The sequence below is a fragment of the Chelmon rostratus genome, chromosome 7, assembly GCF_017976325.1.
Source record: "Chelmon rostratus isolate fCheRos1 chromosome 7, fCheRos1.pri, whole genome shotgun sequence".
NCBI classification, from domain to species: domain Eukaryota; kingdom Metazoa; phylum Chordata; class Actinopteri; order Chaetodontiformes; family Chaetodontidae; genus Chelmon; species Chelmon rostratus.
The window spans coordinates 13,040,723-13,094,609 of NC_055664.1; the positions used below are offsets into that span (position 1 = coordinate 13,040,723).

At 43.7% G+C, this 53,887-nt stretch overlaps 2 protein-coding genes across 2 annotated transcripts in view; one reads left to right on the forward strand and one right to left on the reverse strand.

Moving 5' to 3' along the window:
* rab38a (RAB38a, member RAS oncogene family) overlaps window positions 1-2,692 on the forward strand; it is a 7,467-nt gene extending 4,775 nt beyond the window's left edge. Inside the window, exon 3 of the mRNA XM_041941133.1 lies at window positions 2,435-2,692. Within this exon, the coding sequence (XP_041797067.1) occupies window positions 2,435-2,590 (156 nt within the window). The 3' untranslated portion in view covers window positions 2,591-2,692. The remainder of the gene's footprint in view (window positions 1-2,434) is intronic.
* A 25,340-nt stretch (window positions 2,693-28,032) lies between these two features.
* fzd4 (frizzled class receptor 4) lies at window positions 28,033-36,972 on the reverse strand. The gene is made up of 6 exons (XM_041940232.1): window positions 36,410-36,972; window positions 33,040-33,177; window positions 32,437-32,820; window positions 32,113-32,258; window positions 31,342-31,589; window positions 28,033-31,220 (listed from the first exon to the last, which is right to left on the reverse strand). The coding sequence occupies exons 1-6, from the start codon at window positions 36,671-36,673 to the stop codon at window positions 30,802-30,804; spliced, it is 1,599 nt and encodes a 532-aa protein (XP_041796166.1). The 5' UTR covers window positions 36,674-36,972; the 3' UTR covers window positions 28,033-30,801.
* Between the last annotated feature and the right edge of the window lie 16,915 nt (window positions 36,973-53,887).

A 53,887-nucleotide genomic window follows, 5' to 3' on the forward strand; every position in this document is an offset into this window, starting at 1 on the left:
AGGAAACCTGTTTTTGCAGATGCCCCTCGAGATTCATATTTCTGTTAAATCTAAAAAGGCATCTTAAGTTATTTCAGATTTTCAAAAGTAGCTATTCATGTATGCATGCCTTTACAGTCTGAACTGAACAGAAACTATACGGATAACACACGCACACACACACACGCAAACTATGAAATTCAAACACGAAACTTCATGAAAGCTTTTAAAAACTTTAATAAACTGCAGCACGATTCAAGACTGAGTGCTGCAGCAGACAGGAGTGAAAGAATGTGGTGAGTGAATTCTGACAGTGGGATGAGTTGAGGATTCACCCGCCTACACACCAGCACACTGAGACACCAGCACAAGCCCCGATCACTGCAGCTTATGCGGAGCAGGAATCTCACAGCTGGACGAGAAAAGGGGAGAAAATAGAGTAAGACGTGCACGTATGCATGCGCGCACACACAAACTTAAAACACTCCCAATTCTATGAAAAAATATACATATGAAATGGATTTCACTCACTCTCTTTTTTGTTTGTTTCATTGCAATAAAGCTGTGGGAGGTGCACAAAAACAGAAAGTACTCACACATGCAGTGCCCTCACCAAGGCAACACAGTCCTCTACATTGTTAGTTATTTTATTGCTGCAAATTTTGAGAAATTTTAATCTGCATCCAAATTGAGACAAACAGAAGTGACAGACATGAATGCTGTTACATGTGCAAAGTTTATTCCGTCCTTTAAAATGTCCTGGATCTCGTTCATGAAATGTTTTAGCTGATTTTTGGGATGTCCTTCTATATAACAGGTTACGGAACACTCACACGATTGGAAATAGTGGCGACCAACGTTAATTGCTGCAGCGAAAGACTAATAAAGACTCCACAAATTGGGCATTTAAGCCACTGAAATCAACACAGTAAACCAGCGAAGGAATGGAGAGGATTTATTTTTATAAGCAACGCAACCAGTCATGTGACAGCTTTGGAAAATCTAGACGGCATGCGGGAGCTGGATGTGTAAAAATTCTAACTTGAGCTGAATGAGCTGCCTGGAGTGGGTAATATATCAGGGTGATCGCTGACCGCACCCAAATAACCTGAGCAGGCTCTGCATGCACGAGACCTGCATGCAAAGACGTGAAGTTGGCGGCGGGCAGGGTTTGTTGCGTTCTGTGTTGATTTGGACGAATCTTGTGCTCCAGATCTAACAGTAAGTATGATGGATGACGGCGTGGCACACAGAGGGGCCCGTGTGTGAGAGAAGTTAAGGGCTCTGCAGATGGCACACTGTTAGATCTAATGAATATTCAGTATGGCTACTGCGACTGTGTCACGCTTCACATATTAACAGAGCGTGTGCATGTGTGTCTCTCTCATCAATACTCTGCTGGTTCTCTCCTCATGTGAACCTCTCTGTAGCACCGAGGGCCATTTCTCTTGTTGACTCAGCTTTCAGCTGTGGTCCAAGTGGCTCTGCAGCCTCTATCTGGGTGCAGCTGAGCATGGACGTCTTGCATTTGTGTTTTATTCTGATGGGTAGAAGAAGTTTCCCAGAATTATTCCTCCGCTCATTATCTAATCGCATGTGGTTCCAGACCTTTGTTGCATGTCATCCCCCTGATCCCTGTCTGTATGCAATTAAGGCAAAGTGCCCTCGAAATAACCTCTGAATAAAAAATAACGAGCATGAAACGAGCAGGATGATACAACATGACGCAGGAAGTTCAGGTGTAAGTGGTGCAACAGCACTGTGTACAGCTGTACCTAAGCCAGATTTACAACCTGAATAGAACGGAATGAGCAGCACTCCAGGCATTTTTTTCTGTTTTACTAAGACAAAAATCATCTGTTGTTCGTGCTGTTTATTTAAAACCTTTCATTGTATCCTGTTAACATCAAATCAAAGCTACTCAGCTGTCACAGAAAACACCCTTTCCTCTCTTATTCACTACCTATAAGACATTATTTTCTCTTGTATGTGAGTGTCTGCACAGATCAAACATATTATTAGTATTATTGTCTGGAGGAGCATGTGAGTCACTGAGATTTAATCTGAGAATAACTTTTAATGTTGTACATTTCAGCATGCTTTAGAAGAAACTATTTTTGCTTACTTTCTGCATTTCCTACACTCCGGTGCTGTTGTTCAAATCATCAATTCAGAGATTTCACACATTGTGCTGACACTTGTTTGTCATGTTGTGTTTTTTCCAGTGTAGTGTGTACAAAGGAGGGATGAGGTTGTTGTTTTCAGTTTGAGTTCACGTCATGGCTGCTGCCTGGTACATCATCCATTAACTCAGTTTAGCAATAAAATTAAAGCGGTGCATTAAAATGCTTGCATTAATCGATTGAACGCTCTTCTTCTCTCTCTCCCTCCTTGCTGTTTCTCGCTCCTCTCTCTCTCTGCCTTTTGTTCCTTCACTTTTTCCTCTCTTTTATAGGAGAACATCAACATCGACGAGGCAGCTAACTGCTTGGTGAGGCACATCATTGCCAGCGAGAATGACATGCTCCAATCAGAAGTCCCCGACACCATCACCCCGCAGTTAGAGAAGGACAAAGGCGGGACATGCTCCTCCTGCTTCAGATCCCAGTAACAGCTCCTGACAGTTGGATGTCCTTTTGTATCTCATTACAACAAAAAGTCGAGTTTGTCTGTGAGCAGGAGGCAGAGGAGAGCGACTCGGGTGCCAGCTCCTCTCCTGTCTGGTCGCTCGGGTGGTGTGACGGTGGAGGGTGGGGGTGGGGATGACAGAAAGGCATCTGGCTCAAGAAATGGATGGATTGAAACAGAGACGGGTGCAGCTGTGCGCGCTTGTCAAAGGCAAGGTCACCCTCTGGGCGACTTCAAGCCTTGATGCTGCCACTTCGGTTACCATGGAGACACAGTTAATGAAAGATTGCTGCACATCACGGTATATCTGTGCTAAAGGTCCACGGAGGTGCATGTTAGCTGTCTCTCTTTCTCCCTCCTTTTCCGTCTCCTCCTCTCTTGGTTGCTTCTTTTGAGTTTGTTGCCCACTCTTTTTTCCTCTGTGTCTCACTTTGTCTCCCTGACAGCGTTCACAGTTTTTCACACTTCCATCTGGGCTGATGAGCAGACAAAAAGCACATATATTTCTTTTAATTCTATGGTTTTATATGAAATTTGCATTCTACTGTTCAATATTTGTAACATTTGTAACTATGGGATAAATGCATATATATACACAAAAATATGTACATATTATATCCAGTATAATGACAAAGATAATAGAACCAAAGATATATCCAGTTTTAAACATGTTCATATGAATAAACCACAGCTTTACTGACTCATGCCTGCTTGTGCTTTGATGTGATTTTAAAATGCTCCATGCTTTCATTACTATCTGCTGATGACACCTCTGTTCATGTTAAAGTTGCAGCTGCAGGTTGGCCGAGAATTCTGGGACATCACCAAAACTCTATTCGTGTAACTAATAACAATGATCAAGGTGTAAATGGAAAATTAAAGCCCCGCCCCAAACAGATGTAACGAATTAACAGGAGAGTGCGGGAGCTGCCAATTAAGCTCAGTTTGTGCACGCCCACACGGTGCTGACAGGCAGCATCAGTGAAAACAGCTGTGTCAGTGAACTCTGCCCCTGTCATGGGTGATATGGTAAGTGTGTAATCAGTCCTTTACATTTCAGCATGTTAGTGTCATTCTAATTAACTTTCCTGACATTAAATGTACAGTGGATTTCATGTTTATGCATGTGCGTAGATTCATTTTACTGGTTTAAGCATGCACTCATTCTCCACCATGTCTTTTATCTCCTTACATATACAGTGTATCCAGATATTTGTATGCAGATGGGGATCCAGAGGAGATATTGATATTTTAATATTAATATAGTAATATTAAATGATTTTAAAGGCAACCCTGGTGCAATGAAAACCAGTTTTGGGGTTTTGACATCTCTGGCCAGTTTGTGTGTGTTTTGGGTTGTGAGAGTGTCCAGGTGGTTTCCTCTGGATGCGACAAGCAGGATGTGATTTTTTTTTTTTTTTTTTGTAATGAACCAAATTGAATCAGTATTTTTATAAGGCGGTTGCTAAAATCAGATAGCATCATACCATTTTTAAATTCACAGATTTAGTCCAAGCATGGCAAATTGATGCAATCTTGTGGCAACGAGCCACAGAATTTATTCCCAGTGGTGTGTCTCATTTCAGGCTTGGGGGCAAACATTCATTCCTCTTGGAAGAGCATTATTTTCTTGTGCTGTTTTTCTCACCGCATGTGTGTTGGCGGTCACTCCCGCTAATATGCTGAAAATCCGATTTCACAGAGCACAAGTTCAGATTCCGGCATAATAGTTGCTGTTTGTAGATTTTTTTCCTGCGGCGACCTGCCTCTGACCTGCTATGTGACTGCAGCGAGCCAGCACTTTTACCTTCGTACCACTGTAGGATGCTGTTGTAGACTCTCCGGTGTTTACTGGATCTAAAAATACACATCTGCAGGTCATGACATACTGTGCCTGGACTTCCTTGACATTGATGATGATTTCTTTGAGACAAAAAGCAGCTTCCAACTGGGACTGTGGGCTGTCAGAGCGAAGAGCAGGTATGCCTGGGGTCGACCACACTGTTTTCCATATTTGAATCATTTGTGCACATGAACAGTGAGCTTTAGTGTTAACTTTAATTTTCTGTGACAAAATAAAAGCAATTGCACAAAGAAAAATACAGATCAGGGCCACTTACATTAGATTTACCTGCGTATACTTTTTAGATCCACTCACAGTCACCTCCACTGCCCGTTTTCTCTCACCTCCACCACTCTAAAGATAACATGTTGTGCCTTGTTAAACACTGCAGCTTCTTTTCATCCCAGGGAGACAAACACACAGTCTATTGTCTCGCACGGGCTCTGACGAACACTGATTCAGAGGTGAGGGCATGCGCTCTCTCATTTGTAATGATTAGATCTGATTTTCACCATTGATGCCGCCATTTGGGAGAGAAAACACAGTGCAGAGGGGGCAGGACGAGAGGCGCATCAGTTATGTGGGAATTTTCTTCCGCTGTGTGTCGGAAGCTGACCCCCTTCTCTGTACACCCACACAGGCACCCGCCTCACGCACACACACACACACACACACACACACACACACACACAAATGATCAGAACATTTCACAGATTTATCTCTCACTCTCTGCTGGTCTCTAAGGCAACAAGCTGCAGAGAGAGTGATAGTTTCATTTCTCTTTACTCATGTGGCCCGTCCTTGTGGTTCTCCTTGATTCCTTTCCCATGCAACAGACACAGGAGAAGAAAAGGAGAGAGAGACAGAGGAAGAGAGGAACCATAACAAGGGACTGTAATCACAAGACCTCTTAGTCATTCAGGATAAGGAAGAAAAAGGCTGCACGTGATTTCAGGGCGACTTAAAGTCTCTCTCCCTCTTTCTCACACACACACACACACACACACGCTGCCTCAAACACACACTCATGGACATTTACACACCAATATACAGTATATGCACACAGCTTCCCCTGTCAAAGCCGTCGCGATCATTGTGTTGTAAATTATATTAAATGTTCGCAGTTTTTCAAAGAATCCACAAACTTTGCAAGAGCAGACGCATTCATATAATCCTCTGGAGGGCCAACAGATGTGTGGGCCTCCATTGTAACTATAGCTACATGTTCTCAAATGACAAATTACCCTTTGAAGATAACGGATATTCATTTTGCTGCAACGATACTTGCAAGTACAAATGATAAAATGTTATAAGCAGGGCAATAAAGCGGCCGCAGTGGAAATATAGGCACCGAGCTCAGATGTAGTGCTACTATATGGTCGATAAACATTGAGAGAGGTGTTGGAAGTGGAGGCTGAGGCAGGCGTACTCTGGCTGTGAATTAAGCGCAGAGTAAAGTGGAATCAATAGCAGGAGCCAGGGGAGACCAGGGGATGAATGGAAATCGCGGCTGCACCTCCAACTTTGATCGATAAGTGTGTGTATGTGTGTGTGTGTGTGTGTGTGTGTGAGAGAGAGAGAGAGAGAGAGAGAGACCTCACAGCAGCACAAGTCTCAGTGAGTTTTAAATGGAGTGCTATGTGGACTATCAAAGGCCTACTCTGGATGAGTCATCATTCACAACCAGCTCAGCCAGAGAGAGAATCTGCTTCAATACCAGACCCAGGTCACACACACAAACACACACACAAACACACACACACACACACACACACACACACACACACACACACACACACACACACACACACACACACACACACACACACTCATGCAAACAAATGTACTATTGATTCTACCTGAGGATTTGTTTACACTCCCAGCAGATACCATGTGACTCACTTTTGTAGGACGTGATATTATTTTTGCCGCCACTACCTGCCTTTGCACTTTAAGATTTGACGGCAAGTTTTGTTTTTCATGAGACCATCGATGTGTCAGTGCAAAGTGTTGTTTTAATGGATAATTCTGCTAACAGCACCCCATCATTTCTCTGTCTCAGCAACCTGCATCAAATTCCTGCACTCAACCACCAGCCAATCAAGTCGCAGCACTTAAGATGCGCATAAGATGATGGAAAAAATTGCTGCTCTGCTCCCTTTGAATTCAGCAAAATAAAAAGAAAGAGCCAGTTAAAGCACATATTTCAGGTAAGCAGCATTTCTATTTTGTATGTTGCCTGCCCTCTGATTGACTCCGCTGCTGGTAAAATCCAGAAGCGAAGGCTGTTAAAGATGTAATGTACTGTTAGCTGAGAAAAAGCACCATATGTGCTCCTGGCTGCGTGGAAAGGTTGCTCAGACGGCAAAGAACTGTCCATCAGGGGCTTTTTTTTTTGGGTCTACATTACAAATAACTGTGCTGGGAGAGCTGAAGGGGGCACAGGTGTGCCTCTGTCTAAGCACTCCCATGCTGAGCACCAAATGATCCAAAGAACAGGAAGTCATCTCTTCAACAAAGTTCCACATTGTCACACCAGGATTTATCTGTGATTTTTTTTATCTAATCGTTATATTGCTGATAAAGAACGACAAGCAGTACATTCTTGGTCTCACCTGATTAACATGACTGTCAGAAAAAAGGAGCATCTTAAACTCACTGGGTTAACTTCAAGGCTCCTTGTGTTTTAACAACATATTATATGTAAGGAAAAGGAGATGAATGCCACCATCTGTTATTGCAATAAAAGACCCCTGAAGGGTTCAGTGGATTGTCGTTTTATAGCTTCCTTTCAAGCCAGGTTAGAGCTTAAATTTTGATTATCTGCAAACTTCAAAACAGTCATGATTTTCAGTTTATCACTTTACAGTAAATTGGCTGCTATTGATGTTCATATGCAAGCATAAAGCAGGCAGTCACATGCTTTCAGGTCCACACAGTTAGAGAGTCATGCTTGAATGTAGACAAACAACAAATACTCCTTCTACAGACCCATCACTGGGAGCTTAGCATGCAACTGGACCGCTGCCTACTTTGAAAACTTGGCATCGGCCCCCAAGTCGCAAATTTGGTCTGTTATCCACACTCTGCCACACAGATCATCAGTGACTGACAGAGCCTGCTTTCTATTTGAACAGACTGTCTGTGTATGAGGTGACACCGTGGCTCAGTGATCAGCTCTGCCAATTCACAGCAAGGAACACGCGCACACTTACTGTGCTGAGTCTGCATTGTCTCCCTGTTTCCTCCAAGACTCCGTGGAGATCAAAGTCCGGTAGAAAGCCGACTCTAGGGCCACAGGTGTGTGTGTGTGTGTGTGTGTGTGTGTGTGTGTGTGTGTGTGTGTGTGTAGGCTCTTGACCTTTCCAGGGTGTTCCTCCTGAGAGAGGCACCAGCCTTCCATCATGCAGAAAACAAGACGTGTGCAGAATGTGTGGAAATAAAATAGATGAGCGTCTTGGCGTTGGAGGCTATTTGTTTCTCATCCAAAAGTGCGTCTGCTGGAGTGATGTGTGTGATGTATCTTGTGCTGCGGGGTAAGTTACTTTACACTCATTTCAGAAACACAAAATAACATAAACATCATCAGACTCAGTTTGATTTTAGGCTGCGTGCATTCAAGGAGCAATACTGATGTGCAATAATAAGTATACTGTTTTCATATTTTTCCCGACGGATATTTTCTGTTTTCTGTCAGTTCAGTTCAACAGAATTTACTGCCCAGACTGCTGTCAGTATATCAATGAGGAGTGTCTGACAGTTCCAGGATCAGCACCTTGGACAGTGACTGTGACACACTTTGGTGCAGAATGTTAAATGGGGCTGTTTTACGTTCAGGACATCACCTGTTATACCTCATTGTGCTGCATTAATTGCTGTTTTTGTTGTGCTGATTTTTTTGCTGTAGGTGCATGATGCCACATTGTTTTCCATAGGGTTATATTTGTGTCAAATCATCATACAATTGCTGTCCAGTTAACCCTCTTTGTATTGTGCCCAGAGGAGGCGGGAAATGTCAGTGTTTTTTATGTCAGTACAGATTTAATGTTTTCCACTTCATAACAAGTGTCTCTCTGTTAAGGAAGTTGATTGCTGCCTCATCTTGTTTGTCCCTGGGTTGAGTCTTTGGCCAAGGCCACTGCATGAGAGTGGTGTGTATGTGTGTGTGTGTGTGTGTATGGACAGAATATTTGCTGGCTCTCTTTGCCTTGGCAGGGAAAATGCTATGTGGAATATTGGTCAGCAATGCCCTTCCCCTGTGTGCCAACTCTCTCTCCTCCAGTGGATGTGTACAGAGCAGCATGTGTACAGAATATCCACGTTAGCGTGACCTTGTGCTGACTGTGTTCTGCTCTGTTAAAAGCCTGCTAAGTTCTGCTGTGTGTCTGTGTGTGCTTTGTGTGTCTCTGTGAGTGTTCTTTTTGACACACGTGCAAAAAATGTGCATGAATTTGTGAGTGGATTCAGTTTGACTGCTGTGGCCGTCTCTGAGGTGCCTTACAGCGCTATCTAGCAGCGCACTTGTGGCATTGCATAAACACTGCATACCAACACTCTTCCAGCCCTCGTTGCACTCTGTGATCGATTATACAACAAACATCCATGGGAAACCATGTGAACAAGTTAAATGGAGATAAAAAGCTAATGCTCTGTAAAATTAAGAACCACTGATCGAATACTTTATTACCTAAAACTGTTGTATGTCTGCAAAGCAAATGTTACAAGACAAACATCAGCAAAATCAAATAAAAAACTTTTAACACTGGGCTTTCGTCTCTGATACATCAAAAGAAATTCCCAGAGGAGGAAATGACTCTTTGGACATGAGGGTGGCAGCCAGAGTGCCAGGAAGCATGGATGTAGATGTGTTGGGAGGTATGCTGCATGCATGGATGGATGGCTGGCTGGAGAGTGGGAGGATGGAGAGGAGGGAGGTGGGAGGATGAGAGGTATGTTGCCAGGCAGCGTGGGAGTTTGAGGGCATGTTCAAGAGTCGTGGCTATGAGCGTGCGTGCACGCGTGTGTGCCTCCTCGCTGTGTGGGCGAGTGAGCATGGGACCGAGCGATCGCTCACGTGGAGGCAGTTGTCATGGCAACTGAGGATGTCGTCTCTTACCGCAAGATCTCAGCCGTCCCAGAATCCTACAGACCTCTCTAGTCTGCGTCTGACTTTCTTGGTCTGTTTCTCCTGTTCTCGGATGCAGTTTTCTTTGTACCAAAACACCTGCTCACTCCTCTTTCTGCCTCTCTCTCCCTTGCTACTCTCTGGATGCCTCTCTCTCTATATATACACCTCTTGCCCCATTTCCCTGCATCCTCCAATCCCCAGTCCTCCTACTCTCCCTCACTCCCCTTCTCCTCCACAGCTGTAACAGATATAAATAGAAATAATAAATTGCTGCGAGGCAGCCAGGGTGTATATTTATGTGTGTGTATGTGTGTGTGTTTGGATTTTCGCTCTAATGACCTGTATAGGCTCACAGGTGGGATATCCCTACATAGAGAGATGTAATTGACCATGCCTCCCTCCCTCCCCCCTCTCCCTGCCTTAAATGGTTCACACACGCACACATACACAGCCCATTAATTCACAGCTCTAGTGCTTTAACATCAAAACACAGAGGCTGCTTAACTCTGTCAGGCTTGTGACCCTCAGGCATTTCTGGTATCCCACCGGCTGCGGAGGCTGTTTCAAAGCTAAACAGATGATCATCAAAGACAAAGACATTGGCAACCTTGTTAAAAGCAACAAAATACTGTAGTAAATCCTCAATCTTGCTCATTTATATTTGTACAAGAAGGGAATAAATGAGAACAAATACAAGTGACATATGTACGATGAACAAAAAAAAAAAAAACATCACACAACTATGCAGTTCTTCTCATATGCACAGACATTCTTAGTGTGTAATTTCCAACAGTTAGCTTAGCTGCTAAAGAGCCAAATATTTGCCTTATGAGTTGGTGAAGAGCAGAACAATGTTAAAAGAAGAGGGAATGTTTAACTTATATTAATCAGGTGCTGCTTTTACATCACATGTAGCGACTGAAAAATATCAGTTTGCAAACTAACCATGTAGCATGTCATCTGCAGCTGTTTGATTGTTGATGCATGTGATGTGTGTAACCCTGACCCATCGCTCCGGGTTATAGTAGCACCAGCAGCGCTGAAAGCAGATAAGCGCATTATGATCGATGCTAGACATCACATGCAAGGTCAAGAAATGTGACCTGCATCAGCCAAAACATCTAATCTCTCTGCAAGGTTCAGTCTGAAAATAACAGTCCAGTCAGCTGACACTCATATCCAGATCACATACCAGTGAAAGTTAATGGACTGAAGACAGATTGGTTAATTTTACCGTATGATTATCTGAATGGGAACACTCAGCACGTCCATACATTCTATAATGATATAATCGTAGTAATGCTACGTGCACAGCAGTGCTCTCCTGCCAGGGTGCTGATGAGCAACAGAAGCCGTTGTAAAGTAATACATTAAAGCAGGGAGGTCTGTGTAATGTATATCTTTAATCATGTCTGTTTATTGTGTCCTAAAACATTGAGCCTTATCGCCTTATAACAGCTGCACTAAATAGACTGGATGATTACTAATCAGTAGATGAATGATGCTAGGCGGTATCATTTAAATAAGTCTCTTAAAAACAGTATCGCATTATGATTATCCAGCTGTGTTGGTGATGGAGTTTACTCATTAGCACCTTATGTACTTTAAATTTATGTTAGAAACTTTTGTCCAAAGCGACTTACCTTTTTTCTTGACACACACACACATACACACACACACACACACACACACACACACATGATTTATAGCTGTGTTAGCAACAACCTCTACCCCAGGGAGAGCGAATAAGGGGGAAAACAGGAAAAACACATGAGACCACCTGAGACAAGAACAGTGTAATCATCTGTCCACATTCACAGAAAGGAAGGAGAGAAAAGACAGAAGACATAAAGGCAAGAGGAGGAGACGAGATAAATGCAGAATGGAGATGGTGAACACATTCTCCAAGACTCATATTTATCAGAAAGTAGATTAAGACAGAAAAAAGCTGCATTTCTTCTAGTGTTATACACACGACAAAAAGAAAGCCATATTCTTGCAGTGTTGGGCAGGTAAGACCATTGGTCTCGCTGGTGGATGAAAACTGAGAAGTTGAGGGTGTTTTTCTAAAAAGTTTTTGTGAGCTCTTTAGTGTAGAAATAAAAAACAGGCTAACAAGCTTTAGCAAACATAAACAGCACTTAATTGTTTTGAGCGTGTTGGTGCCATAACACGTGCATGGGGACCTGCACTAAAACCAAGGCTCGGAAATCATCTCGAGCAGCGGACCCAATGCAGAGAATGGCTGAGCAGCTGTTTCTGTTTGTGCACAGATTAAACAAAACACAACATGTTAATTTGTGAGCTTCAGAGGTGCTGGTAGGCAGCGAAAATTAGTAATCAGTTACACTTAGTCGTCACTTCTCTCAAAAGTAATTGAATTACTTTACCAATCACTGCATATAAATGTAGTTAGTTATTAGGGAATTTAACTTTTGCATTACTTTTGAATGCATCTTCAATTCTCTTAATGCACACATAGCTATATTATTTTAGTGTGTTTCATTAATACGCCCGACCACCAGAGGGCAGCAACGACAAGAGTTCCGACCTGTGAGCTACCTTTTATCAGGTCAATAGCAGGTTGTGGCAGAAGAAAAGGCACAAGACGCTGGATGTTGATGTTATTGAGCGTTGCTACTGTCGTTCAAACATGATTATATTTGATGAACCCAAGTTCAAAGTTTGTATTCGAAACATTACAAACACTACGATGAAAAACAAATTCACGTTGGCTGAACTGTCTTGCGCCTCCATGCGGTCAGGTGAAAGGGGGAAATCCAGGAAATAGACGGGGCCTGTCTGATGTCCTCTGCCACTTCAGGAGCACTTCTTTCAGGTGAGACAAAAGTAACAAGGCCGTAACAAAGAGTACGTGTAGATACGTTATTCACCAAGGGGAAATGTGACGTTTAGGGTTGGCTACTTTTAGCAGTGCTGGTAGCGGAGCCATCTGTAGGAAAAGTAGGGAAACGAGTATCTGTATCCAAAGCGATGAAAAGGGCAGTCTGAGTCATGAGATGAGGGTATGAGCAACTGTGGAGGAATCGTGAAAGTAAGGCGTGATGAGGTGGATGATAGGTGGAGAGGAGAGAGCATCATTAGAGAAAGGTTGGATGAGCTCTGAGAGTCCCGGCATGCCGGTTCAGCCTCTCCGCACATCTGTTTGTTCATCCCGCGGGAGGGTTGCAATAGCAGACGCAACAGGGCGCGCGTGCGCTCACCTCTCCCCTCCACACAAGGAACATCTGTCTCCTCACACAGGCCATATGCCTCCTAACACAAGCCCTCTCCCGTCTCCATCCCCCCGTCTAGCTTTCATGTCTTTTTCTCTTTCTGTCCCCATCTTGTTGTCTTTGATGGAGTGCCAGGGGCTGGCAGGCGCTCCTGCTGCACATCTTCATGGGCACGCTGTCTCCTTCTGCAACTGTCCTTTACAAACCAGCTCCCACTAGCGCGCATGCAGATGCACGCTGGGGAGAGATGGATCTGCTGTCATGAAATAGCAAAGCTGAATGTGCCCACAGCTGACATTACAAAGATCACATTTCTATTGAAATATAATGATCCCTCTAGATCTGCAAGTAGTCACCGATGTGGGAATCGGCATGGATCACTTAATATCAACATACAGAACACACACATATATGCTGTACATATACACACACATGCACATATATCTATATCTATATTTATAGATGTAGATATTTATAGACATGTTCTACCTAGCAACAAAATGATCTTTCTCCTTTACAGTCTTGTTGTTTGTTGATATCCTGTCTTTGGTCTGTCTGTCTTCTGTTGTTTTTGCTTTAAATTATTCTGTGAGTTTTGAAGACAAAGGAAATTTTGCACACTGTCAACTACAGATCTCATCAACTGTAAAGTACCTAAATAGTGTCAGATGAAAGGGAGACTTGAATGTAATGGTTTGTGGTTTTGTTGGGGCCTCACCTGACATTTATTGTATGGTACAAGAAATGTACAGCATTGCAGTGTAATTCAGGATGACATCATCATGGGTTGCGGTCCAGGATAACAGTATTACAGCTTGACATCGGTTAAAAAAAGTTGCACCCTGATTCAATGCACCGCCTGGCGAGCCGTCTAAGTGACTGGAATCCTACAACTTATCTGAACAGTGGAGCCAATCGGTGTATGCTGGGTCCGTATATGCTCACGGTTCTAGTTCTTTGCTGTCATGACCTGTTCTGCACAGCCTGCCTGATCGGTGCTGCGCGCGTGCAAAGGCCAAGTGTGCACCGACTACTTCCCACAAGCTCTGTCACAGCACTGTGACTGTTTAACATGTGCAACATTAAAAGTAAGAATCATCTCAGCAGCACAGTGAGAAGCTGAGCCAACGGTGGAGGACACCATTCAGCTGAGCACATCAACAGACTTTTTGTGTTTGTGCCTGAAAATGGTTTTTGCTGTGGTGATGCTCTATTCTGCTGATGGTTGGAAAGAAAATGGCAGGTAATTTCACTGATGTAGCCAAGCTACACATGGTGCCAATAGCCTGTTTGCATGGGTTTGTTCCCTTTTCTGATTATTTTCATTGAAGCTGAGGAACGTAGTGGAATATAATTAGTAGTCAGTTGTATGCACATAGACTGCTGAATTTAACTTCTTTCTGGATATAATGGCCCCTGGTGCAGTCATACGGTTTGACTTTTAAAGTTTGTAGAACTTTGGTGGTATACAAGTTTGTTTAATATACTTGGAATAGCTTTTTACTCTTCCTCTTGAGTTAGTGTGCCTTGCAGCCTTACAGCTCTCCTGCTGTAAAGGTTGTTTGAATAAATTGCACAACAGACACACAGGGCTAAGAACAACAAGCACACACAGACACAGATGAGGAGTGAACCACAGATGTGCTTGAGCACACACATCTCATATATTTCAGGTATCGATCTAAGCCATGTACCTGTCTAAAAGGGGATTTGGACTAGGAGTCGACAATCGGTCACACTGCACTGCCCAGCACACAGTCACACACACACACACACACACACACACACCTAACCTGTCTATTCCTTCCCCTCATTCACATTCATGAATAATGCATGAAACCCTTGTATGGTTATTGGAAAAAAAGAGAGGGAGAGAGTGTGTGCATGCAGCAAGAAGAGAAAAAAGTTTAACTTTAATGCAACTTTCCTATGTTCAGGTGCTCCTCTATCTCTTCTCATTCGCTCTCTCTCTTTCACACACGCACACACACACACATTCACACACAAAAACAATCTATCTCTCAGTCACTTCCCCTTTGCCCTGTCGCTCCACCTGTCTCTCGCTGCCATTTCCCTCTGGACCCAATCAGCGGTGAGCACTGAAAGACAGATTATAGCCTTAAGCAGCACTCAATAGGAAGTCGAGAGGAGGAGAGGGATGGAGGGGACGGAGGGGATGGAGGGGATGAGTACATCCATGGATTACAAATGTGGAACAAGAGGTTGTGGGAAATGGTAGGTGATGGTAAAGGAGGGGAGAGTGGAGAGTGACCTATAGGAAGAGATGGGAAAAGGTAGAAGGAAGGAGGAGGCTGCATTACACCCAGCAATGTAAGACTTCACTGACGGACATCGTACTGTCAAGTTGAACAATTTAAAGCATCGCCAATTATTATGTCTAAAAGCGTAAAGTTTGTCCTGAGGCTGGCTGTGCTGCCACTTAAATGAAATGGATCGGGACATGTGTTCGAATTCCACTAGAAATCTCCCCATTTGTGGAACTTTTGGACTGATGGTTATGCGACAAGAAAGGCGAGAACTCATCCCCTGGAGTGTTGAAATTGTAACAGTAAATTTAATGAAAATGTGGCCAAAAATGATTGAGATTTGAGCTGAAACGATTAATCGATTGGTGGAAAATGTAATGGCAACTACTTTGTTGACACTTTTCAGACAGAAATCAAAGGATTTGCTGCTTTTCCCTGTTTTATATAATAATCTGAATATCTTTGGGTTTTGAAGTGTTCACCTTCAGCAAATTATGATGGGCATTTTACTCTTTTTTTCCTGACATTTTATAGATCAAACTATTAATCGAGAAAATAATCGCCAGAATACTGAAGTGTTGGAGGCACAGAGGACTGATTGACAGACGTCGCCATCTGTGTCCTCAGAGGAGAGGAGAGGAATGTTAAACAGAGACGGGGAGTGACAAGAAATGGAAATGCACTGAAGCACTGGCATGCTGTGCCTGTAAATAGGTATCTCTGTGTGTGTGTGTGTGTGTGTTTGTGTGTGTGTGTGTGTGTGTGTGTGTGTGTGTGTGTCTCTGTGGACTAACCCGGGAAGAGAGAGCGATTGTGGATTTTCTTGACATTTTAGTTATACTACCATTAAAGCGTTGCCTGACATTTAAATTTACCATTGATTTTTGCAGACGGCTCACAAGATGTGGCTGTGAAATAAGACTGATCACCCACCTCGGTGTGTGCGGTTGCTCATGCAGTGTTCAATGCATAGGAAAGACAGGTGTATTCCTCGAGAGTACCCTCTTCAAATGCATGATGTGCTTACGGTTTGGCTTTACGCACAACTTGTCTGTGTGCCGATGTGCTTTAGCCTCTTCTGTTACAATAATGTCTCTCAGACTCGGCTGTGGGGTTTCAATCACTGCAAATCCCCGCGTGGAGAATGTGCCAGTGATGAACTGATGTTCACAGTATCTACTTGCTCTGCAGGATCCTGCAGAGAAAGATTCCCCAATTTCATCCTAGCACAGGGAGAAAAGCTAATATTTGCTCAGCGTTTGCGAGGTGAGGGGTGAGGACAGAGTCCACAGGGACTTTATCTGGGCGGCCTCAGATAAAGCATAGCATGATGTTGAACGTGACGACATGAACTGGCTCATTTGTTGCATAATTAAAGAGAACCAGGGGTGGGATATAAATGTGCTACTCCTGGACTGTCCGGAGCACATCTATTGTTCTGACACACAGTGGTTTATAAGTGCAATTAGTGCCAGAACTTCTTGGGCTGGTGATTAACTCTGTGGTTGTTTAACGAGACCTGAGGCCATATGTTTTGGACATGGGCATGGATCATTGGAGAAAATGTGCGGCGCTGCCCACTGATCACTCTCTGGTGGGGAGTGGGTTTGGACAGCAGGGAGGCTGGCCGCCAGGACCAAGCCTGACTGCTAGAAGTAATGAGCATTTTAATGTCCAGTCCTATCAGAGTCATTCATCTATGTGCGTTTCTGGAAGCAGACACTGTGGTGCCATATATCTCAAAGGTGCTAACTTGTTTTTGAAAAAACTAATTGTATAGGTCTGAATTATTAGATGTGGTGCCAAAGCCTGATAAACAAAAGATGGGAAGGAAACAGAAACATGTCCTTAGAGTCACAGACTACCTCATTAAATCAGAGGCTGTAGATGGCACACAGCCAGCTGTTACATCATGCAGTTCAGTATCAGTACAGTGGGATGACTGGTTTCATATACTTTACTGGAATTGTAGTTGTATTATCACATCATCAGTAAGAGCTGCACCACCTGAGTGAGAGGAGAACTGAGAGGCAGAGCAGGGCAAGAGACTGGCAGATACAACACATGACTCATGGTTACGTGAGTGTCAACACGTTATTTAACATTATTTCCTTCTGAAAACAACTGACTCTAGCTGTCGAAGCCACGCATTTTGTCTGTGAACGTTTGCCAGTCATCCAGGTCGTAAAACTCTACCTCTACTCTGATAACATTTTGATTGGCCCCCAGAAAGTAATATGAGTTGTCTAAGTGCTGTTTCAAACCAAACAACGCAAGATATGTAAATAATAGAGAAACATGAAATTCCTTAAGTTTAATTCAAGCTTTAGTCAAATCTAAGAATCATGACTCTCAATAAAAACCAGAGTTAAGCCTAAACTCACCGTGCATAATTTCTGTGTAATTATAGACAGTAAACTCCTCCGCAGGTTGTTAAAACCCCAGAATTTCCTGAAACAGTATTGAGGATATGAGCTCAGTGTGCAATCCGGCAAAAGGCAGTCGGACTCGCTGTGTTCGACTGAGAGGCTTCAACGTTTCCGCTAACCGGAGGGGGAGTTCTGTGGCGTTTAACCTTTGTGCATGACTCACAGCTTATGAACACAAGAAAAGTAGGAAGCCAGTTGCATTTAGTTGCCCAAATAGCGCACAAGTAAGCATTAAGGCTTTAATACGCAGCCAACACAAGTGAGTCATAACGCTTATGTGTCCCTGGAAATATGGACGGGAGACAAAAGAATGACATCAGCACGACACCCAACAAACACAACAGAACAAAACTATGAAGGGCTGCTAGTATTTGAGCTGAATGTATTCCGTCTGTGCATATTCTCACCAGCTGGTGCATGAGATGATATATATTTTTTATATAGTGTGCTTTCTTTCTGCATTGTTGCATCAGCAGTCACACTGTCTCCTCCTGCTACGCTCTACATACCCGCCCAGATGGCTCCACAGTTTATTTTTTACCCAAGGAATGCTGACAGACTGTTAGTGAATACTGTGGACTTACTGATCAGTTCAGTACTCCATGATAACGGTCGTATAATTATACGCCAGCTCTGTCTTTGTTCTGTAAGATCCCCTGAGGAGGTTGCAGGGTCCAGCAGATTTGTTTGGTGGCCACGTGGTCTTAAATCTCGAGTCCAGCATTGTCGCCATTGACTTTACACTCAGCGTTTTCGGATTGAACTACCTCAGGTTTACTCCCAGGTGGACTGCGATGAGTGGCCGCCGGAGGATTTTTTTTTCTAGGCCAGAGTGTTCAATCATTTTTAATAGTTAGTGCCTTGCAGCCAGAGACCCTCCTCTCGCCCTGACGGCTCCATGGTGGCATCACTGAGGGATGACAGCACAGTGAAGCGTTCACCTGTGTTGTTGTATTCCTCTGCAGTCGCCGGGGGACAGAGTTTGTTGTCACGCCGGGCTGAGCCACTGGCTTTCTCGGCTTGAGCAGATGCCGCAGTTTGCGGGAGGAACTGTTAAAATCCGAGATGAGTGGAGGTGGTGCTCATCCTGCTCTCACATACACTTCCAGCAGGATTTAGCCTTAGGGATTGGATAGGACAGATAGGATATTTATCCCAGAAGGAAAAAAGGCATTTTACTATTACATGGATCAATATTTTATAGACATTTATGAAATATCTATTTTATAGACCAAACACTTGATTCATTAAGACAATCATTGGTACACTAATTGATAATAGAAATAATTGTTTGTTGCAGCCCTAAAGGGTATAATCATGATAAATAAAATAAATATCATACACAATACCTTTGCTGCTTGTGAGGTTAGGAGCATTTTAATGACCCGAATCAGTGCACAAGTTCATGAGTTTCATATTTGAAGCAGCATCTGTCACCATGCATGTGATATTTTCCCTGACGAGTCACTCCATGAGACACGCACTGCCTTCATTTTCCCTTTCAGAAAACAAAACTGTTTTATGATCAACAGCCAAACAGCAGGTGTGCATCCATACTTAAAGTGGTGTGGTATTTGGGGGCCACCGCCTGAAAAGCAGAGGATGATTGATTGTCCAATTAAAATGTCGAATGTTTGGTCTACTTTATCCAAGTGCGCAGGCACAGGCTGTACGTACAGAAGCCTTTTGGGGGGTAACATAATTAGGGCCCAGTTTGTGCACAAACTGCCTGAACAACTGCAGGTCTGCAACTGCACGTGAACATGGCAGTCTCCCTCCTTTGTGTTTCGCTCGAAACAAACCCATTCTTTTTCCATTAGCTGCTGAATTGTGACCATAACACAGCATTATCGCCTCCGACAGTAAAAGAGGAGATTAGCCGTCACCTGGCCGCGGTGGCCCAGCTGGTTTCAGCCTGAAAATTGTAGCATATTTTCATTAGTTTTTTTCCAAGCTTGCTAGTAAGAATGTTGCCAGCTGTGATATTTGCAGAAGAGCTGTCTGCTGCAGTCATAATAGCACACATTTGACCAAACATAATCACAACAGAGGGCACATAAAGCTGCTGCCAAACAGAGAGGAGGAGAGAGAAGCCCCAGTTTACCCAAACAGATTTCAGATGAATGTTTCATAAATAGACTGTTTGAGGAGCGACTGTAATCTGCTGTTTGCTGCTTCTATGACATTACTGTCATAATAGGACTCCTCACTCACAGCTGTAATGTCAGTGTCGTGTTTGTGCTATCAAAGGACATTTAAAGTTCAATTAAAGCTATTGTTTTTGTGTGATACTTGTGCTGGAAGTAATTGCTGTTACTTTCAAACCCGGAAAGTAGCCTCTGTTCTCGATTCAGGCTGCCAGTGTCGTCATCGTAATGTGTGATGACGACATGATTATAACCGTTATACTGGAGCTACTTTATGCTACCTGAAATACAGACATATATAAGCACACTCACGCGTGCAGTTCTCACGATAATGTGTGTGTCTGCGTATGTTTATACAGGGAAAAAAAAGCACGATCCAGTGTGTAAACTGTGTACAGGTGCTGCTTGTATTGTGCCGTCCTGTTTTTGTATGTACACGGGCATCTTAATGTGTGTGTGTGTGCATGCGTGCGTGTGTGCATGCGTGTGTGCGTGCGTGTGCGTGTTTGTGTGTGGTTTGTAACCAATATTTGTCTCATTAGGGATGAGTTATATGATCTGGGCCTCGCTAATGGAAAATGATAGGCCTCATCAGTCTCTGACTCTATTCCTCTGCTCCCCCCTTCTCTCTCAGGCATTTCCTCTTCCCCCACACTCTGCGGTACCCTCTGCATTTTATAACCATATGAGATTCTTTTACTTAAAATAATGTGCTGTCACCCTCTGCAATTTCAGTCACACGCCTAGAATATAGTTCCTCTTAGTTTGTCTCATTTGTTGAAACCCATCACAGTGCATGCATACATCCTCCATTTACGTGCAGCTGATTTTGCTCGTTAGCCACGCGCCATTAACTTGTAGCCAACGTTATTCTGCCAGTTACCATATACAGCAGCCTTACATTTCAGGGTGTCACCTCGGCAACAACTGGAAAATTTTATTGACCTTCCAGGTCATTAAGAGGTTGTAAAATAAGTAATTAGTGTGTAACTCCAACGTCTTTAATTTCAATATGAGCATTTCAATTGATTTCACAGCACTTGTCATACTTATCGTTGACTTATAGCATGAAAAGCACAGGTGTTAAAAATAATATTAACACTGGCTCTGTTCCATTCATGTGTCCCAATGAGTTGTAAGACAGTGAACCCGCATGCACAATACCAGGACCCTGAATCAGGAAGCAGCTACATTCAGCCGCCGTCCGTTTGGTCAGTCACACCTGTGTTTCTCCTGCTGTGTGACATGTTAAGCTGTTGACAAAAGAGAGCAGTGTTTTTGTTTCTTGATGAACAGTGAAAATGTCCCAAAGCAGGAAGTCTGTGCGACACCGCAGTTCCATTGTGGCATTCTGAAGAACTCTGCAGCAGAGTTGCACAAAATCTGTCAAAATGATTTGTTAATTGGCTGTTTCATGAAGCCTAAAGCAACTAGACAAGTACGACTCCTCAATTAGATCATTTCATTTTAAAGCCGTAGCTTTGGGTGTATTTGTAAGGCGTAACAGCTTGTTGTCATCGTTAAATTGTGTAAGTAACAGTAGGGCTGTCTCTCTGACGCTCACAGGTGTGACATTAAGCTGGTGCCCATTTCTGACTTGTATTCATGTTTTCTCAGCGTCCACATTTAGGTAAATAAAGTTCCCTTTCTGTTGCTTGTTGAGACGAACATTCATTTCTGGCCTCTCTTCAAACTGCTCAGGCGTCTCTGCACGGCTCTGAAATTCTTCTCTCACCTGTCACTGTCGCATAGAAACCACAACAATGTGTTTTTAGTGAGTTTTTTCTAGTGCTATTTGCATATAAAAGAGCTGCTGATTTGTATCAGAAAATTCAGACTAAAATATGATGATATTAATTGAAACATTCCATGTTTGCACATAACTTATATCTATGCATGAATTTGACATGGTTTTTGATGAGCTTCATCTAGCTTTAAGCTCTGTGTTCCATCAACGAGACATCTTTTGCCAGAGTGTTATGATCGGTGTATTATTGTGAAATTTCCTCTATGAGTCGCCTCAGTTTTGTGGTCATTTGTGTGTTTGTTGCTGCCATTGATTGATTGTGGCTGTTTCTTGAAATGGAACACAAGAATCTTTGCTTTTCACCAGAACAAACTGAACGGTCGGGCCATTGGGGTTGTTGAGATTTCAGAATCAAAATTCAAGCCTAAATCATTTTTCAGAAATGTTTTATATTATTCTTCAACAGTAGGTGTGGTAACATATATTCTATATTCTATTCAAAGCAACATTTAACTGCTACCTTCCTTCATTTTACCCAGTTTCGTTGCTGTTTCAAATGAAAACCACCAATAATACTTTTGCTGCATTTCCCCGAGGCAGTTTTTGTGACATACTTCATACATCAGAAATGGCCTCTTGGATATGTGCCACAGGTTAAAAATAAGTCTAATTAATGTCCCCACTCATAAACTTATGTTTCACTTGGTATTCATGTGTGGAACCTGACAGCGTCACATGAGGTTAGAGTTAAGGAAGTCTCCAATTAAACCTTTCATCAGTTATTACACTGAGACTGCAAATAAGTGACGCTGCAGTAAAACCCACACCTGACCACAATTTCTCACTGCACAAAATGTTTTACTGCGTATTGTTGTGGCCCACATGCTGCCCTTCTTTCCACTGAGCACTCGTAGCTTGAATTGTGAGCATAACTGAAGATGTGTTATTACATTTTTGATTTGGAAGCAGGAGATAATCATCTACAGTCATATTTTCATCACTTGAGAGAAATTTCCCAGCAATAGTTTTAAGTACATAATCAATAATCTGTGATGGATTCTGGGGGGTGGTTACTCTGAGACTTTTTTTAAAAGAGCACAAGCTTTTGGAAACAGGTCATGTGTGTATTAATCATCTGGTAGATAACACAGTAGAGAAAAATAGATAGTATCATTTACCCTCCAGGCCTCTCTTCCTCCTCCTCAGTCGCTCTCCTCATTTTCTGCCTGCATTTCTATTTCTTATCTGATGACTTCTGGTTTGTTACCGTGTGTGTGTGTTTTTTTTGTTTTTATCCGTGTGTGTGTGTGCACAACGTGTGTGTGTGTGTGTGTGTGCGCCACTTCATTTCCATATCGGTGTGACAAGGGTGCAGCTGCAGTGTGCTGGACCAGTTTTAATAAGCAGGGCACAGCGAATCCTGGATCATAGGCTTTAGCTAATTGTGTCATTGCTATTCAGGCAGCCAATAAAGTTTCAAACTGGCAGGACAAAGTCACTGGCCCATGAGTGAACAAAAACACACACATGCAAACACTGTCAGTCACGAGATGGAGCTAAACATGCCAACACAAACAACATGCAGACACACACGCCATCAAAAGCGATCTGTAGAATGGCGTAGAGGAGATGTTGATTGTCTAATTACATTTTGTGCTTCATGGTTTGTTGCTCTACATTTATATGTATGAAGGCTCAGTCCTCTAGGTGATAGAATATCAAGTACAAACATAAAGCGACTGGATTTGTATTATTAACTAAGCTTGCTTTTTTTTCATGGACGCCAGAGGTCGAATCCTGTGGGCTTTTACTCTAGCGCCATCAGCAGGTCAAAGTTCTCATTTACTCAGTAATATATCTACTGGATGGATGCTCATGACTTTGGTGATCCTGGGACTTTTCCTGGAGCCCCACCTGCCCCATCCTTTGTTTTATGACCAAATACCTGCAAAATGAATGACCTCTACATTTCTGTCTAGTGCTAATTCCCATTTGTCAGCATGCTAAAAGACACCATTGTGAGCATGTTAGCATGCTAATATTAGCATTTGGCTCAAAGCATCGCTGTGCATAAGGACAGCCTCACAGAGCTGCTATTGTAGAAAGAAAGATTGAGAATTACAGATAGTACAGCCTACATATACATACATATGTTTAATATCACTGGAACAACCTAGAAACAGACACGTATAATAGAGCAAATGCATGTGAGGCGGGAAAATGGAGATACAGAATTAGAAAAATTGAAGCAGCACTACATTTGATGAAAATAGTAAAGCTGTTTGATATATAGCAGCAACAAAAAGTACCAACGCTCCCATGAGAGCTCAGGGTTATACGGCAGGTGGTTAGCAGCAGAGATGTGGTCAACTGAATTGTTTCTGTTAAAGCCACACACCAGCAGAGAAAAGATGACATGGAGAAAGTGGCCTACCTCTCTATGCTTTATATTTCTGCACTCGCACACGCACAGGAAGAAACTAATAGGAAACAAACCCAGACAGGCTCTTGGAGAGAGGTTGTGTTTGTATGAGTCATTTCCAGTCATTTGGCGAGCCAAACTGGCTTTCTGATTGAGGAAAACAATGGAATCATTTATGTTCCGCTTGTTAGACTTTTCCCTCAATCTTTTCCTCCGACTTTTCTCCATAACCGCACAACGCCGCCACCCTCATTTTCTTTCTCATTTCCCCCCGCTTCGCTTTCCTTCCCTCCCCCACGCCCTCTGTTTCCACCTCATTTTCTTCTTTTGCACCCTTTTTCTTTTGAATCGAGCCTGCTGTCACTACACCTTTCCTCTCCCCTGTCTCTCCATGTCTGTATGTGTGTGGGAGTGACACAGAGAGAGTTGAAGCGACTATATTGACCCGTCGATATTTCTTAAGTTGACAAATGTCCTTCTGAAATAACATGCAATCACTCCGCCTTTCTCCCACATGGTACCACATTTATTTACATACACATCTGCCTCTAACAGCACAGTTTCTATATACAATAAATGGCACCCTGAGTGCTCATTATATACCTTATGAGATATATGTATGTATCTAGTCATTATCCCCGTGGCTGCTCACTTGCTCACCATGATCATGAGAAACTTCATATCTTGCATGAATGATATTCGATTTTGTTTTCTGTATGATTTCAGTGAAGTAGTGGTTTAAAGTAGGATCATGTAAAAGTACCTTAAAGTTGTGCAGTACTTGAGTAAATCTCCATTCACTGCCACTGTCTGCCAGAATGCTGCAGAAAGATTTTATGATTCATTTGAAGTATGATCTCAGTTGTTGAGATGATTTTGAGCCCAAAAACAGTACTGAGATGACAGGAGGTGATATGTGAATACTAAAAACTGGATTTTGTTATCGCTGATTCAGTTTTATCAGGTTAGACTTGTCTTCTATCCAACCAGGAGAGATGTTGATCTCTGCTAAACATGCTGGTAATTTGTTGGCTTTATGTGAGCAATGTCTTTGGTCGATTAATATTTCTTGATGTCTGATTCACCCAAATGAGCATAAAAGTGGGATAAATGGAAAAATAACCTTAAGTCAAGCATTAGTGGAGTTGAGAGGAACCAGAAATGGCTGCAGTGGAGAAAGTGCCGCAGATGGTGACTGATCACAGCGAGGTGGTCTGGACAAAGAGTGACATCTAGTGGTGACAAAGGGACTGTGGCATAGTGGTGTACCTGAGATGCCAGTTTGCACATGTTAACACTGTCATGTGTAAATTGCAGATTTTATGAGGCTCAGTCCAGTGTTGGATGTTTCAGGGATTAGAGGGTTATGAGAAATTATTATTTGTTAGGAATATATGGAGTTACTAAGGCAAAAAAACTCTATAAACATGTTTCTTTGAATAAGCCGAATCACATGACAACAACCATTAAAAGCATGCAGACAGGCCTTTCTTTGTAAAGCCAGAGAACAACCTGGTCGGTTAAATCAGTGCTTCATAGTGTCTCAATGTTTCTTTGCTGTCAGTGCGGTTCCAGTATTGTTCCAGTAAGCCCATTCTTCCCACCACATCAAAACATAATACTTACTGTGCTGATGACCTGACCTTAAACATATAAAATATCTTTGTCTGGCAGGAAATAAGCTCCATCTTTCACACCCTCTGCCGTGTATAAAGAGCTCTCTGTTTCAACTTGATGGTGAATAATGCTCCAATCTCTCTCTTGGCCGGGCTTTTGGATTTCAGTCGCAACTCGTTAGCTTGTTTGGCCCCGAGAAGCAGGATTTACAAATCCTTCTTGCACCAAATTGGCTCTCAGGCCAGGACGGCTACGTCACCCAGAATCCCTAGTGGTGGCCATTACTCAAAACTATTCATACGAGCATGGACGCTGAGCAGAACGGGAAAATGATTTCAACATTGCTGAGAGGGAACAGCTGCAGCATTCTGCTGTTGGAGGATGACAGATTTCCTTTGCTCTCTTCCTCTCACTCAGTCCCTCTCACTTACTCCCTCCCTTCTATTTTTGTCTCTATATTTTCTTTTACTTCTTCTTTTTCTTTTCCGTTTTTTTCCCTCTTTCTCGTTGTCATTATTTCAGCCTATGCGCCCGCTCTTTCTCGCTCACTTTTTATTCCAGTTGTCTTTAGTTCCCTTAACACACACGCACAACCATGCGTGCACACAGACGCACACACACAATTACACACAAGGGAACCCAACTCTGGAAATACATTCCCAGGAATATTAGGCCAAGGAATTTTAATAGGGCCCTTTCACATTTCAGCTTTGTGCAAAAAAAAAAAAAAAACTGACATTAGTTAACAGAGTGGAACAATGTGTGTGTGTGTGTGTGTGTGTGTGTGTGTGTGTTTACAGTATCAACCAGTTGTGTCCAAATGTCACCACAAGTGCGGCTATCCAGAGGTTACGCTGTAAAAGCTGTCATTTGTGAGTAAGAATTAAAGTTCGACGTGTATTTTTCTGTTATTTCTACGGTTGGAAAAGCAGCATTTAGGGTGAGCTGGTAGCCGTTAAAGATTTCTACGAGTGACAAGTGACTGAATCTCCAAATAACCACAGAAACGTTGGAACCGTGGGAGGGAGAATCCTGGAGGTAAAATGACCTGCATGCGGACTGGAGAGAACAGCGGCAGAATGTTGTTCACTTTGACACACACATACATGCGCGCACACACTCCTCTTTATACAGAAACCACCATTTAGGGTATGAATTTGAGAGCATTGAACTCATTTAACTCCTCCCCTTTCTGTCTGTGTTTGTGTGAACGTGCATGTCGGGTTTGTGAACATGCTTGTGTGTGTGTGTGTGTGTTAGTGGAGCCACATCTGGAAACAATAGAGCAGTAGATGCTGTCACTTTCCCTTTACCTCAGGCTTTTGAGTGAATTCTTAAACAAACACTCAATTCACTCACAGTAAATTACAGGAAGGCAATCTGAGCTGCAGACTTAGATATTTGGGCTCTTTCTCCTGACACACACACACACACACACACACACACACACACACACACACACACTCAAGCATGCCCAGAATTAATCAGTTTTTCCAGATGCAATTTTACCCCTGTGCTGGTGAATTACAGCCTAGCGTGCATTAAGTGTAATTGTTAAACCAAATTACAACAAATTTTGGAGTCAGAGGAGGTGTGTGTGCTCCTGTGAATGTGTCTGCGTGTGCTGCATGTGAGCGTCTGTGTGTGTGTGTGTGTGTGTGTGTGTGTGCGCGCGCGTGTGTGTGCGTGCGTGTGTCGGTGAGGTTGGAAGTTCAGAGCTGATGAGATGTGATTGACGGTACAGTAAAGTTTACACAATATAATCACTGCGTTTCCACTGCGGATTCAAAACAAATTAAGTGGTCATGGAGCGTTTCTTATCCAAACCCGCAGTAACTGTTAAAACGAGGAGCAAAGCGGATCAAAACAGAGTCGCTGCCGTGGACATGTGCAGTTAACCCGATTTAGAGGCTGCAAACACCGCTTCAGTGGTGAGCGCGCCTTCTGACGCACCGACACTTCATTTGTCTCATCAGGCAAGAGGTGGCAGCATTGTTCAACCCATTAAGTGAGCACAGCTGAGAGGATGTGCAAAGGAGTTTGAAATGGACTCATTCACGCACTCGTTCACACTCTGAAAGCACAGTCGCAGGTTTTTGGGAGACGTGGAAACGGCTGAAGCAGGATTACTCATTAAGTCTGCATCTTTGATTTCTGCTCTGATTCTATGACACTGGCTAGATGTTTATTCATAGCGGATTCATCAATTAGTCAATCGACAGGGAGTTAATCAGCATCTATTGTGATAACTGATTAATCATTTTATAAGCAAATACACCAAACAAATGTGACAATTTCCTGATTTTCTTTCTTTTTTTTAAAAAAAAAACAAGACATTAAGATATTACTGGGCTTTAGGACACTGGAACAGGCATTTTTCACTATATTTCGACATTTTATAGAGCAAAATTGATGAGTTTTTCCTGAAAAAAATCAGCAGTTTAATCAGCAATAATTAATTAGCTGCAGTCCTATTTCTGTTGCACTTACTTGAGGAACACACGCACATACACAAACATGCATAAACGCAGTTTAAAATGGCATCACAGTGTTGGAAACCAAAAAGTTTTTATTCATCATCTTCTTCTGATACAAAAGTGTTTTTAAATAACAAACAAGTTTTAAAATTTTTTGTCACTTTTTTTTTTACAAGGATAAATTAGCAGTTTCTTTATAATACATCAATGACATCATCAAGACAACACGATTTCTACACAGAGGAACAGCCTAAAGACTCTTTAAAGGCTACGATCAGCGCTGGTGATCTGACCCCAGCACTGATTCATATCTGGGCTTCTCAAAAGCGTTTACAAATCTGTATTACCAGTGGTTCTCAATCTTCATTAGGCCGTGGCACACATGCACAATATTTCGAGGCACAACTATTCAGTGACTGTTTGGAAATGTCACCTGAAGCTCAGTGTGGTCATACGAGAGTAGACGGCCAACACAGACATTAAGACAGTTTAAGAGGGAAACTGCATTAGCTCAGAGGGGAGGTGGTCAGAGGTTAATTTAATTCGCTTTAACTCAATGTAATGTTTGTTTGACTTTGGAAATGTAATAAGTATGCCATGGTATGCTGGCTTGAGAAGCACTGGTTTTTCGGGGTCCTGGGTTTCACCAGAACCGCCAAAAGTATTGAATGCAATAAGGGCGGTGTTACATTTAACATTTTTTGGGGAGAGGACAGCCCACGTTGTAAAAATGATTCTCTGCCTCGTTCCAAACATGAAGTCAAAATCACCTGCGACAGGCTGTGTGGGGCACGATCTGGTTTCAAATGACTCCCGCCCTTACGCATTTAAACTGCCCACAACTAAATGTCCTTTGCTTAAATGTAGAAGGCGTAATGTGACACACACCCCACGTTTTTATACATTCAAAGACTCACCGAAATGCAAGAGCTTTGCTCAATAGATTGTCAGGCAAACTTACGGTGCACGGGAGGAGTTGCAGAATTTGGCGAATGCAGCAGGAAGACACGGTGGACCAGGAGTAACTGAATTAAAGCTTATAGTGCATTCTATAAGCAGATACTGAGAGATTATCCCACAACAAAATGCACCGCTGGAGACGACAAATAGAAATCTTGCTTCTATCTTCCAAGAAATTCTGAAATGCAGTGTACAATAATCTTTTCCAGGGACAGGCTGATTGTCTGGGAAATGAGCCATGATGCAGCAGACAAGGTTAAAGAGAAGCAGGCAGGCAGCGGGCCAATGAGAGCGTCAGGCAGGCAGATACGCGGGCAGAACAGACTCGACAATTAATAGCGCCTGTTTTATTGTGCTTCTGTGATGGCTTCATCGACCTGAAGAAGAAACTGAGACACGTGCAAACACGGTGCTCGTGACTCGTTCGTACACAAGCCGTTGTATGAGATTCGTGGGAACTGATTCCTCTGAGTATGTGTATACCTGCATCCACGTACACGTGTCTGTTACTGCATAGTGTGTCTTTTGGCGAGTGATTGTCTAATAACCTCTAATTCTTGATTCTGCCTGGGGTCCAATGTTTGGAAAAGAGGGCAGAGGGAATAATTTAATTTCCTGGATTTCATGGTAACTCGAGAGCATATACAGTACGGGGTTTCCAAGAAGACTACACACATCATTGGAAGATCGCTGAGCTCCTCATAGACTACTGAGGTAAAACACACACAGGCCTACATTTCCCAGACGCCTTGCCGCTTCCACATGTGTGGGTCAATAAAAGCATAGCCATGGCACTCCCAGGATTCATTGCAGTTTAACTTCATCGTTACCACAGGCTTTACCTTAATGTACAAGAAGTATTATAAAAATAAACTCTCATTATGTTTCTCCGTTTGCCCTTGCCTTCACAATGTTTGCAAGAAAAGTGAGCAATAAACCATTTTTCTCTGCAGCGTTCATACTGAAAATTGACCAAACTCTCCCTGTTTAAGGCTCTCTGCATATTAATATACTGTGTGATGCTTTGTTTTGCTTTGCCATCCCTGGTAATGCACTTGTGACAAGCACAAACACTTCACATATTGTATATAATTATAGTGCATTATTACAGCTTAGAGCTGGTTTCCCAAAAAACGTCGAGCAACAAAATCACTTGCTCTATTATATTGTACAAAAGGTGATAATTAACAAAAAAAAAGTGTATAATAATGTTGTTCAAATGTAAACACGTCACAGATTTAAGGCCATATTTGATATGTCTTCATCGGATTTTAATTACTCTTGGTCTGGCATTTCATTGATTTTTCATTCTCCCGTGTGGGCGTACAAACCCACAGGGACTGAAGCTTTCAGATGCTTTTGGGAAACGTCAACCTGCATCATGTCTGCACCAGGACCGTCCAGTGTAAGATTCAAAACTTCAAAAAGACCCTAAAAAGACACAACGGTAGAAGGTTTATTGTATCCAGCAGGTTCAGTCTCTTCTGCTGAGGGCTCTGGGGACGAAAGAGAGACAGAGAGGTAGACGTGGTGCTACACAGCTTATCGGCATGTCTGGTCTGCATATCGATGCGTCTGTCCTGCCTTTCCAGTCTCTCTTTCTCCTTCATTTTTTGCTTTCTCTATTTCTCTGGGCAAAGGAAGTCTAACAGAGGTAGAGAGGCTGCTGTTGCTACTTGTGTACGACCCAAACCTCCACTTGTCTCCTCTGTAAGAGGTGCGGGGTCAGTTAGGGAGGGGTGAGGCATGCTTACAGACTCTCAGTGAGCCATTTACATCCAGTGACGTCCTTGAGAAACTCCTGCTGCGTCCCTGCCTCACATCGTTCACCTCCCTCTCTTTTTTCTGTCCTCTCCATCTTTCGTTTGTGTTTCTGTTAGTGAGAGGGAAGCAGGTAGAAGTCCATTCCCATCACTTCTCCTCACACCACTGTCTCGTTGCCTTTCCCCGGTTTGATCCAGCCCTCGCCCGGTGCCCTCTTGACCCCCCGGCTCGCCCTGCTGTCCCTGAGCAGGCGGGCGGAGCAGCGCTGCCAGGTGTGGAGGGTTTTTGCTGACCAGATCCACATGCCCGATGTGATGCCTACAAGCAGTGACATGAAGATTCGAAGCATCTCCGATGCCACGTAGGAGTCCCGCGGGCTGGCCCTGAACTCCCCCCAGTGAGAGAGCTGGTAGAGATAACAGCCGATGACCGTGGACGCCGGAACAGTGTAGAGAACAGAAAACACTCCGATCTTCACCATTAAACGCTCCAGTTTGTCTGTTTTGGCGCCGTCCTTCTGCAGATTGGAACGGATCTTGAAAAGAGCTACTAGGCCAGCACAGATGAACAGAGTGCCTGATGTGCAAAAAGGAAAACAAAGGTCATAAAGAAAACACGATGATCTTACGTGTTGAAGAATAAAAGTGGGGTCTGAGTATATAAATATAAGCTGATGGTACTATCGTATTGTAGTTACCTATCAGAAGGTATGTGGCCAGTGGTGCCACCACAAAGCCTGTGAGGGCCTCCTGCTGCTGGTTGCCAACATAGCAGAGCCCCGTCAGGTCGTCCGCATCCACCAGCCTCATTATGAGGATGACGATGGTCTTTACGGCTGGGATGGCCCAGGCTGCTATGTGGAAGTAGGAGCTGTGCATTTCAATAGCCTCGTGACCCCACTTCAGTCCAGCAGCCAAGAACCAAGTGAGGGTCAGGATCACCCACCTGAGAGAGAGCAGGGCAACAACTTTTACCATAAAAATACAAACAAATCAGGCAGACACATGTAGTGCTCATCGTGACACCAGAGAGTAATGCGTGAGGAGAGAGCGGGGTCCTTGGGCTGTTCATATCAGCCGCCGCTCCTAAAGGGACGAGTGAAGATAAACAGGAAAACGAGGGCAAAGTAAAAAGGAAGAAAAAGTGCTGTGGCAGCAGTGTGTTTCCACTGCAACTGTGGTGCAGCACACTCAAAAAGTGGCTTTTTTCTTTTCTTTTCTTTTTTCTTTTTATTTTTTTTTTTTTTTTTACAAAGGCTGCCTTTGTATGTGGAAATTAATCCATGTAGCACAGAGGTTATGAGACAGGATAGTTAAGGCTTTAAAGAAAACAGGATGCAAGTCTCGTGTTCCCCCAAAAGTCCATTCACAACAATTGGTGACAATGGGACAAAGAGATGAAGGATTGATATGGTTTTAAAAAATGTGTGTGTGTGTGTGTGTGCGCGCCTGAGTTTGTTTATACTAACCAGAGTGAGGAAGCCATTCCAAAGAAATAGAGCAGGAGGAAGACTATGGCACAGCCGGTGCTCTTTAACCCTTCTTGCACTAGAATTGGTACTGCTGCTGCATCCAGGTCGCAGGAAACGCGCTCCCTGCCGAGAGTTAACCGCACCTGCAGGAAAGGACGGAAAGTGACAGTGGACAGAAAAAAAAGAAAACATTTATTAACCCAAGTCCCAAAAGAGAATAAATCTCTATATCTTCATAGCTTAGAAAATTCCAATATACAACATAATAATAAGCACAAAATAGTGATAATGTGACAATATTACACTGAGTCCTCCACTTACCAGGTAGGCAACACTGTACAGATTACAGCACATAGAGAGGAAGATGATGGGCCTTTCGGGGTAGGAGAAGCGCTGTGAATCCAACAGAAAGGTCAAGACCGTCAGCGTGGTGGACAGGAAGCACAGCACGGCCCACACCGCCATCCACGCGTCCGTGAAGACTTTGGCCCCTCGCCGGTAGAGCCCGCTGTCGTAGCCACACTGGAGAGTGCAGCTCTCGGTCTGCTTCAACCAGGTATACTGGTCGGGTGCGGACCCCAGCGCCTGACATTCCTCCTGGTGGTGAGGGTGGCGGACGGGCTGGTAGGGCAGCTCTTCCACCGGACCCTCCATACACATGTGGTTGTGGTCGTTTTGAGGTGGGAAGAGGCTGCAGTTGAGCACCTGAAGTCGAGATGTGATGGGAAATGAAGTTTTGGTTACTTATTAAGGCTTTGGTTCATTTTTTCTTTTTTACTATTTTGCATACGTTCTGTTTATTTGTTTATTTTGTCCTAAAAGAAAGCATTTCATCTCAGAACTTCTTATTTCCTATTTTCCACATCACTCAACCACATTCTTAAGTTGATATGTGCAGGATGTCTGTGTGATGATGTGACTCACCTCAGGCCATATGAAGCCAAACTCATGGAGCACTGGGAGGCATTTTCTCTTGACGGAAAGACACATGCTACCACACGGCCCAATGGGGATGGGAACCTTGTCTGTGCACATTGGCACATAGACAGAGCACAGGAAGAACTGGAGGAAAATAGAGATACAGGATTACAAGTTGAAAGTTTTGCTCTGTTTTACAAAACTAAGTATACATTCTGCAGTGAGATTTCATAGCATTCAGTACAGAGTGACTCCAGAGCAGGTTCAAACACAAAGAAATGACACACACGTCATGAAATGAGCGATGACTGATGATACTGCACGTGTGTCTAATAATGTGGGTATGTGTTCAAATAAGAAAAGGAGAAAACAAACATATCAAGGAGCAAAAAGTGACAGCATACTAAAACAACTTCAACTTTCAGACTGTAGAGTTATTCAATGTTTTGTCTTATTTCAGTGCATTGCTTTGTTCCTGTTAAAGCAAACTGTGAAGCAGTAAGTAACTCGTGTCGATGTTTTAGTGCTTGTTCAAGAAGCAGAAACAGTGCAGTGACTACCCTGTGGGCCAATCTGTCTATATATTTCAACAGGATTACAGCTGATCCTCCATCTACTCGCATACACCACTCACCATCCTGCTGCTCTCTCCGTCATTACTTTCAATACGTTGCATCACCTCTTCTAGCGGCGGGTCTCTATTTTCACTCCTAATAAGAAACTTCAGGACTTGAGTCCAAACACCACCGCCAACACTAACCTGCTTTCAAGGTTACACATACAACTCTGCTTCTTTAAAAACAATCTGTGAAGTTAACAACACTGAGGGCATGTGCCCCTGTAATGCACCATAATCCCCCGTCATCCAAGGCCAAGCTTTGTCTGTCCCACAGCAGTGGTTTTGAAATAGATATCTAAGTCGGGGTTACAAAGATAGAGAACAGTCTGAAGTCACATTTGAGGTGATGTGGGGGAAGAAGAACTCTGGAGTAACAAAGGTTGCAATTTTATGTGATTTCACACCTTTACGATGAAATCTGTTTGAAGCCGAGGTGTAAAATTGTTCACTCGACTACCTTCGGGTAAAGGAAACAAACATGCGCCCTGTGAGACTGGACAAGGTGATGGCTGCGTGTTAGAGCGGGGGGTTTACAGCCATTGTTCATTTCAAAAATACCAAAATATTCAATGGGCCCCTGATAAGAACAAAATGTTTGGAGCTTTTGATCCAGTGATAGAGAAAACCCAGCTTGAAATCAGGCCTTGAACAGAGTCCAAATAAAACATGAATCCAAGAAGGGTGTCGTGGTTGGGAAACACACACAGAAACATTATACAACTCTTACTTTCTGTGAGAATTTATTTGCGAGGCAAAAATACAATTGTGCGCCTGTGCACCATGTTGATGCTGCTCTATGAAAATTACTACCACGATTAACAAATTGTGTAAGAATTAAAGACATAGAATGTATGTTTGTACAGTAGCACAGAAACAGTCTCGTCTATTGATTATCAGTCTCAACCATGATACAATAACTCCTTACTGTGTTACTCACTGCGTGCATGGGAAGTACGGGATGTCAGACTCTGAGTCAAAGGGAACTCCCTTTCAACCCAGTTTGTTACACTGTCCTCTGATCAGTATCTGGGATGTAGCGAAGCTAATGGAGCAGACTGGCTGATCTGAGGACAGTTTAAGTTTGCCTCCACAGATAGGGAATCTTTGTTCCCAAACTGAACCACATGTATTGGGAGTCGAGTGATTTGCTGTTCGATTAGATGAGTTTAAAAACAGTTGCCCTGTGTGTGAGTGTGAGTGGAGTTTCTGTTTGTCTGTTTGCACATGATTCAACAGAGTTTATAACATTAGAGGAAGATGCAGATGAGACAAGACAGGACTGTGTTTATCCAGAGGGCGTTTAAAGGAGAGAGTGCAATATTCAATTAGATGCAGTACAGTTTCTGATATTTCCCACAGTAACTTACTCCACCGGCGACAGTAATGTAACACGTTCTGGGTGTTTTCCCCGACTGTTGGTAATCTGAGTGCTGTCACTTCACTGCTAAAAGCTGCTCCGGTTACTAGTCAGGAAGCCTCCCATTAGAGCAAATGCTGGGGGATAGGGTTTCCCTTTCCCCTTTCCTCCCTCTTTACTGTGTGTGTGTGACAGAGAGAGGTAGAGGGAAGGGGGGTGTCAGCTAATCTTACAGGCCAGTTTTCAGATGGGGGTGGGATGGCGGGGGGGCAATTTGGTTTTATGCTGCAGTTGCTCCTTGTTCTGTCTGGCTGTCTCACACACATGCACACAAGTATCTCAAACATCAGATCATTTAGCATCTCAAAATAACACCTGTACTCAACAAAATCACTACAAAAGAAGACCTGAGAGGAGGCCTGCAAACAACTTCCCAAGAGTAATGATGCAAAATATCATGTGGATATCTTGTGGGGAAACTGCTTGTTATACACGCAGATGTGTAGGTATAATCAGCTGTGTGAGAGATCTCTAAATAAAGAAGAATATGCGCCAACTTTTAATCTAAAATAAAATCTCAGGAACTTGGAATGGGACCAATGTGATTTTTTTTTCTTACATGGTGCATGAGGCAAACAAGCTGCATTTGTCTTAGGACACTGAGGGCACCATTGTCAGGCAGAGGAGAGTACAGTATATGGCACTGAAGACTCAGCTGTTGCTGTGCAGGGCATGAACTCAGAATGTCAACAGACAGAGGGGGCATTTTCATTGAAATTCGCATGACAGCCTGGCACAACAGGAAGGAAGGCAGGCAGGGACCCCTCCGCTTATTTTAACTCGGCGGGGGTCAACCTATATTATGCCCCTCATTATCACTGGCACCATCAGTCTGAACAGTTCACTGAATAGTCAGCTATTGCTTGTAGCTCCCTAGCTCCCTGTCATGTGCTCTGGGACCACACTGTGTTCCCCTTTCTCTGCACACACACACACACACACACACACACACACACACACACACACACTACTTAGGTCACTTTTGGGGACATTACATTGACTTCCATAAATTTCCTAGAGACTTGCCATAAACATAACAACTATGCATAACCTTAACCTTAAGCACTGACCCCAAAATCAGCTTTTTCCCAATTGGACGAACACACTTAACTGTTATGAAATAACCCCGAAACTATGCCACACACACACACACACACACACACACACACACACACACAATAAATATAGCAGACTATCTTGACCCAGACATGTCCAGGATCAGTGATCCTAAATTTGTTCATGTCCCAGCTTCAGTGCGCGCTTCCAGTAACCCACCGTCTATCCTATCTGGCATCAGTGCGCATTGAGCGCGCCTCCCGGCAGCCCACTGACTCATTTACCTTGAGTTGACTGGAGCAGCCGTACTGAATGAGCGGTGTGAACGTGGTCAGCTGCAGCTCGGCGTCCGACTGCAGCACGTTGCCGACCAGATTGGGCATCTTGGTGACGTTGTAACCCAGACCCTGGCACATGCTGATCCGGATCGGGTCGCAGGTCATTTCCTCCACCTCGTCGCCGAACGCCCGCACCACGCAGAGCGGACCGACCAGCCCGGACAGGAGGAGCAGGGCTGCCCCGCCGAGCGACACCACCATCCCGGGCATGGTCACCGCGACGCCGAGCCGCTGCCCTCAGTGAGCGCTGGCACTGGTGATGTCCTCCTCTCAACGTTAGCTTCGGTCGCCCTGGAAACCGCAGCGCGTGTTTATAGTCCAGCGGGAGTGGAGCGCGTGGAGTCCGTGCGTTTTGGAAGCTATAAAATCCAACTCCGAATCATTCAGTAGATTAAAATATCCAGAACGCTGCAGAGATACATTGCGAGATCTGTGCGTTATCAAAAGTGTTTTCAGTTAAAACAATACGCGCATCTGCATGTAGATAAATCCCACAGTCCTCCTTGCGTTGCTCCCCGTTAATAAGTCCGTGCGAGAAGCGCAGCGCGGCGCAGCGTCGACACTGAGCGGGCTGGTTTTGCGCCTACTGCCTGCAAGCGTCCAGCTCTAAACTTTATTGTGTCTGCTAGGAGAGACTGTTTTGCCCGTCCAGAGGAGAGCCGACCAATCCGTGCGCGGGAGTTGGGTTTCCCTGACCAACCCCTGACCGGGAGGGCGGGATCCGAGAGAAAAATAGAAGAGCGAGCCTCATCTCCTCCCCTGTGCTCGTATCCCATCTCCTCCTCTCTTCGATCCTTTCCTTCAGCATTTTCTCTTGCCCACTCTCCTCGTTTCATTTTCTCCTCCATCCTGTTCTGTTCTTTCCTCACTGTGTTGCCTCCTCTCCTCTCCTCTCCTCTCCTCTCCTCTCCTCTCCTCTCCTCCTGCAAAGGAAATCAGAGAGCATTCTCCTACTAATTCTGACAATATCCAGAACCTGTATTTATACTGGCTGATGTGGTTTACATATGCTTTTATTGGCTGTATTTTTAGAAAATAAGCATCTGAAAAGTAGATTTTTCGGTGTGTGTGTGTGTAAGTTTTTTATTTTATATTTAAAGTCCCTAATGGTCTTTTAAGCCTGTCTGGAACTTCACCACAGGTTCACCACACTCTCCTTCTCTAAAGGCCCATCAGCTCTAAGTGCTCATGACATTGTAATTGAAAGTAGGGCCTTAAGTGATGCTGAAGCATTGGAAATCTGTTTTGCATTGCAATGAATGCACATACTGGACAGGTTTTGTTTGCTCGTGGCACCCTGGGAGAAGACTTCTCTTTTACAGCATGAAACTAGCAGTGAAGACTGTTGTTTTGGCTTTTCTGAGTTGTAAAAGTGGACTTGGGAGAGAAAGTGCTTGGATTTGTTGCAAATATTTTGGGAGGAGCAAAACTCAACAAATACTCTGCGTCTTCTTCCAAGTGATTTGCACAACCCTGAGACTATTTATGCATCTGCCAGGTGTAATCAACTCAACTTAAGAGCTCCAAAGCCCTAAAATTTACAAACACGGGAACCCCTGTTCTCAGAGGTGGACCAAGTATTCAGATCCTTTGTCTAAGTAAAAGTACTTTTCACTCTGTGAAAATACTTCACTACAAGTAAAAGTCCTGCATTTCCTTACTTAAGCAAAAGCCTGTAAGTATTATAAGCAAACTGTAGTTAGAGTATGAAAAGTAAAAGTACTCATTGTACGGTAAAATGCACAATAAACTAGCATATATGATGTTTTTGAATTAATATTACGGCTGCATTAATGTGTGTGTTGCATTTTAATTCTGTAGATGTTTAAGGTTGAGCTCATTTTATCGACCTTATATACTGTTGGGTAATTAGATCTACAGCAATGCATCATGTTCTATAAGACCATCATGACTGTTGCATCGCCGTCCTGTGACAACCGTGAGTTTAGAAAAACAGCCTGTTTTCAACTCTGTGATGATGCATTTCCAGGTTATCTAGCCGAAGAAGTAGCAGAATAACCCCTAACCCATAAAGAAGCAGTTCATCCTTCGGTTTTTCAGACACATTCACATTAAAAATCAACACTAACTTAAGCTGTCAGACAAATGTAGTGGGCTAAAAAGTACAATATCTTCTTTGGAGATGCAGCGGAGTAGAAGCATAAACCTGCATTAAATGGAAATACTTGAGTTAACATACTTAGTTACATTCCACCACTGCCTTTCACTTTCAGACCAACAGACATGTGTCGTAAGAGTGATGCTTTATTTTAATGTAGCTGCCACAAGAGATGTCCGGAGTTCAACCGCACGTCAGCATTGTTTATGAACGTGACAGGAGGAGCCAACAACAACCTTGGGTCTTAATTCTTAGCCTGGCTTGTCTCTCTCGGGTATTTCTAGGGAGTTGCTGTTGTTGAGAGATGTTAAAACATGGAAACAGCTGTCTGGTTGGCCGCTCTCATAGTGCTGCTGTGTTTCCCCTCCCGGATTATACTCTGCTGTTTAAGGCCATCGAGTGTGACAATTGATTGGCAGCAGCAATGACCTCTCCACCCAGCCCACACCACCCTGAACCTTCAGTACCCCAACACACACTTCTCTCTGCTCATGCGCGCACACACACACACACACACACACAAAGACATCCGCATACCATCCCCCTCTGCTGCTCTTTGGCTGAATCTGGGGTCAAGACCTGAAGTAATTAGCACTGAGCTGAAACAATAGAGTGTGCCCTGGAGCTGATGGTTATCAGGGGCGTGGTGTGTGTGTGTGTGTGTGTGTGTGTGTGTGTGTGTGTGTGTGTGTGTGTGAGAGAGAGAGAGAGAGAAAGAAGTGAGTGAATGGACGGGAACATGGAATGGAGAAAACTTGGAACCAAACCAAAGCTCAGTTTCAAGGACTCGGGTTCATTTGAGCCAAGAGCAAAGGACAAAAAAGTTCCGTCATGCTTTTTTGTCTGTTTGTTTGTTTGTTTTTTGGCGTCACAGCAGCAGAGCTTTATTAAGTCAATTAATCCTGTCAATTAATGTTAACAGTAGATACAGAAAGTGAGCAGAGAGAGGAAGGCGTGTGAGGTGGGGGGTTGCAGCAGCACATCAGCCAGAGCCACCAGCACACTCCGTCCCCTCTGTTTACTTTCACAGTGGAGTGTGAATAGCAGGGGTGAGCAGACAACGTGTTGGAATTGACAGACTAATGACCATCACACTGAGTGGATAATGACCACAGTTGCTCTTTAAGCCATAAAACCACTGAGTTGATAATCAAGCAGGCTTTTCCATTAAAGCTGACATTTGGGTGGGAGGCATAGAAGAGGGGACCGCAGCTTTTAAATGTGTTTGCAACTACATGTAAGGTACATTTAATGTCATAGATATATACATCTTAAAAGATATAAATAAAGCTGACAGTGCATGAGACTTAAATGTGCATCTATGGCTGTTGATGATAAATAATTTCAGCGTTTTGGTTATTATGAATGCACATGGAGTGTATTTTCTGGCCATCCTACTTCTATGCACAAACCGCTTTCTGACCAAACCAGCTGCAGGGGGAAATCAGCCTGCCAATATTCGGGATAGCGCGAGCATAGCATAAACATTCATGTCGACTAGTTAATTGATGGTGACTGTATGGAAAACAGTCTTTGTAGGCTTCAGAGGTGGGCTCCGGACACAGTAAATATGCAATCAAACTGTATTAAAAACATTATGTGGATAGCGGGAAATGGGAGGTCTGGGAGGGTTTGGGAAATTCAGATGTGCATGTCACTGATGGCAAAGATTAGACCAACTTCAGTCATAATATACTCGTGTGCACAGTGTTTCAAAACATCCCCTATCGATTCCACATATTTGTATTGCTTAATCATCGTTAGAACGTGGAGGTCTGACCTCTCATTCAGATTATTAAACTAGATTCTCAAACTTACCACAAGACATGTACTCTGTGTGAGAGTTTGTTTTGCACTCCAGAGAGGCTGATTTCCACTGCTGTAGGCCAAGCAAAAATAGTCAGGGCTTTCTAATTATCTATGCCACACAGTTTCCTCCGACACAACATTCATGTGATTCTTTTTGCATGTGGATGCCAACAGAATGGACTCGATGGTGTGGTTTCCGTTCCCAAATTACCAACCCCTGCTAACATTTTGATGGTTTAATGCTTAAGAGCCCTGCCTTTGGAAGGACATGTGCCCTGGCTGGCCTGGGATCAAACCCTCCCCACAGTCTTAACTCTCCTAATCCCGACTCTGCATCACGGCCACCTTTGTTACCGCCACAATGACACAAAGTACATGTGTGGAGTTAAAGGTACCATATGAGGTCGACTGGCTGAGCAACTACAATGAGCGAACACCATGTTTTTTGTTTCCTGCGGCTGTGGTCTTCAGCTATAAAGGCAGGATTTGAGGAGAAGAGTTGAGTTAAAGACGTATTTATGTCGCGACAGAGTTTTGGGATTTAAATGTCCTCAGTCAGTCCTGCAGTTGGAACTCCCTCATTCACAAACTCAACAACACCTGCTGTCACCTCGGCTCAAAGACACCCCGCCTCAGCTGGTGAAAGTGCCGGTTTGGTGCTGACGTGCTGATTTACTATTATTAATAATGCAGTCTCACTTGAGCAGACAGCTGTAACGCTCCATGATGCTAAAATCAGCTACAGTGCCGATATGGGCGCTGCATCCGTCCGCGATGATTTAATACCAGCTGTTCAAAATTAATTTAGATTTTATTCCTAACTTCCTCTCTCTTTGGCCGTGCAGACCATTTCATATGACATGTTCTCTCTGTTTGACTAATTTATGAATGAAATACAAACAGTTCACAAAAAGAAGGAACAAGGGAAGTGGAAGTACTCTGGTTAGAGTCACAGTACAACTCTTTATTCAGAGTATGCGGTTCTCATGCACTGCCCCTTCTCCTTTCAAATGAGTGCATAAACATGTTAGGTTGACCACAGCCCTGCAAAGGCCAACTCAGTCTTGCTGTGGGAATGTAACCATTCTAACCTTTCAGCTTGGCAGGCAGAGTGAAAGGCAGTACCCCGAGGACAGAAAGAGAAACACAAGTGTGTATCAGTCACCAGATAGCATCTTATGGCTCGTTGCCCAATCCCTTAGTCCTTGAAGTGTGGTATTAATAGGCCTGCCAACTCCTTGGAATGGTGTGAGTGTGCATAACTGCGAATGCTCTGCATGCAGGAGTGTGTGTTTGAGACTGTGTGGCTTTACTTCGTGTGAATTTGGTATTTTGAAGCTTCTGTGTATGTGAATGCAGGTGTTTGGAAAGGTGGGGGGGCAGCAACGCGTGGGAGCAGGGCTTATGGCTTATGGGGATGGGGGCGTTTGATAGAAAAGAGTGGGGGGTTTCTACAGGTGATCTGTCCCCTCTGGGACTGCAGGCTCACATTACCCTGCTGTAGGTTACCACACACAACCGCGCTCAGCACTGCACACACTCTTTCTTTATCTCTCCTCCATCACTTTTTTTTTTACACTTACCATTTCCTTTTCCATCTCCCATAATTTCACTTTAAACTGCATTGAAGGGGAATTAATCTGAAAACACTGTTTACATGCAAAAATAACAAATGCACAGATCATAGAGGATTTTACATACAGTACATCACCTTTTCTCTTGGAGGGTTTCCTTCATGGGTCCTACCGTAGACATATGACGGTCTTTTGCTGTAGGATGTGAGTGCTGAATCCACAGGTCCCATGTGATTTTGTCCACGCACCATGCAAAGGGATGTTGATTTTTAAATAACAGTAACACTTTAGGCGAAAAGACTAAAACATTCACTGTTTGGACTGTGGCTTAACCGAATATGAATATGTATGAATAGTTACAAATCAAAGTGTTCAGTGCAACACCGTCTTGCTGTAAAAACTTCTGAATGTACAAAACAGTCAGGAGATACCTGAGTGCAGATGAGTGGTTATCCGTTAGCAACACAAACAAAACAAAAGTTTAAGACAGAGAAACTGATATCTTAGTAAAGCCTGATTGCTGGGCTGATAAGATGCTTTGCTCAGCTTCTGTCATGTGATCACTGTGTGTAGGAAGTATGAACTATTAAGTAGGAAGTGTCAGTTTTTCTTGTGGCCTTTCGACTTCTTCACCCTCATTAAGCATTTCATGAACTTCTGCTCTTATTTCTGCTTCTTTTTTTTCTGCCACATGTTTTTGACCCTGTCAGCACAGTGTGTCATCAATGACATCAACGAGTGTGAAACTAGTGCATATTCACCAGAAATAAGCTCCACCAAAAAGTCATAGGGCTTGTGAAATGTCACAGTCACTGCAATGATAATCTGTGGGCTTGTGGGTTTCCTGAGAGTTTCCACAGATTCTCAAGATGCTTTACAAGTCAGTGTTCGAGTGATGAACGAGCTAAGTACATAAGATTGGTTAATATAAGGCACTATTTCAGATATAGTCTGCATTTATTTATTCATTTCTTATTATCAACCCTTAATTCCAAGTGTAGTTTAGCTCCAATCATGTGCAGAGACACAGAGCTACTGAACATACAGTCACACTTTCTTTTCTGAATAAAGCCCAGGTGTCATGTTCCGTTGTAATGAAATATTGTGTAAACCAGCACAACTGTATGGCTCTTATATGTGTTTTAAATACTGCTGTTATCACATTGGCATGCATTACCAGCAAATTACATTAGATTTGACGCTTTAGTTGAATTCCTAGAAACACCAACACTGAAGCCTCATGCTCTATCTGGGGACACCGCAGAGAAATAACAGGAAACGCCTTCTTGTGAAGTTTAGGCCTGGCTCTGATTGTGTTTTGCTTTTGTCTCTCACTCACTTTCTCCCTCTAAACCACAAACAGGGGATCATAGTTCATCATGTGCACTAAATACTGAATAATCAGGTAATAAAAATCATCTGGAGGACTTTATTTGCTCGTTGCCTGTAGTTGTACACCACTTACACGCTTTAAAAGCACATTTATGAATGGTCTCTGATGCAGGCCCTTTTAAGGAACATCTTGTCTTGAAGTTTAAACCACAGGCTAATGGGAAAAAAATCTTATAATGGCTTGTCCGCATGGATAATAATATCCCACATAAAACCGCCTTCAATAACTTCAGCATAGTTAGATGAGCATCATTGGTAGACTACTACCATGCACCAGGAAGTATCTCATCTATTCATTTTTAATTCTACAGGGCATTTTTTAAGTGGTGACTGCCCAGGGCAGCTCTGTCTGCCCTGTTTGGTGACAGGCAACAGAGTGCTGATAGATGGGTCCTGTCCATGGCTATAAATCGGCCCCTTGTTGCAGAATTAACCCCTGTAACCCTGCTCGTCTGTAGCGGCAGACTCCCCTCGCACAGCCTAGGGCAGCTGATGAGCCATTCCCAGAAATCGGATGAGCAGGTGGTAGAGGGCCCAGTTGGGAAGCGGACGGATGTGCTCGCCTCAAAAAATTTGTCCCCGTCCCTGCACAAGGCTGCGTGGGTGAGAATTTGGCTCACAAGAGAAAAACAGCTAAATAAAATCATCTCCCATGCACCGAACATCTGCACCGCCAGCTGACGGCAGCTTCCTGTGATTATAGAAATGTCACGTTAGCGAGGTTTAACGCATGAAAAAAGTGAGCAGAGCACATCAGCACAGAGGTCGACTGAGTAGGCTGGGCGAGCTAATTATGTGGCTGCTGTGTTTCTGTGTGCTGTGACTGTGTCCCTTTGTAGTCATCATTCAGAATTAATCAGAAGGGAACTTCACGTCCCGTAAAAGCACAGTTTCGATGAAGTGTGCACATGTATACACACGGTCATACTTGCAGGGAATTAGGGAGTAGTTCTCCTCCTCCTCCTGACCTTCTGCAGACACAGCTGTCTCTCCTCTCCTCGGACTGGTGACTGGTGACTGGGATGAGTTTTATTAATGTGCTGTAACTAAGTAACCACATAATATGGATCTCTGTAGCCCTGCTCACACACTGATTTATCTCCTTGTCCTGTTTGCGTGTGGGACAGCGCGCATGCATTCACTGTATGTCCAAACTGTATTTCATACATGAATGCATGCCTTTTTAATGCGCTAATGCATGGTGGATTTGGCGCTGCAGTGAATTATTCAATTGCGTCGGAGCATTCGGTGTTGCCCTCAACAAATTTTTTTTTTCTTCTTTGGCAAAGAAATGAGCTTGAATAGCATTTTCAGACACCCAGTTGTTGCCTATAACCTACTTTGAGAGTGGCAGAGACGCATCACATTCATAGTATGGTGCTCTATGGATGAGTCTGAGTGGCTGTTGCAGTTATTCACTAAAGTATGTTTTCATGATCCATGTTTTTGCTGTACTTCGCACAAGCCAAGATACTGAACCTTTTCATGAAAGCATATATAATGGACTAGTAGGATTACCACTTGACAGACAACTTCTGGGAACCAGTCTAACGTGTGTGTGTGTGTGTGTGTGTGTCCTTGGAACGTAATTCATCCACGACCGCCGTGACACCATCAGATAAGAATTTAGAACATGCATGCACATTATGCATGCATTGGGGGCGCGTGCGCGTAGTTCGTGCGTGCGTTGCTTCGGCTCGAACGTTGCCGCAAAATGGAGCGAGGAAGTGATTGTGTATTAAATACGTGATAAGGACGTGCATATGCGTGTGCGTTTTCCGACAACGAAGTGGAAATGTTCCCTCAGCTGCTGTGTTGACAAGGTGAAGGGCTGACATCCAACATGCAGCTGTGCATTTGGAGAGAGACGGAGAGCAAAGGAGTGAATGATTTACTGTGGAGAAGGGAGGTGGGCGCTCTGTTTTTCCAGCGCAGTAACAGATATGTAGAGAGGAAAGAGGGAGCGACCGCTTCAGATAGAAAAGTTGTAAAGAGATGGGGCCGCGCGCTCACCGAGAGACAAAGGAGAAAGCAAAGAAGAGGTTCATTAAATCTTCTTTATGCGATTTGACTGAAAGAGTGACAGTAACCTACAATAAGTGAAATATAAATCATTGTTTTCCCGGTCGTGTTCTCTGCTAGCGAGCTGCTTTCTCCTGCTAACACACCATCATCCTTCAGTTTGTTATTCATAGACCTCTGCGCTGACTTCCTTGGCACCTGTCTTTTCCTCGTCTTGTTGCTCCACTCCCTTAAATAGAACTCATGTCTTCAGAGGAAGGGTAAACACTGGCCCTGCCGTGGGAACACAGTCCAACACATACTGAATATGTACACACAAAGGCATATCTGAATGGTAGACTGCACATTGCAGGTCATTTCCGACCACACAGAGGTCAAGTCTGTGGCCTGTCTGTAGCTAATGCTAATGCTGTGAATAATATCAGGCTTTTACACTGGTTGATATTCAGATATGCTGTGCAGTACTAAGAAAAGGGCTCCTCATAAGTCCTGAATTCCAGCTAAACTGATTAAATCAACACAAAGCAAGCTCATGCCTCATGTGACAAATCCAGCAGTGGAGAAGGCCGAAGAAAATAACACATAAAAGCAGCCTTCATCTCACCCCTCACCTCAAGTTTTGCTCATCAGCAGCTGTTGCATTGCATTTGTGGAATTACTTGATTTGCTACTGAGGCCTCGGTGGTTTAGTGGTGTTATCGTTGAGATGTGTCACTACTTAAAACCAAGAAAAAATAGACCTGGTTACGCTGGCTTGCAAACACCCAATTAAACTCAGAACTGAAGACACACTGTCTAGAGGGAATCGGGATGACAAGGCCCCGGCTGAATAGGGCTGAAACAGCTGTTTTAACATAAGTTTGTTTGTATGCCTAGATCACTGCCAGCGTCTGCCCCAGCCTTCAACCACAAGTGCTGTGGAGTCCGAGTCTGCACTGAACCGCAGCATGATGTGTGCGTATATTTATTATCCACAAAGTAGAATGACGCCGTTTTCTGTGCAGAAGGACATGTGATTGTGAAGAAAACATGACGAGGGATTATGCGTAATGCGCCCAGTATTAACCGAGTTAGCGTTCACATTTCGATCGTACCGGCCCAATCTAACCTGCGGAGCCCAGGAGCACGAGCTGCTGTGCTGGCACTGGACTGGACTGGCAGCCTGTATGGTGTCCTGTGACTTCATCACTGAAAACACTCACACAGAGGTAGGGCGTGTGTGTGTGTGTGTGTGTTTGTGTGAGAGAGAGCGAGAGAAATACTGTGGAGCAGAAACATAAAACCACAAGAGGAACCAGTCCAAATATTTAAAGTGGGTTTTAAAATCAAGTTTTCCATCAGGGTGAGTGTTGATGGTAGTTGCTAGATAACCCTTGTGTGTGTGTGTGCATGTGTGTGAGTGTGAGTGCATGTGTGCGTGTGTGTGTGTGTGTGTATGTGATGTGTCTTACTCATATTGGAGACTCGTCTTCCTTATCAAAACGCAAGACCCAGTGACATGAATCACTACTTTTGAATGTAAGTCAATGTAATGCCCCCAAAGTCATGGAAACACAACTGTGTGTGTGTGTGTAGTGTGTACTGTCTTCATAAAACTGTTAAAATACACAGTCTGAGTATACACAAGCACAAGGAGTGAAAGGAGTGGATGTTTCCCTTTACATGCATGACAGACATCAAACCAAACACACACACTGTTTGATATGTGGTCTGGTGGACCGGTGGTCCCCTTCCTCAGTTTGCCGCTCGTACACACACACACACACGCTTTTTATTCAACAACAGTCAGATTCCTGTTTTCTTGCCGCTCATTCAGAGAGTCCGGACAAGAATAACCTCTAAACAATGCACATGGACACACGCACACGTCTGAAATTATCCCATCATCTTTTAATGTTTTAACTTTGTCATGGTTTCAAGTTTTTCTTAACTTTATTTAACATTCACAGAGGACAAACACAGCATTTGACTTGTTTCAAGTATTGACAGGATCAAAGACGATGAAGCTGAAATAAAATAGACGTTCACAGCAGCTTTCCAGAGTGGCGTGTGTGTCTGTTGTTTGTTTTTGCTTAATATGCCTGCCTGAGCGTGTAATGCCAGTGTGTACAGTATAAGCTTATGTGGGTGTTTAGTTTTGATACCCGATGTGGGTTTGCAGTCACACGTCATCCAGCATATGGTGTGTGTGCGTGTGTGTGTGCGTGAGTGTGTGCTGGGAAAATGCTTCATACAAATGGCTTATTCACGTTTGTTGCGGCAGTGGGCGCCCGGCGTGGCATTCTCACCATACCAAGTCCGTGGTTTGACTTTTGTGTGTGTGTGTGTTTGCATGTTTGCGCCCCATGTGCCCCATCTTTGTCTCACGACTACCACAGACAGCGGCTGACAGACATAATCTACATGCGTACTGAATCCTTCTGTACACACACACACACACACACGCACGCACACGCACGCACAGCCTGGAAGACAAATGGACCTTGCTGACACACAGACAGAGATGTGGACAAGCTGCTTTTCCGTTTGAATGCTCAGCCAAACCGCAAGCCACAATTACACTTGTCCCTGTCTGTTTGACTGCAGCAAAGATAGAGCGCTGTGTGTTGACTGCGCTGCGAGCTGCAGGACGATGATGTGCGACAGCAGGGGTGTGACACTGCAGGGTTTGTATTTGCACGCCATTCTTTAAAACTCATTGTGCGCTTATTGGCGAAGGACATGCGGAGGTTTTGTGACAACGTTTCATGTTCTAAATTTAACTCGGCTGCAGGAAAGTTCTGCAAGTTGCACATGACACTGACATGTTTTGCGGACGCATATTGTTCAGAACTTTATAGACCAAAGTCATGAAATAAAACCTGTACATGGCATTCTGACATTTCCCCCTATTTTCCCACAATGCACGCTTACATGCATGACACAGCGAGGAGGCTCTGTGGAATGTGTTACGAGGCTTTTTTCACAGACACGGTTTATGGTGCTGTGGACTCCTACCGGCGTTTCCTGCAGCTGATTGCAAGCATACTCTCTTTGCACAGGAACAAAACACAGGTGCGAAGGAGTTTTGGATGGGGAGACCAAATTGACCTGAGTCTCAAGTGGATTTAAGAGGACTGTGTGAGCAAACAGGGCCCGATAATTCATGCAGGATTTATAAGATACTGCCTGGTTCAATGAACCTGGGAAAGAGTTTAGTATTTCATCCTCTAAGCCATCATCTTTAACATACTTTTTCCATTTTAGGTAACAGTTTCCCAAATACATGCTCTCTGATGTCCCGTAGGATAAGCAGGACGCGAAGTTAACTTGCGGGAACAAGTTATCAAGATGAAGGTGAGTTTTACAAGACATCCTCCTTCTTCTATAATAAATATTCGGCTAACGTTGCCACAAGCTGACATCTTGTTTTTACAAAATAAAAAATGGCCAATGGAAAATATTTGAGTGAAATATATGAATGCACATTATTAAAAATGCATTTTTACAGTTTACAGATGTAAAAGCTTTTTATCACGCGGCTCAGACGTAGCAACAAATTAGTCCGGAGCTACTCGACCCTTCTTCTCCTTCTTTCTCCATTTTTTTCTCTTTCTTGTTATTTTTCTCAGGGTTGGTAACCCTCGACCCTGAAGAGGTCACTTGTGGCAAGTCATCATCTTAGTTTCCTGGCTGCTGTCAGCGGCCCCCATGAATTTATGTTCTTCCACATCCCTCCTTTTCCTTCCAAAGGGAAAAAGTCGTTTTTTGACGATGTCCATTTCAGGATGTAAAGTTTTCAGTTTAAAAATCCTCAGGAGACAGTCGAGGATGAATCTGTGTGTGTGTTTCTGTATGTGCAAAGGTCCGGAGGGATTTTTGGCCACAGATGTAAAAGTCATTCATGTGCTGTTTCTCTCCTCACAACTTACTGCCTCTCTCTGTAGCTTTGGCATTTTCATTCTCATCTGCCTTCATTCTTCCTCTCTCCGACTTCTTCTCCCCATTTTTCTCTTATCGTGAGCATTTTTCACCTCTCGTATTTCCATTCCCACCCCCGCCCATTTGCTTATTTCTCTTTCTTTCCCTCATTCGTTCTCCCGTTCTTGCTTCCCTTTCTTTTTCCTTCACTCTTTCTTTTTGTCTCTCTGTCTCCCTGCAGCCCACTTTTTCCCTCCATCTCTGTCTTTACTCTTTCTTCTCTGCTTTACGCTCTCCAAGGCCTAGTATAAGTGTATGTACCTGGCAGAGTGTTTTATTGCACTGTCAGGGGGTTGGGGACGACTAATTTCACCCATAAAAGCAGCTCAGAACAAGAAAAAAGGGGTGGCAGATGGGGATTGGGGGCAAATTTATTGGAATAGTTTGTTTTTTTAAACTGTGAACAGCTTTTATTTTCCCTCTCCTCTTTCTCTTTTCTTTCCATCCTGGCAACAGAGTTTACTTTTGGCTCTGAGAGTTGCGACTGAACACACTCACACTTCTGCACACGCAGCAACATTGACACATGCTCATGCATTAATACTGTACAAAAGCTAAGGTGAATACAAATGGAGCCGCGAGGACTGCATTAATATGCACACACACGCACACCACACTCTCGTCGAGTGTGGTGGTGGTGGTGGTGGCTGTGGGCTGGTATGTTTGTTTGTCTTACTGAGTGCTACTGCTACCACAGACCGCAGTCTATTTACCAAAGCTGTAGCCATTTTGTCTGACTGCAATTTGGCAGATGGCCTGAGAAGATGTATGTGTGTGTGTGTGTGTGTGTGTGTGTGTGCATGCTCCATTAGCCTGGTTCCCATAATGCAGACCAGCCATAGGCTAAGCTTCCAAAGGAACTCCACACCCAAACAACAAGCTGATTAAATGGAACAAGGTATTGTTAATTGTGAGAGTGTATCCGATACGCCGTGTCTTGATTCATAGATGTCGGTTTAGTCCCATGAATCTGTCTCTATTCAGGACTGCTACTGCTGCTGCTGCCTGACTAGTTTGTTTTTTTCTGCTCCACAACAAACTCCAGGTCACTATGTCAGCATACAAGCTTAGATGTCAGTTTGTATTGCTTTTACACTGTTTTTAGCACGATGACGTGAGAGTAAATGGTGCAAATGTTTCAGAAATGTAGCATCCTAATAATTAGTGTTGTGTAACTGCAGTTTCACCCAGCAAATGATGTTCTGGATCCATTTCTGGTGGCCTGGTGAGTAAGACATCCAGTATTCTGAAGGTAAACGTCTACAGGCCTGAAACTGAGCTGTAGAATGAGAACAAGTAGGCTCTCCACTGTTAAGTGATATGTGTGATGGAAAGGGAACACTCAACTGGAAGGGAGCACAGGGACTGTAATTATCGAAATCCATCATTTCTACCATCATTTGGATGTTGCTGTCAGCGACAGTTCAGCAAGTCCTCCAAATTGAACCATAAATCTGATCTCACGTCTCTGTCAGCAGGATGAAATCATTTGTCAGGGTTAGGCTCAGAAATGACGCAGGGACAGATCAGTGTTTGGGTTAAAATAACATCTCGGTGAAGGTTAGGGTAACAATGCGGTTTGAGTGAAAAAGACTGCTTCGTTAAAGTTAGGGGACCATCGTCATCATGATTAGACTAATAACCGCTTGGCCGAGGTTGGGGAACGATCGTGGTCAGAAACCAGCGTTGACTTTTGGTAGGAAACAGGAAACGAGCTGCAGCACAACGTTAAAGTCTGACATTTTGTTGAGCCGTCCAGCCACACTGAACCTCTCCCTCTGTGGACTTTGCTCAATAGCAGCGTCACACTGTATCTGCCCAGTGGACAGGCGCCATGGGCTAAAGTCGCCATGAGGTGGACAGTTGGACGGCGCATGGAGGTGGTTACACTGTTGTTCACAGACGAGTGTTTTTTTCCTGCTGGGATGGTAAACACTTGCATAGCAGGGAGGATCATTTAGGTACAGAAAAATAAGTACTTGTTTGTTGTTTTGCAGTTTTAAGAATTAGTTCATGCAAAACGGTAAAATGTGGTCCACCATGTGCGTCAGGAATGAAAAGAACCCAGCCATTACATTTCTTTGTTAGGGTGTTCATATTCACCTCAAGGCCTGTTTTGATGAAACACGGTTCTGTGTACCGCCTCGCCAACCATAAAAATCCACGATGAAGTGATTAGCGGGAGAGGGAAATGAAGCCGTAGATGCCAGTGTTGTGGTGTTAGTTCTCGGCACATGCTTGCTCGGTTGTAAAGAAGCCACCCAGAAGCAGGAGTGCTGTTCGCAACACATGCACGTACATACGAGTGTGTGCGTTTGGCTGGGTGGTAGTGGTGGGGGGGTGCTTTAGGAGAATAAATTCTTTGTTTAACAAGCACATGCACTCACTCTTGTTTGAGAGTATTTTGTACTTTTGTTTTATTGATTAGTTAGCAGCTAAGTTACTTTATAATTTGGGGGTTTATGGGAATAACTTCACTGCTCTCTGGCTGGTGTGTGGTAGCTTGTGTGTGCAAATGAGTGAATTTACTTTTATGAATCTGTGTGTGTGTGTATGGTGTGTGTGTGTTTATGAAGGCGCATTCATGTTTGAATGCCTTGCTGTGTTTACGTTTTGTCATGGTTCTATGTTGACAGCGTTCTGCTCCAAATAACTTTTCAGACTCATGCGGACCCAGGAGAGCCGGTTCCCTGCAGAGCTATCAGGGGATTCCCTCAGTGCCCATAGTGTCATGGTGGCAGAACAGCCAGTCTGTTCTCTGGTTACATTTTTGTCACTTTTAGTGTTTTGTTTTCTTGTTCTCGCTCACACTTTGCTGTAAAAGGTTTTAAGAAGCAAACACTGTCCTCGTCTGCGTATGGAAACTCTCTGAGAACACAATAACACTCCCTGTACTCACACAGCTTACATGGTAATTCTTTGAAATATGGAAAGTAAAGCTTTTTTTTACCCTGCTGGCAAATGACTTTGAAGCCTGCGAGGGCTAAGCCTGCAGCCTACATTTTCTCTGTTTCTGCATGTGTGTGTGTGTCTGTGTTTCGGGGTGGAGATGAAAGAGGATATCTTTTGCTGCGTAGAGGTTTCAGGAAATGCCGCTATAGGAGCCTGATGTAGCTGTAGGGTTGTACTTAGTCTACACACACACACACACACACACACACACACACACACACACACACACAGTTTGACAGGCCAGTGTTTTATGGTCACCAGTTGGCTCAACTTCTTTTTCCTTTACATGTGCCACTTGTGAATGTGTGTGTGTGTGTGTGTGTGTGTGCAGCATTTTTTTTTTTTTTTTTTTACATGGGTCTGTGTGCTTGTAGGGGTGTGTGTGTGTGTGTGTGTGTGTGTTCACATGCATGCGCCTATGAGGTCATTAGGAGCAATTAGCTGTGGCACTGCAGAGCTAGTTAGGGGCCTGCTGATGGATTGGAAACATGCAGGCAAACACACTTCTTCACACTTCTTCAGTTACATCCTCCTCTCTTCTCCTCTCCATGACAATCACTGGCTGTGCTCTCACACGGGTGTGTGTGTGTGTGTGTGTGTGTGTCTATGAGTTTGGCTAGAAGTGTTCCTAGTTTTGTATGTCTTTGTATAGCTATGTGTGTGATTGTGTGTGTGTGTGTTTTTGTGTGGTTGTAAGTGGATTTGATTTCAAAGGTATGTCTTAGGCCCATTTGAATCATTAAGTGTGATTAGCGGAGAGGGAAGGAGGCCTCCTACCTTCTCTTTACCCACACAGAGAAAATGTACTGTACTCCCAGCTGTGCCGGGGCCAAAAAATGGAAACAACTCTCTCTCTCTCTCTCTCTGTCTTTTTGTCTCTTGTTTCTTTCTTTCTTTTACTCTTGTTTCATATCTCTTTGTTTCTCACCTTCTCCCTTAATTTCGTTTCATTTACTCCTACAAGTTTTGTGTTCTGACTGAAGTGTGTAAAATATAAAGCAGTGATTGGATTCAGGTTCATAAAGGCTCCTCAGCAAGGCTCTGAAACCTGCAATCACATGAGAAACAAAGACATATGTCAAAAGCGGCGCATTCAACTATATTCAAGGACTATGGCAGAAAGAGGAGGGGGCGATAAAAAGTTTGGTTCTTGACAGGGCTGCAAATCTTGATCACCACATCTGTGTTTATTAAGGGTTTTCAGAATCTTGAGAGTGGTCATTAGTGTGGGGGGAGTTTTGTCTTTGTGGCTCTTCTTCTTCTGACCATTTCTGTTCCTCCGTGCACCTGTGCGCGTGCATGCAATCTGCTATGTTGTCTTTTTGTTCTCTGTGGCGGGCGTGTGTTTGACGCAGCGATTACAGCACCGGCGCTGCCTCACCAGGATCGAAAATACCTCAAGTTCAGGAGATTCCTGTTCTGAGATTTCCCGACCATGTTCGCGGCTGCTGGAACAAAACTATAAACCTCCATCCAGAAGGAAGAAGCTAAAATGCACTAAAGGGCGGGAGTCGTTGTTAAACATCAGGCTGGTTATCAGCTGTAACTAGCGTACGGGGACGCTGAATCGAGCTGAGACCCACCAATCAGCCTTCT

Bases quoted from the DNA above. Each gene is read 5' to 3' on its own strand.
- fzd4 (XM_041940232.1), bottom strand. From the start codon at position 36,673: ATGCCCGGGATGGTGGTGTCGCTCGGCGGGGCAGCCCTGCTCCTCCTG. The intron at 31,590-32,112 runs GTTAGTATAAAC...GCTCTCTCTCAG, and splicing joins GGAATGGCTTCCTCACTCTG to GTGGGTGATCCTGACCCTCA. The intron at 31,221-31,341 runs GTAACTACAATA...TTTGCACATCAG, and splicing joins GGCCACATACCTTCTGATAG to GCACTCTGTTCATCTGTGCT.